Below are 60,948 nucleotides of genomic sequence, written 5' to 3'. Positions count from 1 at the left end.
CTTTCTTTCAGCCCTTTCATGTAGTCCCTACAGGCTTTGTACAGCGATATACATATGTCCATTAGGTTGGAAATGACAAGATTTCTTAATCAAAGAGGAGTGAAACTCTGGAATAATCACCCAGAATAAATGTGGAATATAAGTTAACAAGATAACTTAAGTTGAAAATTGAGCAGTTTATGGAAAGAGATAGACAATGCAGTTGCTTACAGTAATCTAGGGAGCTGATCTCAAGAACCTGAGCGGTCTTTTCCAGTTTCATGTTCTCCTATGTTTATAAAATAAAACTTTAATCTAGATGTTGGGAAAGAAGAACGATTTTACAAGTTATCTTTTTCATGTTATCTCATTCTGCAGAACATACTGTAGTTATTTATAAATGTGTAACCACCAGCTGCCTTTTCTCACAGTTTTTTTTACTCCCTCAAAAATACACTGATAAGGAGCAAGCAAGGAACAACCACAGGACTACATACATTTGTAAATAGTTGTCTTCAAAAGCAGTACAACTGGGATACATAAAAACCATGAAAAGCCAATTGGTAGGATTTCTTATGAACTTTTGGATTGCTTTTTCACTTGCTTTATATTTTCACAGTGGAGAAAGAGAAGAGAAATGCATAATCGAAGATGTTCCCAGTGACACATTGGTAATTGGTAGGTACCTGTCAATGCTATATGCTGATCTAACCTATGCATTAATAAAGGTAGCTTGTAATGTAACAGGAAAATCTGTGATTGATAGATATGGTAAAACCATGGTGATAAGAAAGAGGGTGCACTGAAAATAACTCCCCTCAGCAGTGGCTAGTCATAATGTCCTCACACTTTGTGTGTATCCATCACACAAAGAAATGCAGAGTTTTCCAGAGTTTCCAGAGTGCTTCACTGACTAGACAAAGAAAAATTCTGTCTTCTAATTCTACTGCCATTATATTGCTGCTTCAGTGTGTGCTTCTATACATTCTGACTGATTTACTCGTTCATACCAGAATTTCTGTAACATGTTTTTCCCCATATCAATGGGAGAGTTACTTTTTCGATCAACACTGGCCTGGAAAGAAGCAATTCAAGATGTACTGAAGTTCCACTTCAGCTGGGATATCACAAGCACATTAAATTAGTCTACAAGAATGTAAATGTTAGATTGGTAGGAGAGAGTAAAAAATAATGTATAATCATCTTTTTTATAAATAATGTCATAAATATGAAAGACAATCCTAAAAATGTAATTTGAATACAGTACACTTATGCTTTTAGAGGTCTCAGCATGCCTTCTGTATGCTAAACTTGTCAGAGCATTAAGAGTAATCAAAAAGTATTACTTGTTAATCAACCATTTTGGTAGTATTCTAGAACATTTTCTAGTGTAGTAAAAATTTATTGCATTTCACACTGTTATAAAGTGCCCCCTGAGCAATTTTAATCATAAGCACATGAAATACATAAATTGTTTTATTGTTAATTATTTATCTTAATATTTTTGCTGGAAAAGCAATAAAGATATTTAATATTAAACTATGCTTTATTTAACAGATTTTTTTCTATGCTTCTATTCAGGGAACTACAAAGTACAACGCTGGGATATACATAAACAAGACTTTCTTGAATCTGCTCCTGGTTTGGGAATGTTTGTGACTGTCACCACTCCTTCTGCTGAGGTAAGTATGCTTTAGGAATGTTTATGTAGGAGTTATGAGTTGACTTTTGGCACTGACAGGCAGCACTATCTAAAAATAATAGGCATATAGGGAAGAAGTAAAACTACAGTCTACAAGGTAGTTCAGTATTTTGATGTTGAAAGGTGTAAGCACCTTGTGATTTCTATCAAAGTAAATGAAGATAACAATATTTGACAGTGTTTTCTGTGGCAAATTTTTGCATTACTACTGGATTTGGGAAACTGTGTCATTAGGTATAGTAAGTGACAACTGAGAAAACAGGTTAGATTTAAAAAAAAAAAGAAAATTCACTTATGAAGTAAAATGGAACAGAATGTACTTAAGCAGCAGAAACAAAGGTTGATGATACACTAAACTGCAAAAGTCAAGATTACCACAAGGCTGCATATCACCATCATGCATAGCAACTGCCTGCATTGCCATGAGGTCCTGAGCTTTTTCAGCAATGGACAATTTATTTCTGTGCCTAGGCAAGGTCTTAGTTTTCAGATTTTAAATGCTTTAGAGAGCATTGATTTTCATACACTGCAGAAATCTATAGCATTTCAATGTTCACTGTGAGCTAAAATTGTTTATTTTTCTCGAAATCTGTTCAGAAATTCAGATAAATTTAATTATGTCAGAAGGTTAATTGATTACTTTTTACATCCAATTCACAGTAACATTTATTGATTGTTTTATTGATATTTATACTGTACATACTCAACATATATAATATCTAAATTACAGGTACTATTGTCAAAACTGTATGGGCCACAAGGAACATTTTCTTTTACATCCTATCTATCTGGGGAGCATATTATCTGTTTACAGTCTAACTCCACAAGATTTGTGGCATTTGCAGGAAGTAAACTGGTAGGTGTATTTCCTAAATATTCTTTGTTGTACTACTATCAATTGCTTACAAACTGCAGAGATTACAAACTAGATTAGAAGATGGTCTAACTGCTAGCAGAAAAATTCAACATTTCCTAGTGATTAAAGAAGACAAACCTAGAATTTTGAAGTTAAAGAGATAAAAATACTCTGTTCTGATATTTAAGTGAAAGAGACAAGACTAATAACTATAGAGTGATTTAATGTTTGTACGGTGCTTTGAATGGGAAAGAGTCTGATCAATAAGAACAACTATTTGTTTCAAAAAGATAGATATGTAAGATTGACTGACACAAACACTTGTCATAAAGATATTTCATGTCTTCATTAACTTAGACTGAATTCCTAAAGAAAAGTTAACATTTTAATTTTTGAAAGAAATTAAAATTAAGAATATATTAGCATATTTGATATTGCCAACTACCAACAAAGTTGGTCTTAATGTAGATTTTGAAAAAAAAAAAAAAGCCATCAGAGGTGATATGGCTGTAATCTATTTCAGCAAAGAATTTAATAAACACTCTTGAGAATTTTACCTATATGCCTCTTCTCAAAAGATAGTTGAACAGGTAAGAACTACTCTCTAGAAGTGCTTTTTTCCCAGTTGCCTGCAAAAGATTAGGTAACCAGCTAGATATAAACATCTCATAAATGTGATAAGCGAGGTAGGCCAAATTTTGTCTTAGATGTGTGCTTTGGGAATGTGTAGATAACAGAACTGAGAAGAGTTAACAGTACTGAAGTGGGGCTATTACACTGTAATAAGCAGGTGTTCTTATGGACCGATTTATAGAAATGAGTGGAAATTCAAGCATACACCGCACAAAAGTACATAGGTTCTAAAAATATAAAAAATATGTGGAGCTTATCAGCTAGAGAAGGTAAGGAGGATAAAGCATTGGCTGGTCATAGTTAACTACACACCATGAATGTGATTCTGAGGATGCACCAGGAGATTTTTAGCCGGTATAGAAGGGAGCTGTATTGAAAATATTGCTCTTTATATCTTCAGGAATAAAGATCACAAAAAGAAAAATATTCTTTAGCTAAGTTAAATCTTTAAGTGGTCTTCTGTAAGAAACAGATGCAGTGGTGGTGATCTGAACTGCTTCAAACAGTTAATGGACAAAGGCTGTGAGATGGATTTCTGGATATTCAGTTATCTAACTCTAAGAGAGGTGAAAGCACATGTGCTCCTCATTTGTGGTTGATGTATGAGTCGAGCAAATTTCTACCATGGTAATACCAGCTCTAGCATTTCTGCAGATTATCTGTTTGGCTAAAAGGTTTTTTTGTTTGTTTGTTTTTTGTTTGTTTGTTTGTTTTTTTCTTTTAGGTACAAATTGGCTTCTAGGAAAACTTTCTCTTATTAGTTTTAGTAAAATTTTTCATTCATGCCAAAATAAGTTGCATAATATTGCAAGTTCCATTATTCTCTTTTCTTTCTATGGGTCTATTGCTTGGCAGGTTTGGGGCATTTTTGCTATAGACTGTACAATAGCTTGTAGGATTTTGGGAGGTATTTCATACTGGATAAACCATGGTTTAAAGAAAAAAGGTACCTTATGGACGATTCTGCTTTAATAACTATGATAAACTGCAAATAATGATTCAGCTGGTCTCCTTCCAGTCTTATATTCCTAACTGTGAGGGGAGGAAATCTAGAAGTGCGTCTATAAAAAGCTTCCTGCAGTATTACTGAAGAGTATAATTTCTGCAATATTAGGATGGTGTGAAATACAATGAATGGTCCTAATAGTGCTCATTTTTTAACTAGTTTCGAAAAAAACCCCAGAAAACATTTTTATCGTGGTTGAATCAATGCTAGCATAAAATAGTGCCCTAAGAGTAGTGAAGATTTTAAATTTGTATAATTATCTTTAAAATGAAATTAAGAAATACTTTAAATATCCCACCTGATTCTAATTTTAGAAAGGATTTCTATAAGCAATCAGAACTTAAAGGGAAATTATCCATAGTTTCTATTTTCCTAAAGAATTTTGAAAACACAGAAGACACAGTAATGAGAATATTTTTTCTGTTTGCAGCGTATCCATTTGGACATTAGAGTTGGAGAACATTTTTTGGATGAATCTGTTGTTCAAGCCAAAGACACAGTGAATCAAGTTACTGTCAGACTAGAACATCTAATTGAGCAAATTTATCACATATCCAAAGAACAAAACTATGAAAGAGTAAGTATGTTCCCTAATGGAAATGTAAAAATATTGTACTTAGGCTTTTGATTTATAAAATATTATGAGTTTTATTATTTAATTGCAGTGTTATTTTTAACTAACTCATAAAATCTATTGGTATTTAACCAAAATAGCCTACATTATCTTGCAAAATATTTTAAAGCTGTAACATAAAAATAATTAATCACTGTGAACTTATGCTTATAGCAACAGGTGTTATTTTAAAGCAGGAATTTCCAAATATAGCTTTCTTGGTCAGAGTCAATAACAGCAGCTGAGCAGATGGCAGGTACTGTTGCTGGTGATGTTGCCAGCTGTTGTTACCAGGCTGGTCTGTGTGCATAAACTTTATTGGAGTGGGTAAGGAAATGACTGAGTATATATTTATTTATCTCCATGCAGTTAGAAATAAAGCTCTCCTTCAAACAAGCATACACCCGTTGTCTTCATTTTTCTGTATGTATGCAGGCAGTCAGACTGTGTTTAAAATATATCAACTAGTTACCTAAATAAAGAAATTTGGCTGCAAAAAGTTATTGACTGCAATATGGAAGTGACTGTAAACCAAAAAAGGCTTAAGCCTGTACTAATGGAACATATTTAGCACAGTATATCTTTTGTGAACAAGGGAAAGCTCTGTTTGCCTTTCTGCTGCATGATATTGTGTGTCTGCTTCTCAGTTTTGGTTTGTAAAGATATCCACCTTATGGATAGGAACAAACTTCCATTTTTATAAACAGATAGCAGCATGAAACTTACAGAAGCCAAAAGGTAACAATTACGCTTTTCTTTTTTTCCTCAGGAGCGTGAAGAAAAATTTCGGAAGACAAGTGAAGAAACCAACAGCAATATTTTGTGGTGGGCTATTGTACAAACACTAATCCTCATCTCCATTGGAATCTGGCAAATCAAATCTCTTAGAGATTTCTTTATATCTAAGAAGCTTGTTTAAGCCTTATAAAGTAAATGCACAGTTTTGAAAATTGCATACCATATAACACCTAACATCCAAAGAAACCCTGTGTCTATGAGAAAATTTGTTGTATATAAGTGTCAAGCTTCTCTCATCATCTGCTTTGGTTCTTTAACTCTGGTTTCCCCATCTGTGTCACAGGCCCTGGAATCCCCTTACATTTTACTCCTCAAATCCCATTTTTATACATTTCTTTTCCTCTGCAAATGTAAAGCTAAATCTAGAAGAAGGGTTCAATGACAACAAAGAGAGAGAAAAATAAAAGCCAAGTGATGCAAATGAAACAATTGTTCACCACCAACTGAGTGATGCCCAGCCAGTCCCCAAGCAGTGGCCCCCCTGCCAACCTACACCCTAGTTTTATTGCTGAGCTTGACATCATATCGTATGGAATATTCTTTTGGTCAGTTGGGGTCAGCTGTCCCAGCCATGTCCCCTCGCACCTATTTGTGCACTTCTACCTTACTCACTGGTGGGGCCATGTGAGGAGTAGAACAGGCCTTGATGCTGTGTAAGCCATGCTCAGCAGGAACTAAAACATGTCTGTGTTATCAACACTATTTTCCACGGTTGTTTATGTAAATTAGTCTTTATGAAGTGTGCCAAAGTAAACCAAATTACAGGTTTCTTAGTAAACACTGATTTTGTGCCTATATATTTTAAGTTATTCCTGCACTAAACCCTTCATTCCGTTTTTGGAGAATTATTTTTATTTTAATTATTCAGCAACTGGAACATGACTGTCTAAGGAACTTACCAGTTTTTGACTTAATCATGCATTTCCATTCCACTTATTGCAGCTTGAATATACCTTTATGCATTAATTTAGCTGGTTTATGTACAACTAGCAGAATAACTACAGTATCATGCAATTAAAAGTCAAATGCTGTGGTTAAAAATTCAGATAAATAGCTTGACAAAGCAACAGCAGTGTAAAAAGGAGTTGGAGGTGGCTATAACATGACCTATCTCAGCACTTGTTTAAACACATAAAATCATGGAACATGAAAAAGTTTCTAGAGAGCATGGTCATAGCAAAATATTGTGGTTTGTCTTCATACTTGTCTTTCCAGACCCTCCACTAGTCTAAAAGGTAGTGAAAGCTGAAATATCTGTAGACCAATTCCTGTTTTAAAGGCATGCCTTACTTTCTTTTTTCTGTCTTCTCACCTTTTGTTTTCATTAACAAGGAAATGGCATTGACCTTTACGATCACTTATGTTTATAGAATGGGAATGAAAATACAACTGTGAGTATGTGAGAATCCATAAAATTGATACACAATAGAGACAAAAAGCAATGTTCTATGGACCAAATCAATCAAAATAAAATCTCACACAGCTACTCACTGAGGTGTGTCCTATATTTAAAAATTCTGAGACTTTAGAGTTGTCACTTGAAATGCCCAGTAAATAAGTGTTATCAAATTAACCTTTATAGACCACTCACTTCCAATATGTCTTGTTATAACATCTTTGGTGGCGGAAAAGAAGGAAAGATATGTTACAACCATATCGTATATGAAGTCCAGAAGAAAGCTTAATAAAGGTTGTGGTTCAGACTTTAGCTGATATTTAGTGTAAGGCTCCGAGCTACATCCCAATAACAAACTTAACTCATGTCACTTACAATACACTTCACAGAATCACAGAATCACAGGTTGGAAGGGACCTCAGGGATCATCTAGCCCAACTTAATCTTGTAAATTGAAAGGACATGCACCATGTCAGCATTTATGAAGGAGCTAATTATGTTCCTCTGTATTAATTAGGTCTCTACTCAAACCAGCATTGAGACTTGGAGCCTTGACTATAGCTTGAGAGTGCTTCATTCTTTATCTATAATAATAATTAAATATCTTTGCTTTGATGAAATGTTTTCAGTTTCCTTCAAGATTTTTAGTTTACTCTATGAAGCAGAAACTGAATCATAGCTCCTTTGGGAAGTATTTTGGGGGCAGCAGTCTTTATGAAGTTAAAAGCCAGAGGTTCCTCCTGTGCAGTCAGTGGCTTTGTCATACTCAGAGCTACAGCCTGTGCTGCCAGTAGGTCTGCAAGGGAATTTTTCCCTAAAATTTTCATCATGGGAAATTAGCAAACCCTGGGTTTTCTCCAGTCTAAAAAATGAGATTCAAAACTCCTTGATTTGCACTTTTTTTCCCACCAAAAAAAAAGCAAAAACAAACCTGTGACAGTGAATCAATAACCTTCCCAGATTCCTGCATTTAAAAGAATTAAAAACCACTGCCATTTTCCACACACTTGTGGTCCCGATGGCAGCCCTTGCTGCATGGCTGCCTCTCGAGGAGAACAGGGCTTGTGGTGAAACACCCACTCAGAGCCCTGGTGGCTACTCCACTTCAGCTGCCCACGTGTGGAGAAGGGAGGGGAAGATCTCTCAGAGAGGATCCTCTGCGTGGGTACCCTCTCCACTTTGATAGTGAAAGGACAGAAAAAGCCCTTTTTTGGGGTGTGAGGGTCAAACCCTGCTGCCCTTTGGCCCCACTGTGTGGGGGAGGGGCGGGCACAGCCACCCCTCATCTCAGGGCCCCGTGCTGCCTCTGACCAGAAGAACATGGCGGAGGGAGGCCTGTAGGCCTCACCCAGGGGTGGCAAGGAAGGTCGGTGTCTGCCTCAGCTGCCTGCTCCCTGCCAGGCCCTCCTGCCTCTCTGCCCCATGGCTGTCCTGGTCTTTTGCAATGTCTGCTTCTGTGAGCCCCGCAAGCCCACCCCACGGTTCAGCCTCACCAGCTGTGGCCATGTTATCTGTGAGAGCTGCCTCCAGAAAGGTAATGGCTGCTGCAGGCACAGGCGGCTCAGGCCTCTGCTTCATGGGGTCAGGCAGTGCCAGTGGGCACAAATTTACCTTAACTGCTAGCATTTCTGACCCCCTGTGGAAAAAAGAAAGGGATGACATTTCTTCTTGTCAGTTGAGTGTTCTTGATAAACCTTTTCAGTTCTTGCTATCGATTTTCTTTAAATAATAAAAACCACCTGTGTCTGCCTCCAGATGAATTCAGCTGCAGCAGTGTGGCTTTGAGAGCCTTAGACACAGAAAACTGGAGGCTTTCATAAAAGTTGAGTCTGGATGGTTATGATCCATGATTGCATTGTAGAAAAAATAAGATGGTATTTTGTTCTGCCTAATTTTGGAAAGGGCATGCTTTTTCATTAGTGAAAGAGAAATTTGCAAAACATAGGATTTGTTTAGGGCAGGTTTTGCTAATAGTCTTAAGACATTTTAAATCTCAGTACTGGCACTGAAACAACAGAAAATTATCAGCAGCATTAGGAGGATTAGAGGTGATATTTTGAAGCTCTTGTCTGTTGTATGCAATTCCTGAGTCATACTCTGGGACTCCTGTGGTGTGCTTAGCTGAAGATCTGTGGAAAAGATAGCAGAATAAGGAAGCTGGTTTTCAAAAGAGAAAATAGACAAATATCAATGTTTCTCCCTTTGAGGTAATCCTAAATGACCAGGGTTTTGTAAGGACACACAGAATAAACGATCTGTCTGTATTTCAGAATTAAAAAGTTTTCACTAAAAGTTTTCACATGGTTGCTGTTGAGGAGAGACGATCATAAAATGCAGCCTCTAAATACAACTTGCAGGCTCCTAGAACTTGAACAACTTTCCTTTCTGCTGTTAATATGTTTTGGCAGAAAAAAACCTGAGACGTTGTATATTTTTTTTCCGTGAATTCAATAATAATGATACTATCAGGTTTAAAATCTATTTATTCTTTAAAGACATTTATAAACATTGATCCTTAGAATCCTTAGAAAGAAAGCAGCTAGTAAAATTATCAGTTATAAATACTGTAGTTATATGCATTTATTAGAAATATTTGCTAATAAGTTCGCAAATAATCAGAGACATTTTAAAAATGATAAAGTTTTAAAAAGTGATGTTTTTCACTGCAAAATTCACACGGTAAAATTATTAATTATTTGAAGTTAAGGTTTCATATATTTTATTGGGATGCAGTCTGGCTCCCTCAATCTAAAATGTCATTTATCTGGCTGACTTTAACTCATTAGTGCACATAAACATACATTTAATTAAGCCAGTCAAGTAGTCCTATTTAAATCAAAGGAACTAACAGTCACCTGCACTCAGTGACACTAATGATATTCATAAAATCATTTACATAAATGTTTATTTGCGGAAGTAAGACTTGATGACATTCACATGCATTTTCCCTGTGCAACTGTGTGTAATGGTTATAGAATCAAATCCTTTATTCATGTTTATTTGCATTACTTGTATAACCTTCAGATTCCTTCCACAAGCTCCAAACAAAGGCTTAGGCATCAAATTCTATTAAAAATTTATTCGATATCTATTGAGTTTGATGTATATTTTAAGTGTGTCTTTACCTTACAGGGAAAAACGATGAATGTTTGATCTGTAGAACTCCTTGTCGTACATTATTCCTTTCAAAACAGGTAAATGAAGCTTTAGTATTGTTGTATTACATTAATCTGTAGTTTGCTTAACAGCTAAATTATTTGCATTAGAAAATATTTCCCTTTTGTTTGCCAACTGTGACATGAATATTTACTGATGATAGGTTGGTAGACTTAGACGCTTATACACTACACAGCTTTTAGTTTTATGGATTAGTTCAAATAAAAGCCTACAGAGACTCTTTAGGTTTTCAGATTCTGCTGGTGTAAATAATTTCAACCTTTTCAAGAAATATGGCTGGCTACTGTGTAACATCAGTGACTACTTCCAAAATGTGGAAGAATGTTTATTGGCTTTGGCAGTGGTACATCAGAGAACATGGACTGTAATGAATTATTTCATGTAATGGACTGAACTGAAAACGTGCATGGCGGTGCATCAATGTTTTCAAGTGTATGGGGTTTATTTCTCCTTTTTTTCTCTTAAGCTTAACTATCTTCTTCGTGGTGATGTGATTAAGAGAGGATCTGAAATATTGTTGGGAATTCTTATTATTCACTAAAGAATGAACAACTTTTAATTCCCTTCCTTGAGAAATCATTAGAAAGATTTAATTTTCCCATTTCTCTCAGGAACCATCTACTTCTTAGGTGATTTTATAAATGGGTTGTGGAAACATTTGTATTTTCCTAGACTGATGCCTACCTGAGAGACAAGCCTGCCTTACAATGACAAGAAAAATACTACGAGCATTCAATCAGCTAACACATAAAGTCCTACAAGGGTATAAGGCAATCGTGTATGAAACAGAGGACAATTTGGAACTAACCCTGAAGTGGTGACCTTGGAGGGCATGGTTTCTCTAGATATGTTTAAAACTGAGATGATATGTATCTAAATACAGAAATCTCTACCTATACATACTGTATATGAAAAAGTAAGACTTACAATTTTTTTTTGTATTTGTAAACACAGAATCTTGCAGAAATGAAACAGGGTAAGGAAGACAATGCTACCAAAAATACAAAATTACAGCAAAACAACAGAATGCAAACATAATACAAAGGAACAATGCACACAGTAATAAAATTTAAAAAAAAACCCAAAGCCCCTCATAAAACTTCAAAAGAAGGTATTTTAATAAGCTTTCAATATCAACCTACCCTGGCTGTAAATTTTGTTATTAATTTTAGTCACAGAATAATTCATGTTGTCAAGGACCTCCAGAGGTCATCCTGTCTAACACCTTCTCAAAACAAAGCTGATTTTGAAGTTAGATCAATCTTAAATTGCAGCCTTTTGACAGAACTTGATAATGTGCTTCAAAAATACTGAAGGAATTTAAAAATGCAATGATTGGAATACTAACAAAAATATTAGCTGTTTCATTAAAACCTGCTCTGGAGGACTGGAAGGAAGAAAATTACCATATTATTTTAAAAAGACATTAATGATGATTGTTTAGCCTTGATTAAGAACAGATAAAATGATTGGAATGATAATTAAAGATGCATATAAAAAAGTCATGGCTCTGTAATTCGGGAACCTGAGTGGAAATATACCTGGTAACCTTTATGAGCTTGATGCTATGGGAGAATTCCCAATGAGTAGGAGGTCCTATAAATGTGTTAAAACTCCTCATTAAATTGTATATTGGGGCAATCAACATCTACACATTAAATATTCTCATCTTCACAGTAATGCATGCTTGTCACCTTTATATCTTCCTTCTAAGTCTCATGATCCCTGCTTGCTTTTTCCCAGAGGATGGTTGTTATGATAAATCAGAATCTGGCTGTTCATTATTTCAAAATATCACGTTCCCATCTGCTACTCCTCCATGCAACAGATAAAATATAAACAGTGTTCTACAAACGTTTATTTTAAAGAGTACTTAAATCAGCCACAAACCTGGCTGGTTTTTATTTTTCTCAGATCTGATAGGTTCTTAAACCAAGGTCATTGCTTTGTTAAGACCCTAAATAGGTTTCTAGATCTTGCCTCCTATGAATACATTTTAAAGATGTCAAATGTATTTTTATTAATACATTATTTTTTTCTAGAAGAAATTTTATTGTCTTGTTTATATTTTCTTTACTTAAATACAATAGATAAGTTAGACTGTGCTGTCTATATGCTTTTTTCTTTCTCAGTGTGCCAATTCATCGTGTGGAAATTTTTTAATACTTTGGTGATGTCAACCAAATTCAAAAGAGCAGAGGAAGTTTCAAATGCAATTAATTTCCTCCTGTGAGTTCTATAAAAATTAGTAGCTGGGGAAAGCAAAGAAAAGTAGTTTAGTTCCCCTGGTGAGAGAAGTCCAAGTCCAGCTCATTGATAACCAGAAGTGCATTTGGCAGCATGTGCGCAGTTCTACAGTAACCAAACAGCACAGGAATAATCTCCCCAGGGAAGTGGTTGACTTGGCCATGCTGGACACCTTCAGGAGTCGTTTGGACAGGGTGCCGGGCCATCCTGTCTAGACTGTGCTCTTCCTAGAAAGGTTGGACTAGATGATCCCTGAGGTCCCTTCCAGCCTGGGATTCTGTGATTCTGTGATTCTGTGATCTTTGCTCAGATGAAGTGCTATACCAGACATCGAAGCAGATGATGTCAGAACAGGGGGAGCAAAATATACAAATCTGTTGCTAATCCAAGTTATGAACTTAGCTCCTCATGTAATTATTTTTGATATATATAAGACTCAGTTCCCTCTTAATATTAAAAATATATAATATAAGAACATGTTGAAAATAGGTTTGGCAAATGCAGCTCTTATTAAGTCTTGGATATTTCACTTTATACTAGTATTATACTGGTTTTGGAGTATGTAAAAATATCTTCTCTCTATGTTTGTGCATTTCCAAAGGGACCAAAGCCTAGTTCTTTTTTATTTCAATGCAATATTTTTAAATAATAGCACTTATCTTTCTATTTTCTTAGCAGCCTCGAAAACTGTTTCTTCATTCACAGCTGGCTGGATTCTTATTTCTTTCAAGAATTCACCTTTCTTTACTTTTTCAAATTTCTAACTTTTTGAAATTCTTTAGTACTTCTGGGATTAATTTACATTTTGCCTTCTACGGTTTCAGTTCCTTTTGACTGGATTTTGAAAGGTAGTTCCTTACATGAAGGATGCTTTTTTTCTGAGACAATCTTCTTTTGTCATCTCAATATGTTGGGATTGTTTTTGCCTTTCTGTTCATCTTTTGGCTACTTATAAACATACCTTCTATTATACAATCACAAGAGAACCTTCCAATTCACAGTTTACAGGTAGATGGTTTTTTTTTAGCTAGGTACCTGATTTTAAAAGCTGTCTACTGTTACAGTAGAAGATGACTGCAATGTGATCACTGTTAGTTCTTAGTAATATAGCTATTTTAACTTAGTAATATAACTAGTGTAACTATTTTGGGGTTGTATTTTTTTTTTGTTTTTCTTATGAATAAATTAGGAATACATGCATTCTGGAATAAAGGAACTCTTAACTGAATTATTTACATTGCTTTGTAGATTTGTATAGATGTCCAAATGTCACTTACATTCTGAATTTCACTTTATATTCTGTAGCATTTCTTTCTCCCTATAAATAATAAACATATTCCTGAATTACAGTGATAGCTTAGGTAGAGAGCACTTACTCAGCATTTTCTAAAAACTCAGTTGGCAACATCATGATCTCTGATTAAAAGTCTTGGCCACAAAATACTTGAAAAATTAAACTATCATTTTAGGGCTTTTTCTCTCCTGTGAAGATAGCATTCTGCTACCAACAGGCAGGAGAGGTAAAGGGAACCGTGTGAGCGCTGGAACCATTCTGAAAAAGGACTTAAACAAAACTGATTATAAGATGCATCTGTGTTGCTGGGGATGGTGAGAACCAAAAAGCACAGAAAGGGACTGCCAGAAACCTGGCTGTTGGTCTGAAGGCAATGCCTCTTCCAGGGGACCAAAACACCTTCCTTGAATGTCCTCTGGAACTTGTTATTGTCTTAGTTACAATAAGTATATATGTATGTAAATATTAAAACAAAATCACAAAGCCTTCCAGATGGTTAGTAAGGACATTAAATAAAACTGGGCATGTTTTCAATTTCTGTATCATCCTACTCTTATTCTGTCCATTTTTTATTTATATACATTGATCAATTTAAGGAACATTTCATAAAATGTTGTATTTAATATAGTTTGCAAATAAAAATGCTAACATTGGTATACTTTCTTTTCTTGGTAGACAAATCCTGATATTCAATCACTGTTCATGGGAATAGATACGTTGTGCAAGAAATATTCAAAAGAAATAACACAGGTGAATCTGCCTTATAACTTTTTAACTCTATATAATAATCAGCAACTTCTACTGAATTTTATATAAAATATATGAGTGAAATCTTGAAAATTAATGTATGCCCGTTACTGTCTTTTCTTCCTTAATTCCACAGTTTCAAAGTTCTTAAAGCATAAATTATTCATCATGGTCACTGCTTATGTTTTCAAATTCTCTCTGAGGACCACTAGTCTGGTTATTTTAATGAAGTAAAATCACTTTCAGTGCCATGCAATGAACCTTAAACATGCCCAGATAGTGTGCCCTAATTATAGCAATAAAAAGTTACACAGTGAAAACCTGAGCTGGTTAAAGACCTGAGCTGAATGATGTCTCTCTCTCTCTCTCTCCCCCCGCTCTCTCCCCAAAGCGAGCAAGTTAACAATGATCCCTGATCTCAAAGGCTAGGCTTTATTAAAAATAAGAACAATCTAATTCTTCAGGAGCAAAAAAAAACCCAAAAGAGGTCTGTTTTTTTCAGACAGATGCAATAAAAGATTTCAAGTTAAATTTCCTTCCTGCCTTCTGTAAACTCCAGGCAGGATGCCTTACTTCAGGCTTAGTTTCCAGCCGAGAACTTTAGTAGTTGTCTGGGTTAAATGAATACATACAAACTCCCATTGCTGCCTCATTTTCTGCTCCTCTTCAGCTTGGCTTTGTGACTTGCCCTTGTCCCTCTCGCTGAGCATTTCAGTCTCAGTTTCAACTGCTCTAGGTTGAACTGTAGTAGCACATCCTCCCTCAACCCACCTGCAAACTTCATTGTGTATTCTCATCTCCTTGGGCTGGTACTTGTTTGGCCTTGTGGTGAACTTGCTGGTCCAGCAGAAGAATAACCCAGGGAAGATCACTTGCTTCCTTTAATGGTGATTATGGATTCACAGCTGCTCTACTCTATGCTTCACAAATTTCTCCAAAGCTGAGAGGGGTCCCTTTCCTCAGCACTCCTCCTCCTAAGATACATAGGTGACACAAGGTAAAGAAGAAGTCTTCCTCTGTCCTTCCATACACACTTTTTAACAGCATGCATGATGATCAGCAGTTGTTCTGTAAGCTGAACAAATCCACACAGCTATGCCACCAATCATACATGAATACAAACTTCTGTAATGTGTCAAAGAAAGGAAAAAATGGACATGATCTCAAAAGACTAAGGTGGGTTTTCTGTAGCCTGAGATAACCTATGGGAAACATATTGACGTGTAAAGGTATTAAGGTATGTTCAGAACTCCCACCAGCATCAAAAGACATAAGAGCAGCTTGTGCTGTCTTAGCACAGAGGTTTATCTAATTGTATCTGCTGTCACAACAGCAGATGCTTAGGAAAGCATATGAGAACAAGGCTGCCACGTAATGCTATGTCTTCAGAACAGCCTCCTAGCTTTCACCGGCTTGTGGCACAAGGGTTTCTCAAGGTGGGGTTGGTGCCTTTGTAATCAAAAGCTTTTGGTGGATATTTTTCCCCATGTAATTGTTAAATTGTTTTCTGAATATCTAGCACCTATCCCATGCTATGGAAAGGAGGTCCACAGGTTGTACACTGTGTGATGATGATTTCCTTTTTCAGGTTTTAACCTGTTAAACGCTAGTTTCATTTGATATTCTTGAATCCCATTCTAGAGAAAAAAGTAACCAGTCCCATGTACTCCATCTGTGCTAATCATTAGTTATAGACTGCTAACGCATCCTTTCTTCAACTATCCTTTTTTTGGCCATGAAGACTCATATTCTATGTGGTCATTCTTTTACATACTCTTACATACCGCTGATTAATGTGAACTATTTCCAGACCTACCATATTGTTTCTGAGATGTTAAGCAGGCTTAGGATATAGCAACATACATTTTTTGAAGTGGAGCAAATATATTCCCTGTTCTATTAATTTTTTTTTAACCACTTTTAAATGGTTTGCTTTTAAGTTAAGTGGTCATACCGACCACTGAATTGTCATTTTCATAGCTTTCTGCTTTCTAGACCCAAGACCTCATTTCTGAGTGCTGGGAGGCAGCTCAGAGCCATTGCTTCTGAGTAGCTGTTTTTTCCATCAGTTCTTCTGGAGACACTTCTGATCCTTTGATGAGTATCTAGTGGGAACCTCCCAGGCTCTTCTACAGTGAATAAAAAGTAACCATTTCAATTAGATGCTCTGCTATGGCTTTATCTCCTCTGAGTGCTTCTTCTTGGTTGTCTCTATCCCTACACATTTTCTGGCAGTTTTCTTACATGTGAGAAAAAAGATTTATTAGTAAGTTATTGCCCATAGTAATTTGTTCTTCAAGCTCTTGTCTTGCCTACCTTGTATGTTTTTACTTTTAACCTGTCATGGTTTACGATCCTCATTTGGACACAAGAAGTGCTTACATACCACCAGACAGTGTGTCTAACAATTATTTTTTAATTAACAGGATATTTTTGCAAGGCAACTTATAATTGCCAGTAAGACACATTACTTTTTATGTTGCCATTAATTTTATGTTTGCTTAGCACTAATGAATAAGAAACACCACAGCTAAACTGGCTTTCCAATGTCTTTACCTTGTTATTGAACGGAGTGTTAAAATATAAATTCAGTGAAATAAATCTACTAACTCTAGTGTAGGTCACACTAGATTAAATAAAATTGATAAGACTTTCCTACCATACTTATTCCTCTACCATTCCGTAACTTGGAATGTTTCGTTAGAGAGGATATAAAGAAGATATGTTAAATACTTACTAAAATATAGAAAAATTTGAATACTGTGACGTTGTTCTTCTCCATCACTTTTTTGCTGACGTTGCATGAACGTAATTAGGTGAGGCTTCATATAACTGTGTTTATTTTTAGGTTTCAGAATTTCAAGAAAAACATCGTAAACATTTATTGGCATACCACAGACAAAAGGTAACTAATTATTATTGTCTTTTTTTTTTTTTTTTTAAATGTTTGCCTTGTTACTTTGGCTTATTTTTAGAAAATATATTCACCTTTTATTGTAATACTTAGAGTAATTTATCAGGGTTGCCTCATTTCTGTCATCATAAATACCAGGTTTGAATTATTTAAAATTTCTGAGGACTTTATTAATTATGGTTACTATTATTTAATAAAACAGATTTTAGTCGTGGAATGACTGAGATTAAATGGAGAGTCAAGGGGCAGGGAGAGAAGAAACCATTTCACTGCATCAAGAAGAAAGTGGAAGAGGTGGGGAGGGATTCATACTCAGATGATAAGCCTAGAGAAAAAGAAGACTAGGTCTGACAGAATAAATTAGAAGCTTGAGCAATAGAGAACAAGACTATGGGCTAGTACCCTGAGTCAGGGATAGCTCTATCATTAGAGGTTGCATATATATATACACAAAACCCATATATATATCTTTAAGGTATTTTGGCCTTAAAATGATCCAGTCCTACAGAGTGACAGGGTAAAGTACATTGTTCCTAACATCTGTACTGGTCACTTTCTTAATTAAACCTGGCTCTCATGAGGAAAAACAAAAAAGAAGAATACAAAAAAATCAGGTCTTAAGTAAATTGGATTTTGTCTTTAATCTGTTTTGCAGTCTGACATCTGCAAAAAGAGCATAATATCTCCCACAAACAATATGATTTTATAAAGGTATATCAGGTAATATTATTAAAGGGTTCAAATAATATTGTGAGGAGAAGCATGAAAATTTAACAAGAAAATCCATAATTTCTCTTAAAATCAAAATACGAATAGCATGAAGTAATGAAGGACTAAGGTCACACAATGGCAATTACGGATAAAATACAGATGCAGTACTGAGGCTACTGAGTAAATTTTTATATCCTTCATAAAATATAATGTATGAACATGGAATGAAAGACTGTAAAAAATACACATACTAGGGAGCTGACCTGATGTTCTTGACCTTAATGTACTTCAGTTTTGCAAGCCTGTAACATTCTTTACGGGAGATTTTTTGGTTGTGTCTATAACAATAGGACATATTCTTCATATAAGATTACAAATAGATACTGCAAAGAACTGAATAAATTTGAAATCTGAAATAAGAAATAAAGGAACATGGTATTTGGTATTTTATATAGTTATTGGTAACTTTTCCAGATAATTCTGTATTAAATGAAACATAACTTTTATATCAGATATGGAAAGAAAGAAGAAAAATAAAAGCAAACTATTTTTAAGTACTTTTCTTAGTATTCATTTATCCAATATTATGAGCACACTTAACAAAAGGTAATCAAACTACATCTGTAAGTGCCAAAAAGAAGCATATCTTTTTAGGACTGTCTGTTTAATGGATCCACATAACAGCTCTAGTCTTGCCACAATAAATCAGGCATAGCAATGATGTCTAAGGTTAAAACCAATAGCAAACAGTTCAACACTTCAGAATACTAGTTGTATGAAAATGAAGTTGTATATCACACTAACAGATTTTGTTTAAATCTATGATTGCCTCACAGACAGTAAAGTTGGAAGAATCTCTCAAGAAAGTGACACAACAAATGCATCAGATACAATGGTAAGAGGTTTAATGCAGCAAAAGTAAATGAGAAATAGTCTTTGTAATCAGACAACTGTGAGTTTAATGGAGAAAACAATTTAAAAAGTCATGCTTTATTTGCCTTTCTCATATAGTGTGTCGCATAAATAGAAGGAGCATATTTTTTACAGAAATAAATGAACAGTGATTTCTCTCATCAGGTCCGTTTTCTTCATATTAATCAAGCCTGTTGGGAAGGAATAATTTTATTTATAAATTGAAGCCAACAGTTACTCTAAAAGTGAACGTTTAGTAATCTTTATCATATAGATATTGAGTTCTAAAATTGTTATTTGCATTTACATGAACATGTTTGTGTTTTTTCCAATGGGCTTTTCAGCATCAGCCTGGAAAGTACTATGAGACCTTTCCTAGTATCTAGCACATTTGCAAAATTACTTTTGTAACATGATTCTCATCTTCTCTGTTTCTAGTAAAAATCTACTTCTTGACTCATCTTAAATGAGTGTTTTTTTACAAATGCATCAGAAAGATACCAAAGAGGTAGCTCATCATTATGCCCCTACACCTTAATCTTTTTGTCTTATTTATTTCCAACTTAAAGCCAAAGTTCTTCTTGATCCCTAAGTGCACTCAGTACTACTCTTTTCAATTCATTACATTTTGTTTTAATTATTTGTTTGACAATATCACTTTGTTTTTAAATCATTATGTAGTTCTTCTCAATATTGATATAACTTTCCATCTCCAGAACTTTCTGTCTTCAGATTTCACAAACTGCAGGCTACCTCTGAGTCATCAGGGAGTATATTAAACAGGATCACTTGCAAGACTAAACTCAAGGGGACATCACTAGTAACATTTCTGCACTTTCTTCACTTTTTTGTTGCTGTTGCTTCCCTTTTAACTTTTTTTCGTGGTATACTTACTTGATTTAATTGCTCTTATCTCTGCTTTAAAGTCCATACAGCACTCTAATATTTAAATTTAATTAACGCAGAAAATATATACTATCTTACTACTACCAGAACATAAAACAAAAGAAAAAAGATATCAGATTGATCTATTGTGATCCACCTATGCTGAAATTATTACATTTTCCACAAAACATTTGTTTCCATGTCCTATTTTATCCTTCCCATTTTCTAAGACTTCAAAAACTACTGGGGAAAAAAACTTAACAGGCTTAGCCTGCTTTTGCCTTTTAGTGAATATGGGTATAAAGAGTAGTGTGTAGGTGTAATCTGCTTCTCCCTATAGATCCGTCTTTTTGAGAGAAGCCCTTCATGAATGCCACTTTATGAATACCAGTGATCAAGGATGCTGACGTCTCCTTAATAAGCCAGTTCAGGAAGCCAGCAATTTAATTACAAAGTTTTGTTGATCTTTATTCTTTTTCTGTGTTTTTTCAGTGTAGACTTTCTTTGGAGTCAGACATGCACATAATACTGTATTATGCTCTCTTACGCTGTTTGGTGTAATATAACTGAAAGAAAAACAATATAAAGGAAACTATGTATGTGGTGGATTATCATAGTTTATATATTTTTATCCACTGCCTCCTTTTTCTTGTCTGCATGTCAAATAAATAGCATCACAGAGTTCTTACTGAATTTCAGGTTTTTCAGCATTCTGCCAAGACAGTATGACCTAGGGCTTCTCCTTGCATGCCCAGTAGACATATTCCCCCTATTTATGGTTCTTGATGAAGGTATCAGTTTTACGTAGCCATTGGTGAATAGCATAAATATGTCAACTTTTCTTTTGATAACTATATTTTTTAAAGCTTGGGAAATGTATACATTGAAACGAAGATTTCTGGCTCAATAAGAGTTGTATTTTACCGTCAGTTGTTCCATAAAGTACTTTTGCCATAATGTTATCCTAAATTGGTATTGTTGAGCATGTAATGACTGATACAGACATTATGATACAAAGAAGAAGTTAATAGCTTAGGAAATAGATTGTTATTTTGCTTCATGGTAAACAGTGAAGCAAATAGCTGGCACAAACCAGCTATTGATGGATAAAATGTTTTGATTTTATGCTTTATTGACCAACCGGACAAATGAAATAACGAAACCAGCTTTCAATTTCTATCTGTTGTTTCTTCTGTTTCCCCTTTAGTATGAAACCTCCTGAACAAAATACACAACTACCATTTTGCAGTACAAGTAGAAATCCACTTTCCAGTAAGAAGTGTTGGTTTAAGATACTAATTATAGAATACATATCACTGGATATAGCTATGTTCTAATAATAAATTTATTAATGACTTTAGTTCCTTCAAGAAAACAGAATGGTTACTCTTCATGTTCTCTTCATCCTAGTCATCCTTCTGCTTCTGAAATGTAGGTACAAATCAGATGATTTTCAGTGAAAATCTTAACAGTGACAAAATACTGATATTTTATACACAAAGCCATTTTTTGGAAGTGCATTTAACATAAGTATATTTTCTGGGTTTGGGTTTTGTTTCTGCAAACTGTGTAAGTATGAAAGAGCTGGGGAAGGTCTTATCTATCCAAATGTACGTTATAGCTACTTGTATAGATTGCCTTTGTAATCATACAAAGGAATAAATTCTAAGGCATGATGCACCTTATTCTAAAGACTTCTTGCATAGATAGATTATTTAGTGACAAACTCTTCCCATTGACTATAAGGAAAAATTAAATGGCTTGTACAGACACCTACTGTAGTTGTCTAAAGTTAGATGAGATGAACTCCAGTAAGGCTCATTAAATTTTGAATAAATTGAACATACAGCTTGCTCAAGCTAAAAGATTTCTATACCTGTGACTGTGAGTTTATTTTTTATAAAAAAAGAAAATTCACAATGCCCTTGTTGTGGAGACAAGTGACAAATATATAAATATGCATATTTATTCTATATTAACTCCTAGAATAATGACGCTAATCATAAAATAACTTCTCTGTAAACGTCGAAACCAAAGTTAAGAATCAATCAATAGATTTTGCTTACTGCTAGTGGGTTTTGGAACAAGTCCTAAATACTCATATATGTTATGCATTATGTATTATGCTTTTCCATTATTAATCAAATTTAACATGAGAATATAAGGTAATTTTAGTCACTATAATGAATGTGTTATTTTTGTTACAATGTCATACTTATTTTGACCTTTGTTGTAAGAATGGAGTCAATGGAGATTGATCCTGTACCTTCACCAATGAGGAAAGTAAGTGGGGGTTTTGTACGTATGTTTATATACATGTATATGTTCATATATATGCTTTTGATTTCTTCTACTCTGCAAAAAATAGGATCCCCCCGACTTCATAACAATTCTTATGTAAATGCTGATTTCAGCTATACTTGATGCTTTGATGCTTAGTAGAAGTCAGATGATCCCCAAAAAGGAACCAAAAGGCAATTCAATGATTTCTGGAATTACATTCTTCACATGCCATATACAGGATTTTAAACTTCTGATGCTAAATTAAATGGCAAATTCTTGAAATGTCAGTGTGCTTTTATTATAAAAATGTTGTAACTGTTTCCAAAATAAATGTCACTAATGCACAGATTTGAGAGTTGCAATTAAATTTAAGTTCTAATATATTAAAGAATGGAAATATAGGTAAGATTTCCACCTTTGCCACCCCCCATGTAGATGTCTGCAGTGCAGATCTATGCTAGCGTCTCAGGGTTTCCTTTATAACCTATGGATTGATTATATCCATAGATAGACCTATATACATAGGTATAACCTCATTAGTGTGTGTGGTTCATCTAATTCTAAAGGACACTTATTCCTGTTTCTCCTCCTTGACAATAAGGGAATTTCAGGGGATCAGGCTGGGTGTAAATGCTGTCATGGTGAAGTTACAAGAGGTGAATCACTTGGTGCTCTTAACTTCACAGCTTTCCTGAAATTTCATTTATGATGGATAAAAGGTTTTTTTAAGCCACAAATCAAGCCAATAATTATGTTTCACCTTTTGCAAATAATTTTGTTTGCTGCTTTGGCCTGTGCTCAGGGGCATTAACATCTGTATAGTATCTTCTCATGTTAAGAAAAAGATAGATGTAAAAGTCAATGGTTAGAACCTGATATTTGAATAGGGAATTGCAAGTTTTAAGTGACATCTCTAGGAGGAGAATGAAGGCAGGAGCTTTTCACTGTATTAGTATTTTGATTAGGAGAGCTAACATCCAGCAACAGATGCTAGCTTAAGAGCGGAATCTCAGCACAGAAATGATGTAAGTGTCTGGTATTTTTCTTATCTGAATGTGACAGAAAGGAGTTCTTGGAATAAAACTAAAATACATGTACTTTTCTCCTCCCATAGATGTCTAAAAGATAGTAACTTAATTCTGAGGTTTTGCATTTTTGTGCTATGAACAAAACTGGCAGCGGAGAGTGCCAGCAATCTGCAGTCTTTATAGACCTCAAAGATGTAATGCTGTTGCTTAAAACACCTTAATAATTAACATATTTATTACACTGTTATACCTTGTATACACTGTAATACCTTGCCACTCATTTAGCCTGAGACACCAACTGGTCCAACAAGATTATCATTAATAACTCCACCGCAAGATGGACGTATGGGTGAGTAAAAATAAAGTTTGTAACTGGATAGCACTTGTATTACATTAAGAGGATTAATAAATTAAAATCCATATATTATCAATTTCCTGAGAAAAATTAAATTGTGTTGAGGTATAAGGAACTTATGTAGGCATCAATCCTGCGGAAGGGAAATAGTTAAAAATGAAGAATTGAAAAAGTCTTCCTAGTACTGACCTGCTCTGTTCTGTGAATAATTACTTGTAGCCGAACTGATTTTTGCTGTGCAATCATAGTGAACAGCTGCAAAGAAAATACTGTAATGATATCCATGGTTGAACAGAACAGGCATACTTGCAATATGTGTTGCAGATCCTCTATTAACCTTCATAATTGTATTTGTTTATAGTTACCAGAGATTAACATTTTCCATAATGTCATGTTAAAAATCACATGATGAAAAGGGGGGAAAGTAAATGGAAAAAAGTATTTCATGACAAAAGCAAGGTAATTAAGTTGAGATCAAGAATTTCTTCAGAAAGGTGATTTTTTTTTCACCATATCACTGTGATAGGGTAAAAGACATTTTAATCCCCTGTACTTCCCTTCATTCCTGGGCTGTTGCAGAGCTTGGGCAACACTCTGATATACACAAGACGTGAAATTAGTGCAGACTCCTTGAGTAGTGCTTATTTGTGAGTAGTTTCCCAGAATTCCTAATGCTCTGCAGGTCTACTGTTCATGTGTCCCTCCCATTCTTTGTTTTACATTCAGTGTGTTTCTGTAACAGTCCATTCCCAGGCAGTCTTTCAGCTGGCTTCAGCAGTTAATAGAATCACCTCCAGCCACGTAAGGAGCTTTTAGCACTTGTGTTTTATATGGTGTAAACATCTCAAAACAAAGACAAACACAATTGCAAGGCGATTGTAATGAAGGAACAAAAATTGCTCTTTCTATGTTTTGTCTGATTTATATGTTTAGATCCTTCCCAAATGCATGCTTGCCTATAAATTTATGGATGATAAATTAGCGAGAGTTGAGGCTAACAGTTTTTTTTTTATTGTGCCTAAATATAGATACTTAATTAGATGATAAAATTATATGTAGAACAGTTATGTGTTCAGCACTTTTTAGAATCAACCCATAAAGTTTTGCAATGGACAAAGATGAATGAATCAAAAAATACTTGCAAAAGTAAGGGCAAGTAGAAACAATGATTTAATGGTGTACTAAAGAAAGTTTCCTTCCCAGATATGGATGGAGCAAAAAGAATAGCTGAAGAACTGGAGCACCTCAGCAGAGCTGTTATTCTAATGTGCAGAGCTGATAGTCTAATAATAGTCATAAATGAGAGTAGGTGAAAGAAACCAACATATGTGCTTAACTTGAAAAATATTTGCAGGAATGGCAGTGTGATGTTTTCATGACAGCTAAGCTCTATGTAGGATTCATCTATTGAGACTAAGGACAATTGTTCACCCTTATGCTCTGCTGGAGTACTGCTGAGGATTTTTGATAGCTTTCACTTTTGCTGGATCTTCTTCCAGCAAGAGGTACTGGAAGACAACTCATGCCTCAGCAAATGTCTCATCTGTACTAAATTGTAAAAACACATTATTAATTTTTATGGCTGTTTTCATCCTTTCTCAAGTGACATGGTGACTTTATTTTGTCAACCAATTCCTTATCTTTCATTGCCTATTGTAATTGTGCACCATTTTTTAATTCTTGAATAAACCAATCATGAATTTTCCCAGAATAATGCAATTAAAGTACTAATCTTTGTTTCCAAAGTTATCTCTTAAGTAAAATGGGTGATTCATGTTGGTCCTGTTTTCAAAAATTCGATTATTACAGGTAGTGTATCCTACAGAAGTTCTCAGTCATCTGGAATAATATCAAGTCAAAATAGTAGAGCAGGATCTACAAGGTAATTAAATACCTTTTCAAGACGTTACCATCTCCTATTAGAGACTGAAATTTCTCTTGTCTGGCCTGTCTTAATCTGTACATTTAAAGGTTATAGCCTATATCTGAAGAAATGTTATTGTGCAGGGTAGCTATCACCATTATGAACGTGTTTGTTATTGTTGTAAAGCTTTATTTTGAAATCACTTTCTTCAAAAACGTGCAGAGATAATCTGAGCTCATGTGACTGTGGACACCTACAGTCATGGTACTTTTATACAAAGGGTAGTAATTCTGTAGTAAGAAAGTGCTTTATAGTTCTAAAAATCAGAGGTGACGACACCATCTACACAAGAGCTATTCTCTGAATAACCTGAACATCTCCATGCAGTGTGTAGCAGGTGTTTCAGGCTTTTCATCTAAACATTGAAAATATCTTAAAACTGTGAGAATTACTAACATCAAGAAAAAACTTAAAATGGTTCTGGAAAAAGTGAGTTCTTGTTCTCTATAATCATTAAGCAAAATATATCTTCCAAGCACAAATTTAAAATACATACAACAAAATATTTCTTTTTTTTTCCATCTCTGATTCATATCATTTATTTTGTCCCTCTGCTTTTTAAAATATGTAAAAGTCCTGAAGAAGCAAAAATATGATATAGAATGTGTAGAACACAATAATTTATAGCATTTTCTGCTAAAAAAGTAACACTATGTATTTAAGGGATTTTGAAATCTCTTGTACTATGAATGTAGCCTCAAATCATATCCATGTATTAATTTCATTAACAGATCCACACCTATAAGACTACCACATAGTGGATGTTCACTTGCATCATCATCTGGATCACAAAGTAGTAGAAGGGGGTCTGATTTCAGAACCCCTCAGTTGTATCCATTCACATCACCTTCCCCACAGTCATCTGCAACAAGACACCCAATCACCATCTCTGGACTTCTTCAAAGGCAACATTTAGGCAAGTACCTTTTATAAAATCACAACATTTAACACTTCCTGAAAAATTTTCAGCATAACATACACTTATTACTTATTTACTGGAGAATAGTAAATAAGAAGTAAATTAAGCAACAGAAAAGTAATAATTCAAAATTGGAAGTGGCTATCAGCAAAATATGAAAAATGTTGATGTTTATGATTATTATTTTGCCTTAGCCTTCTGTGTAATAAGATATCTGCTGTGAAAATGTGTTCTTGCTTCACCCCATAAAAATTATAATAATAATAATATTTTAACAGACATTTAAATCTAATAATTTCCATAATAGTTTTCTAGAAAAATACCAGTTCTAAATAATGCAAAGCATATAATAATTGCACAAAAAATAATCTTGCAACAAATCTCAAGTAAGGAGTAGAGAAAAGAGAAATGGAACAGTGGAGAAAGTGCAGTGAACTCAGTGGGAGTCATAGCAAGACTGAGATAGTCAACAGGAGTCCTTTAATAAAGCAGAACAGCTGAGTTGACACATGGGAAAGAAGGAAAAAAAAAGGTCTATAGTGAAAAGAATGAACGGGAGACAGTTCCTCTATGACTGAATAGCGTGTTGTAGAAAGTGGGTGGCAGCTGACGTCTCTCTACATCCAGCAGAGAAAAAAGAAACATAAAAGGAAACTGCAGTATTCTGAGAGTAAGAAGTGAAGTGTTAGTCACCTGGTTATTTGGAACTAGGGAACACTAATGAAAATTAACAAATGAGTGAACTCTTTCTAAAAATGAACAACAGATAGGGAATGAGCAGATGATGAGACAGAGAAGAGGAAGGAAGTTGTGTTAAGAAATAGAAGAAAGGTGAGGATATTAAAAAGCTTGGGAGAAGAAAATGAGCCCAGAACAGTGCATGGGACAGAACAAAGGCTATAGAGGAAGCAGATTAAAGAATGTGTGAAGAATGGAGATGAGAATGCAAAATATTAATGTAAAAGAGGAAGTAGGTTTGACCAAAGGAAAAAGATGAGAGGATAGTAACGGCTATTTTTCCTGCAAAGCAAGAAAAGCAGAAGCGAGACGCTGTGGATAGTTACAACAAACAGACCAAACAAAAAAGCAAAGAGTAAGGAAATGATAGGAAGAAAATTAAAGAAGGCAAAAGCATTTTCTAGCCTTTTATTTTTGTGTTTTATAACTACTTATTTCATTGTACTTCTCTGTCACATGCTCTTTATCTTAACAGTTCGGGAGGAAAGGCTTAGATGATAGTTATGACCATTTGTTGCTGGCCATTTTTCCAATATTCTGTATGATATTAACTTTATTTCCTTTATTATTACCTATTATCCTGTCACAGACTTCAGTAGTAATCTTCCCAATCCCATGATTTTTTCAGTCCTAGTAATGTTCTCTCATTTGCCAAATTTTCTGTCTCAACTTCACATTTCTTACAGATCTAGCTGTCAAGACACACACAAATGTCCACAAGTGACCATAAAAAGGGAGGGTATTGTCTGTTGAGTGCAGCATAAAAATAGCTAAAGTAGCGGCACAGAGACCATCCCAAGAGGGGTGTAGGTAGGAATTGCACTGGGACAGATTAATTAATAAAATGATAGAATCATAGAACAGCCCAGGTTGGAACGGACCTTGAAAGATCATCTGGTCCAACCTTTTGTGGGAGAAAAGATGAGATTATCTAGCACCAATCACATCTTGGAAACCTAAATCTCATATTGCAAAGTACACATCACAAGTGAAATCTTTGTTATTTATATTAGAAGGATAATTCAGCTATAAAATATTTTCCAGTCCATATTACTAAATGTGACCTTTCTGTTGAAGACTAACACATCCCAAGCAGTTCTGAGTTCATGAAACTTCATGAAACAAACATAAAGATATTTTGAGAAATGCACTCATACTCAAGTTGTGAATGCTTATAGCTTATAGAAGCTGCCTTTGTAATTGTTCTTGTGGAACTTGTGGACAGAGATATAACAAGTGAAATAATGGATGAACCTGACAGAATCTGTAAATACTGTACTAGAAATAAAAGTCCAAAAAAACCAGCTACATTGACCTTGAGTATTAGTCACCTTTGAGCTGTATGTTTACAAGTTAATTGCAGTTCATATGTAGAACAAAGCTTTGGACATTCTCTGTGTAGCTGAAACTGGAATATGGCAAAAATACTTTTACCGAAAAAAAAGCCTAATTCTTTTATATAAATAAAAAGGAGCATATTTAGATTCATAAAAAGAGCTATACAAAAGTCCTCACCAAAATGTATGGGTTTTATTTTTAATATTGATGATTTTCACTTTGTCTCATCCTTGAAAAAGTTCCCAAAATAATTTACATTAATAAAGTTTTCTGTTAGTCTTACTAATTTTTTTTCCCATTTGTACTTGTATTCTTATTCTAGGATTGACTAATTTTGGAGGACATTCAGCAGAAAGATAAGCAAACATCTGTGAATTGCTTTGGTCAATAGGCATCTGGAGAAGCCCTACACAGTCTTTGGATATCTAAGGATTTATGATTTCTATAAAATGTCAAACTGGCATAAAACAGCTACCCATTCAGCCTAAATAATGCATTTAAAACATCATTGATCTTGCTGATTAACATCTACAGTAGTTTTAAACAGGAGTACAAAACCCTTTTGCTGGTTTTAGAAATTTTTATGTAAAATATATTGTAAAAATAAACAGCCTTTATTAATTAAGTGTTAAGACAGAACATGATTGTATATTCAATGAGCATTTCTTGCTGTGAATCTATTGAGCTGCAGTAGAGCTCTATTTTTAAATTGTTGCACCTGTACAGTGTTAGAGATGAACCCCAGTCCTAAAAAAAAATATTAATTTATGGGTTTTTGATTCCAGAATTCCAAATTTCTGTTCGTACTCAATAGACCACTTTTTGTTTGCACTGTTGAAAGGGGTAAGGTTTGAGGGATATTACATTCTGCCAGGCTCTGCCAAGCTCGTAATACAGTATTGATTCCACACTCCAGAAAGTTTACCTTTCAATTTAAGTAGCAATGCAATGATTCCTCCCCAAAAAGGAATGAAATGGGGGAACTGGGATGAAGAGACAAAACACAGATTGCCTTCACTCTCATACAGGAAAAACAGCTGGAGACTCTGAATGGAGGGTGTTGGAACGCAAGCTTTTTTCTTTCGAGAATAACTCTTATGTTGAAATCCCCACCATTACTGCGTGTCTCTGGCAAAATTTTGATATGGCTCAGTCATTATGCACCTTTGTCTTGTTTTGGCCCTAACTTTACCTGGAAAATTTTAAAAATAATAAAACTAAAAGCTGTTTTTTTGAGATAAAATCCCCTAAGTACATGATAAATTACTTCTGGGTTGAAATGTTTTGCCTGACCTAAAAGAAAAGTTAGAACAGAAAGAGCAGTATGAAAGAGGGTTTTTATGATGCTGAGACAAAGAGTTAATTCACCCAGAAACAAATTTTAGGCTTCCATAACAAATTTTAAGCTTTTTATTTCACTTCTTTTAGCGTAAAACTGCTTTTACTTTTTTTTACCTTGGGAAAGCTTGCGTGTTTTCTCCTCCCTAATGTTCTTATACTTCCAATTTTAGATGAAATTTCTAAGTAAATTTCCTTTCAACCAAGTTTCCATTAAAAGATTTAGTTTTACAATACCATAGACATATATAAGTAAAGGAGTGTGATGTAACTTTTAGAAATTCCTACTCTCCTTTAGTTCCAGATGAGCTAGAATAGCTTGAAAAATGAGGCTAATAAATATGATTGCTGGTTTCCACATTAATTATGCCCCAATGGTTTTCTGTTTGCTTGGATCACAGGAAGGAATTCTTTCTAAGTTCTATTTTATCACACTGCAGAATCATCATCCGACTGCAAAGTCACACTATAGCTTTTATAACTGCTGGAAGCTGCATTCTACAATCAGGTGAAATATCTGGAGTTTATTAGTTTTGTTTCTCGCTCCCCCCAACCCACCCCCGCCAACTGCACAGCTGTAAGCGAGGACAGAATTTGAAGTTGATAAAGCTGCAGAATCTATAAATGGGACTTGTCTGAAGGTTCCCTGGAAGGAATCCTATAAGGAGAAGTCACATATGCTAGTTCTACAGAGCTAACAATAATAAAAAAATGCACCCTATCATTCAGAGATATGCCTAATGCAAGTGCTGGATGATTTCTGTAGTGCTGCTCACCACAGGGGTTTCCACACAAATTCACTAACAATCTTCATGATTCTGGTAATCTTTAAGAGTTCTCCTTTTCTGTGGTAAAAGCTTGGCACAGGCAGAGCATGCTTTGTGGCTTTAGGTTGAGAGATGAACACGGACCATCACGTCAATAAAGAAAAAAAGTATAGTATGAAAATGGGTATTTATATAATTTTATTTCTGCTTTGAACTACTTAGTAGTGTCTAATAATATCTTAGTAGTATCTTAGTATCTTAGGGACTACCTAATCTATTTGACCCCACAGTCCAAACCTGAAGGAAATAGAAGGCTCTTCTTCAAAGATGTTACAGCTTTGAAATGTATTTTGAAGAGAAAACAGAATGTAATTTGAGTAAAAAAAAAAAGGCATAGGAGCTACACACGTTGAGTAGAAATACCTTTGAATGCCACCCTCTTGCTTCCCAGTTCAGACAAAACAAAAATTTTGAAAACACAATTTAATGAACTGATTATAATGTGAAATTTTTCAAAACTTGCATCTAAGTGGCTCTCAAATAATGCAAAATAATTGCTAGAAAAAAAGATTAAAAATCAAAAAAGCCATTTGAGGAATGTAATTTGCCAAGTTCAATGCTTTTATTATTTGTTCAAAAAGAGTTGAAAAAACAATTCAGTATTTTCTTCTTTAAGAAGAGGAGAAGGAAAAAAAGCAAAGTTTCCTCTATCTGCAAATAAGCACAAAAATTTCGATATTCATCTCTTAGGCATCCATCTTCACCGAATTTTTCTTGCTTTCTTGAGGAATCAACATCCTTTAATCTTTAAGAAAATTTGCATTACACTAACGATACACCAGAGGGTGCTAACTTACCTCTAAACACATTTAGCACCACTCCTGTGGGGAAGTGGAGTAAAGTCTGTACTAGTCCGGCCGTTTCAGTTTGGAATGTATAGAGAAAAGCTACAGATAATAAAAAGAAGGGCAACAAAGTGAAGATAAAACATCAGAAACGCACCCAAAGATGAACAACAAACGTGAATGAGCTAAACTGGCAGTTAAAAGAGCAGTTCGGGTACAGTCGCCCACAAGTAGGTGAAAGGTGAAAATGGAAGCAGGCATTAGTCACGCTGCTGGTGTAAGCACTAGTGGTCTCAAGGAAGAAATTATTTAGGCTTGATATTGGGAAACTTTCTTAACAGAATACTTTGGCAATGCGCTAGTCTCTCGCGATAGGGTCGGTGCGCCATCACAGTGGGTGTTCAAGACTTCAGAGTTCAGGCGCCAGTGCTAAGGCTGTGGTGTATAGCTTTGAGATACACAGCGGCTGAACTGACCTCGAGTTCTTTTCAGTGTTTCTGTCTGCAGCGTTCTGACTTTAAGTCATAAGAGGGAACTAATTTGTCTTCTGCAGTTTTCTGGGAGACACCACAAGAGTACGTATTTCACTACAAGGGTGTTCATTGCACATACAAACGATAGCATAAGATTTTATTACAGGCCAGAATCATGCTATTCATGCAATGGGGTCACCACTAATGCTGAAGGTATCCTCTTGTTTGCATTATCGCTGCCAACTTCAGCTTCATTTCACAGTCATCACTTATCTTTTTCACAAGGTGACTCTTATGCCATATAAGGTAGCATCATGGCTATTTATTGCTTCATAATACAAAGGAAGCCTGTTGCAGACAAATGCTTAGTCTGTTAGACATAATACCTGATACTTGCCAAGTAGCATTTTCTACAATCGTGCCAATTAAAATGTGAAATTGCTACCACTTATTTTTGAACTCTCATGTTCTGGCAGTCAGGAAAGAATGCCATAACTCATCAAGATGCAGCACTGTCAGCTTATCTATGATAGTCCTATTTTTCCTCTAGAATTTAACCTGCTCATGACCTGAGGAAATGCAATTTGATAATTTTCTCCTTCTGTGGTCTCTGTGTCAAAAGCACCAATGTACTGTAGCCTGTAGGTCAGCTTTGTGTGCCTCTGGAGCACATGCTGCTTCTGATGGTCAGACATGTGCAGCTGTGCCAGACTCCTCCCACAACCCTCTTCTGTGCAGATAGAAATATCTGTGTGGATAGGAGGACACTGCTCATGTCCATGCCGTGAGCTTTTGGCGTTCTTTCATATTGCACCTTTAGGACTGCTAGGTGGCCCATCAGCTCTGGCAAGCTTTAGCGCTATGCAGTCACTGAATCACCTGCATCGCTGGAACTCCTGACTGCTACAACACTTTGCAGGGAAAACTGCCTGATTTGCACCGATATGCACCAGTGCCCTTCATAACAAAAGGATCGGCTTGCTGAATGTCTTCATGGAGGTGAGTGATGTCCTGCCCCAAGGACCCTTTGGCTGGTGTGCCCCATGAGCTCTCGTCAGCTTTTCTCTCAATTATGTCCAAAGCCCTGATACTTCATCCCTTGGAAAGATACTAAACATTTGTCCTGGACTCATGACAGTACTGTAGTACTAAGGGCCAGGGTGCCAGCTGTCTGGAGGGGATAGGGGAAGAAGATAGAGAAAGGCCCATTTCTTGGGACAAAGTGATATTTATGTAGCGACGGGGTGGGGAAGGACATGACTCTGTGTGTTAAAGGCTTTTCACTGTTAGGAGTCAGTGAACAAGCCGTGTTGTCAAGTTACAATTTACCACCAGCAAAAGAGGAGAACTCTTTCTATTCTGCAGATGAAGAGTTGCTTTCCATTTCTATGCAGGACATGGGCAAGGTCCCTCACGGCCCTACCCATAGCAAAGAGCAGTCCCCTGACCTTGCTGCTGTAGAGCTATTCAGAAGCCATAAAAGCTTGAAAAGAAGCTGTTCTACATCCTGGTCCACCTTGCAATGCTCTGAAACCAGGTACTTACCCCAGCTGTGCTGCCAAGGCCCCCATGCAAAGAACCTCTGCAGATGATCAACAACGCTGACGGAATCCACTTTAATTCTGGCACTCTAGAGAATCTCACCATGCAGTCGGTATTTCATCCTAACCAACACAGGCCTCTCAAATAAAGGCACACAACACATTTCCTATCAAGGCAGCCTCAATAACAAGACCAAGGGCTTCTATTCTGTGTTAAGGCGTCTGGATGAGACAACACAAAAGAGAAGAGGAAATCAGTCCCACTAGACATTCCTAAAGGCTTTTTCTGGCCCCTGCCTTAACCGAGCACACATTTGAGCCGTGTTTGACATCCTTGCCCAGCTCAGTGTTGAGCCAAACAGAAGCTGACTTTGGAGATGGTCTAAGTACATCTGCGTCTTTATGCATTTGGCTGTGCAGAATATGGTGAAAAAACACTTCAGCCATCTCCAGCTTCTCTGAACTCAACTGATTTGAAACAGGCAGGAGAGAGCTTGAGAGTCACAGTGGGTGACGACAGGCAAGGCTTCGTGCAATGGGAGTAAGGAACAGATGGGCCATTTGGGATTACCCAGTCCAGTCTCAACTATGGTTTTGACCTATATCTGCAAACAGGACCCAGCCGGGGAGGAAGACAGCTCTCTGGGTTAGCTGTTATGCTAGCAGTTGCCTGTAACATGGGAGATTATAAACTGGGGATGATGCAGGGGAGGGGCAGGAAAGCCTAGCTGGGAGATAGAGGGAAAAAGGGAGGAAGAACAAAAGCAGCCAGGAGCATCAAGGAATGTAAACAACCTCGTTCCAGTCTTGCTAAGCTTTCCTCCTCATGTATACTCAGATGTTCGTGCATGTTCTTTCTGCTGTTGCCCATGCAACATTAGCAGTGGATTGATTCTGAAAGGTGTTAAAGCAAGGAGAGACACTGGAATACCTAAAGAAGAGCTGGCTGAATGCCCCTGGTCAGCCTTCTGTTGTTTTATTCTTTGATACCTTTCTTCCTGGAATAGTTGTGCAGACCTGGATTGCCTTGTGTATTTCTTTCATTGTAAGCTCTGAAATGGGCATTTCCAGCTTTCTATGTATTTATTTCCCCTTCTATTAGAATCTCTGCAGTTCCTAGTAATGGCTAGCAGGTCTCATGCAAATTATCACAGAATCCCAGAGTGGCAGGGGTTGGACGGGACCTCTGGAGATCATCCCGTCCCACCCCCTGCTGGAGCAGGCACCCCCAGAGCAGGGGCACAGGGCCGCGTCCAGGCGGGGTGTGAATGTCTCCAGGGAAGGGACCCCACAGCCTCTCTGGGCAGCCTGTGCCCCTGCTCTGGCACCCGCACAGGGAAGGGGTTTTTCCTCATATTCAGGTGGAACTTGCTGTGTTCCACCTTGTGCCCGTTGTCCCTTGTCATGTTGTTGTGCACCACTTGACACCTCTTGACACCCTCCCTTCAGATATTTCTAAGCATTGATAAGATCCCCCCTCAGTCTTCTCTTCTCGAGGCTGAACAAACCCAGGTCCCTCAGCCTTTCCTCCTAAGGGAGATGCTCCAGTCCCCTGATCATCTTGGTATCTCTCCGCTGGACTTGCTCGAGCAGTTCCCTGTCCTTCTTACACTGGGGGGTCCAAAACAGGACACAGTGCTCCAGATGTACTGGACACAGTACTGGATGTACTGGACACAGTATTCCACATGGACTCCAAATTATGCAGCTTTCCTAGCTGAGGAATAAATAGATAAAGGGATAAGAAGCAAGGCCAATGACCTTTGTAATGTAGAGGACTTGCATTTTTTCACAAGCATAGTGCAGCTACTGTTACTTCTGACAGAATTTCACAGCTTACCAATAGAGTCTATAGGGTGTGTGGGTGGAAGTAACACAGCCTAGTAATGTTACAGCACTATACATTAAATCTTTGCTGAAACAGAAAAAGAGAGCTCTAGTTTGTGTGTGTGAAATTACCAAGTTTGCAGATTATTAGCGTGAATGTAAAAAGCTTCGACCACAGCATACGGTAAATACATTAGTGCTATATTCCAGGAAGCATCATTTTCCCAAGCTATAGTTCTTACTGACATATGTGGTGGAAAGGCGAGTTCTGCCAATTGTCTGCTTCCTTCATGTCCTCCGATTTGGTGCAAGTTTAAAGCAATAGGCTTAATAGCCTTAGTCTAGTATTTTGAAAAATTGCAATACTATCTATCTCTGTGGAAAGTCACATATCAATGACATTTGGTTGGCACAGTGGGTTTTGAGAAAAATGGCAAGGGAAACAGTTGGCACTGAGCTTTGAGAAAAAATGTATCAGAAAGTGTGAGTCTGCATGCAGTAAACTCACACTTTATTTGCTCATATATCACTTTGTCAGGGTTTTCAATAGTTCTTGTGGAAAATGTGTAAATTAAATATAAAGCACTTTTTACATATAGTAACAATTTTTCCTTTAACCTAACTGGTGTTCTCACAACCTGTGCCATATACAATATTCTGGGTAGTACAACATTGTCCTCCTGAAAGAACTGCATGAGCCTCCAAAGTAATTTCTTTGTTAAAAAGCCCATCCATTCACATTTGGCAGGACAGGTATGAGGGAGGGGTGGGTGTGCATATGCACAGGCTGAATGAGTGGTACCCTGCTGTGGATGCTCATGGACATAGTGGATCCGTATCTTCACTTGCTCGTGTAAATATTGATGCCATGGCTGCAGATTTAGAGGAAAGCTGCTGTATATTTCCAGTTGAACTCCAACTGGAGACTAGCAAGCCGCACCCCAGCCGCAGTCCCTCTCCTTCACACCATAAATCACAGACAGCTAATAATAATAACAACGCTAAGGCGTCAGACTGCTGAAGCCTTTTTGCACACTGAACGAGTCAGCAGCCTTTTGGGGTTCAGGAATAAGGAGTTCAGAATTTCACTGGTGGGCTGAAATTGGCTGCTTTTGGCAGTCTTGTTAGGAATGTGTGGTTGGGACAGAAAGTCATCTCCACGCCAGTGTATGGAAACCTCTTTGGAGTCCTTGCACGGTGGTGGTGCCCCGTGCTTCTCCTCCCATAACACTCAGAGTGACTTTCCTACACCCTATGATTAATTGTCGTAACAGTTCGGCAGTGAAATCTGCTCCATGCATCCTGACTCTGTAACTCAGATCGAGGGGTGACTTCATAAGTATTTTTCATATGTGCAAACATTTTAATGGATTGCAAGTCGAGCCCTCTTTCTTTGGGCAATCTTTGTTTCAAAGTACTATTCCCTTAAAACTCTCATCTCATTGTTGATGATGGGGCTACAAATATAACCACTAAAGACACAAGCTTTAAAAGAAAAGTCGCAAATATATAAAATACACGGACGTTGAAAGGCTTCCTGTTGTTTGCAGCATTGAATGTTAGTTCATACCCTGTTCCTTGAGAATCAGTTGAGAAAGATATAAATCAGAAAACCAGCTCCCTACAATATGGTGTTGAGGTAATCGCAAATTTTCTACATTGATTGTTAACGCGGCAACAGACTGTTTGAGGGGACAAATAAAGGGTTGGAGAGGAGGGAATAGCTCTTGTAAGACTCAGCTGTGCCTGTCAGAACTGTTAAAAGAGTAATAGTTTTTGTTAGGCAATAAACTGGAATCCCTGCCGTGCTTCATTTAGTTTCCAAAATTCATAAATGCAGCCTGTTTCCAAAAAAACTCATGAGTAAAAAAAAAAAGCAGGGAAGTTCATGTAGAATGCTTTAGAGCTTTCTTGTGATATGCTAATTGATGCTTTATTTTACCTGAATTATCACTCAGCAGTACTGAACTATTTGAATGCGCCATATGTAACGTCATGTTACTGCAGGGATCACATTTAATGAGATACTGCTGTACTAGCTATGTATTTCCCCAACTTTACGTAGTCTTTAATCCACATACACCCCTTTATACCCCAAGACAGTGAAAACTGTGAATATTCAGGGAATACAACCTCTTACATTTTTGTTTTAAGCAGTACCAAGCAGACCCTGAAAGAGTATATTAACGCAGCACAGCTAAAGCCAAGCCAGTGGGCACCGGCCAGATTTTGCCATTGACGAGCCCAGCACCCAGCAGTGAATGAACTCCAGCAAAGACTGTCAGCAGACAGCTCGTGAGCCGGCGGTGCTCACTCACGCGCCGAAAATACAGCCAAGCAGGGCAGAAGTGACACGTGAGGCCGACCAGCTGAGCAAGAGGGAATGTCATTCTTTGTGTAGCCTTTTGGGCAGAGGTGTCCGGAATATAACTATTTGCTGCCAACACTACTTTTAACGTAGAGCAACAAGACTCTTCTATACTGAAGGGAGAGAAACAATTTCTATGAAAGTCAAGCAGGGGTGAAACACCACTGGCCACGCTTACGGTTCCTACCCACATCCCAGGTTTTGGTAGTTTAAAGAGAGATACATGCATGTGTTTTGCCACATAATTTCATAAATAACCAAACTTCTGGCAATCAGATTGGTATAACTCAGAAGGTAACAAATACAAATATTTGCTTGACAATTAGCAGGGGTTATGTTTGAATTCTTTTCCATAAACCTGATATTACTGTGGCAATACCAAATTTATCTTTAATGTCTGATTATTTAGCCTAAAAATAATATATATATTAAAAAAAAAAAAAAACAAAAAATGCAACTCACTTTACCTTTACAATTTGTTTAGAAAAGTCAGACAAAACGTTACGCTAAATGGCAGGAGTTAAGTATATCCTTTCTTGGGGTCCCAGTTACGCCTTGTTATGCTCTTCTGTCGTAAATATTTATGTGACATACAACTGATCTTTTTAACTGAGTTCTCAGTGATTTTCCAGTAAACATTATGTGCAAACTGGGAGGGGGGAGGCAGCACTTATTAGTTTGCGACTGAGGGAAAGCCACCAGCAGGATGCAACAGTGTCCAGGCACTGGAGAAGCCCCATGGGGTGGTGACAGTAAAAATCCATGCCTGTGCGGCTCAGTCATATCAGACACACAAGAATCCACTCCACCATCAAGGCCGCTTTGCCATGAGGAGCCTGGGATGTCTAATTAGATGTGAACTCTGTCTGAACTTTTCTTTAAGCTTAGTGCTACATTGTGTAGCCTTCCTAGTGTCTAATAAGGGTGAAATCACACTGCAGCACTAATCTAATTCAGGTAAAACCAAACAAAGCATGAGATAGCCGTCTGCTGGAGGCCAGCCTTTTATTAGTTCCTGTGCTCAAAGAGGTGCTTGTTCACTTAACCAAAAATAGCCCTTTTTGCCTAGTATTTAGTTTAAAAACAAGTACCAAATAATTTGTAGTATTGATCTAGACTGTGCTCTTCCTAGAAAGGTTGGACTAGATGATCCCTGAGGTCCCTTCCCACCCAGGATCCTGGGATTCTGTGATCCTGTGATGCTGTGATCTGCAAACCAGCCTGGGGAAGTTAGGTGTGCAGGTCCCATGTCTGTAGCTAGCACTGGTCTTTATGGGGGTTTCAGCAGCAGAACTGGTTTTCAGTGAAAAGAAGTGAGTTTTCCAAGATAGGTGATTTTTTAAAAATTCATGTTTATTGAAAAATATGTGGGCTTTTCACATTTTTTTCCACTTGTCAAACAAAAAAGGAAGCTCATAAACTACCTGAATTAGTATATTCTTATTCAGAGGATAGTAAAACAGGTATTCCTGCTGCTTCCTCTCCCACCTTTTTCTTCCTGAGCGAGCAAGTGGAACTAAGAAAGCCAGGATGTCACACAGCAAAGCTTGGCCAAACAACTCCTCACCCAGCACGTTCCATCTAGGCAGGAAGGACTGCTGCACACCCAGTTTCCAGGGGTCTGAGGTGGCATCTTCTCATTTGGCAGCACTGGATTTTCCTTCCAAGGATGTCCATATAACATAAACAGGGAAATGAATTCAACCATCTGTTGTCAGAAACAAAGAAAATCTTTCTCTTGTTGCTTCCACATGCATGGTGGGATCAAATTAAAGCAACATGCATGAAAAATAAAAATATATTTTGTTATTAAAATAAATAGCATTTTAGAGCTAATTTTCATATCTAATCAGATGTTAAACTTATCTATGCAGCACAAAGTGAGATCTTAGGATCTGAAGTGGAATAACCAAGGAATTCACCTCGTTTTCATTGCTGTTAATTTAATCCCAGGAAATTTCCAATATTCAGCAGCAGAACAGAACTAGTGTGAAACCAGCTGAAACCTCCCCAAAACCCTTTACACAACACAAAATATGAATCTGCAGTCTGATGCAGATCTGAATACGGCCTGCAAACCCTGCGCTAAATGGGAACAGCATTTCCTTGTGGCCAAGGTAGAGATAACAGGGTTGAGTGGATGTAAAAGCAAAAGGCACTCTAAATAATGAACTGCTGAGTAAGAGTGGAGTCCGGATTACAGGACATACCTTATGGCTATCAGCAAGCAATACAGTGAATGGAAATGGTCTCTGAAAAATGCATTCAATCAGGGAAATTGCCCCACCTGTAGCTCATTAACAGGATTAAGTCTTGATACAAAGTGACAGTCAGTATTATTTGTTTAGGCAAAAAGCTGCCTCTCTTTGTAGTTTTTGGCATACCCAGCTGGCTTTAACAATATGGATCTGAGACAGCTAGTGTAGCTCTAATGTTAAATTAGCCAGGGTTAGAAGCTTGCCAAGGCCAGGCAGAAACAAAGTGCTCTTTTTTGCAAAGTTGGCACGTGGGGCCGGTTTCATTTCAGTAGCACCCATGTGGTAGGTACTCCATTTCCCGCATCCACGGCAGCATTGTTCCAGGTACTGGATGTCGTTCTGTCACCAGACCTCCACGCTGTTGCGGCGCGAGGGAGAACGTGCTCTACGGGGCCGAGCAAACTGTGTCAACACCCCTTCGCTTGTGAGGAAATGGTCCTCTGCGCTCGCCGGAGCTCGGGGTGGCTGAGCAAAAGGGGGAAACTCAGAGGTCGGCCCTTTGTTTAGAGGAGACTCACGCTGCAGAAATCTGAGGTCTGGTCTGAAGTCTAAAGAAGAGATAAAGGCTCAAGTCCTCAGCTGGTAAAAATTAGTGCCGCTACTGTGAACTTCTGGAGCTGCTGCAGTTTAGTTTATTGTAAGACAGCTGGAGTGTGGTCTGCAGCGTGTAACTGATTCATTGCTGCGTCATTCCAGCTCCGCGCGGAGGAACCGGAGCTGGAGAGGAGGCTCATGCTCCAGTGCTTGCTAAATATGGCTGGTGGTCTGGATTTAGCTTTGGAAAATAAATATCAGAGGCTATTATAACAGTTGTTAAACTGCTATTTTAAAATCAAGCAGACTGTAGTATATCCCCCTTTTTGCACTTGGAGGCTAAGTTCTGTATTTATGGATGCTAGACAGCAGAGGTTGTGTCAATGAATGTCAGGGAATTATTTGCATTTGTATTTGTATTTGTGTTCCTATACAGCAGCATCCAAAGCGCAGAGATATGTTTGTTATCAGTAATCACTACTTCCCTTTCTAAATGCAACTACTGCATCTTATTCCCTTGCCCCTGCTGCTGCCACCCCACTACTGCGCTGCCCAAGACCAGGATAAACATCTTCTTGCACTGAGAAAATGATATGGAACTAAAACATAAAAAACCTCCAACATTTCTCATTCTCCATAATTATCTGCTATACATCATTGTCAGAGCTTAACCTAATGCCTAAGCCTGGTGGGTTAGGAAGCAGTTGTCTTTGGAGGTTACCTTCAACTGGCTCATTTGCACTTTTTTTTCTGCAATGGCTGGTGTAAGAGCCACAGGTCCGAGCCGGACGAGACGCAGCGGCCGCCGTGCTTCTCTCCAGGAGCGCTGCGGTGCGTATTTCTGTGGGGTCATCCAGCCCAGAGATGCTTAAGGTAATCTGGGTTGGAGAACCGCAATTTGTTGTGTTTAAGAGAACTCAGCATTAAACCTTATAACATTCTGCAATGTCAGAACATGATAGATTATATATTAAATGAAATGTGAAGTAAACATGGTAATTTAAAATCTATAAGCCACTGTGAACTTTGGTGCGAAGAGGGCAGAAAATGCTGGAAAAGTTTGCTCATGTCACAGTGAAATCCTAATGATAAAGAATCAGGCACACAAGGTAAAAGGAGTAGTGTTGAAAAAAGAGAAGACTGATATATTCAGAAAGCTTGATCAAAAAGCAGAATATAGTACTTGCCAGAGAGGAAGCTGAGGTAGATACGTGAATCAAGCTGTACCGAATCTTTACAAAACAAACTTGTTTATGCCTATTGTTCTGGCACTGAAAGTAAACGGGCAACATAGCTATGAAAGGCACCAGAATCTGTCATCCCTTATAGCCAGAATAAGGCCATGGATAACGGACTATAATGCAATCTAAGTAGCACTGCCATGAAACCAGGGTAATTTCATTTAGATCAGAGGATTTGGTTTGTATGGTGTAGACTTATGAATATAATAATTCTTAGTCATGACAGAGTAGCCTGCCAGCGTACAGCACCCTGGGCTTTTACAGAAATGGCATCCTCAGTTACACGTTTTGTTTTAGTCTGTGCCCTGTGATACGTATTAGATTTGTGATATATGTGAGCCACTAAAGACCGAACTGAAATCCCTAAATCCAGTACAGTCTCAGAGTTCATAACATAAGCTGCCCAAAACAACAAAAAGAATTGTACCATTAGCTCAGAGGATATAGGTGATCATAAGTAGTTTTTTGAACAAGTGAGAAATAAAACAATGAAATGCCCAAGGAACTGAGAATTATCCCTGTTGCAGGAGAATGTCTATAGTCAGCCAAGGAAACTAACATCTTTCTTGTAGTAAATTATGTTTAAAAGTGCTGGAGAATAGTGATTCCACACACATTTATTCTTATGTGTGGGAAGCAAGTAGGAAACCGAGAAAATAGTTTTCTCCACCCACTAGAAATGTCCTATTCCAGATCCTACAGGTGTTAAAAAAGCTTAAAGTTTCTCTTCCTTTGTTTTGATTTTATCTATTTTGTGTTAGCACTTGTTAAACAACATGTAGACATTGCCTGTCCATCTCCTTTTGTGTGTGTACAGACTCATACCATTAAAAAGGAAATAAATAATTCCTCTTTCTAGGAATATATACGTTATTATTTATATATTCCAGCAGGAAGGATGGCTGTTGCCGGCCAAGGAAGATAATGCTCTCTGTTCCTCACAAGCTCACCTCATGCCTATCTGAAAACCTTCACCTTTGTCTTGCAAGTTCTTCAAGAATTTTTGAAGCTTTTTAAGCTCCCTTAGACTGCAGAACAAGTGTGCTTTAAGGCACCTCCACAATCCTGGTGCTGACCAGAGCAAGGATCTTGGTGGATCTTGCTTTGGCTTCCTGTCAATCTGTGTGCCAGGGTCCCGGAGGCTAGAAAATGATGGCAAACCTGGGGAGGGTGGAATGAGGAAGTGGGGAGTAGAGATTTATACCTATGTACTCCCTATATGGAAGCTGAGACATAACTAGAGCTCATACTCAGAATTAGAGCCCAAGGATTGCTCCAGGTTCCTGCACTTCACACTCAACCCCGGTCAGTCCATTCTCAATGTGTAGACAGAGACATCATGAAATGTAAGCTGACATTTCTCAGCAGTGTCTTTCTTTGGAGTGTCAAATCAATTCACAGTTTTAAATTTTGCACTGAAGTATAAGGAAACCACTAACACCCATATTCACGTTTTATCATTGCAAAATTGTCCAAAGGTTTTATAACTGTGGAAAATATATGGGGGGAAAAAAAAAAAGTTTGAGGGACGTAGGGCTTGCATAGAAAAGAAGCCAGTTGGATTTATTTAGCTACTGCATGTTGGATCATTGAATAGAAACTTGATAGTAGTGCAGGAGCATAGTAACATCTTTTTAACTTGTTTTTATTCCACGTACTTTAACTCCACAGAGATTCAGGATCCAGTCACTGTGACCCACAAGGGTAGTTAGTTCTCAGCTTGTAATGCATATGTCTGCATTTGCCTGCTTAGCCAAGGTTCACTTGCATTCATGGCACATGGAGCCGAACTTTTCCTGTTTTCTTTTCTGGCCAAAAAAGCATTGGGTCAAACTTATATCTGGTGTAACAGTGCTGATTTCACTTACTTCAGCAAAGAATAAGACCCATAGCTTATTTTTAGGCCAAATAATGATACCAGTAAAACAATACTGATGACTGCAAGTTTGGCTCTCATTAATAGATTAAATGTGGGTAGATGCAAACAGATGGCATCGGTTGCTTTGTCACTTCCTGGCAGAGCTGGCTTCATTAAACCAGCACTTCTGCTGAAGCTTTTGTGCTTGTGATTAAAGTTGCCAAAACTTTTAAATAGGCAGAGTTTCAAAGTGATAGTTGGGATGGTTTCCAAATGTATCTGGCGTAGTACAGCACTCCACATTAGACTTGTAAAGCTGCATGTTTTTGAGAATAAAGGAGATCTTTCATTTACCCAATAGGCACTTTTATAATTTCATATGTCATCTGTTGTATTTGTAAGGACGTTTGTTTCCTTCCAAAGAAAACAGTCAGTGGGATGTAAGGAAGAATTATTTAGTAAACAGTATGCTAGATGGCTGTTATATCACTGACACGTCTTCTCTCAGCTTTGTCAGAAACAGAACAGGGTAAAGAAGTTCTCAAAACCGAGAATTCACAAACAAATGTGGGAGAGAGGGGGAGACGAATATTTGGAAGACTGAGCGCAACTTTTGCTGCTGTGCAGTAATGCAGAGTGATGACAATTACCAGCTTTTATTCAAACTGCAATTTGTTTCTTTTGCAGTGAGAAGGGGTGCTGCTGGCGGGAAGAGCAACACTGTTCTAAGGCTGAATTCACGGGTATTTGCAAAAGCATTGGTATTCATTGCCCAAAGGAAGGGTGGCTTTCAGTACTGTGCTGGCACTCCTGCAAGATGCCTTAACACCAGAGCTCCAGAGCACCCACGAGCAAATCATTTAACCTGTTTTTTTCACTGTCAAGGTGGTGTTACTTTTTTAAGGGGGAGGCAGAGTTATTCTGGAGCCAGAGGATATAAAATTGTCTGGAGATTAATTGCTGCCGGATGCTAGGAAAATAAAATTACCTGCTAGTGGCTGTAAAATGGGTAGATATAAGGGTAGAGGAGAATAAAAGTGGTCTGATGTTTGTGAATTTAGGCTGAAGCTGGAAGATGTTATAATAGCAGAAAATATTTCATCTACATGTAATTTTAAGCAAGTTAAAAATGGAGGGGTTGCTTTTTGCTGGTAATTAGCAGGTTAAGGCTTGGATCTGATGGCAGGAGGTACTGAATGAAAACTCGGACGAATCTGTTGAGTGGAAAACTTATTTGACATTTGGAGAAATGAGCCTAATCTTTTATAGGTCTCAAATATATAGCAAAGAGTTTAATTCCCTCGGTTCCAAAAATATTGCAAACAGGCCACAAAGAAAACCCTGAAGTTTGATATACAGTATCTGGCTTTAGGAAGGAGATTATGCTTGCACATGTGCTGGGTCTGTCATAGTTAATGACATATGAGAAACACAGTTTTAATGGGTTCACAGATTATTTATTACGGGAGCAGAACGTCATAAATTTGATAACCAGATCCTACTAATTTGCCAAAATATGTAAGAAACACATTGATGTAATTGTGTTTGTACTGTATTCACTTGTGGGGAATAGTTTAATTTATATTTATGGGAAATTTCCATTCAAAGGCAAACCATGCAACAGTATGTTCTTCTGTGCATATATGTGCAAGATCTTACACAAACATTCAAAATTCTACTACAAAATACTGGTATCTCCAAGGGTAAAAAAGGACCATTTTACAATTACACATTACAAACTACTTACAACCTAGCAAGTCTCTGAAAGAAGAGTTTTGAACATGGCTGTGTTTCTGTAAAACTATAAAATAAATATTGCCCCTGTAATAAAAGCAGAAACTAACAAAACATCCAATGAGAATCTATTCCACTGATTTATAGCACCTGTCCTGTAGACATGAAGATCAGTCTGTCAGATGTAATTGTGTCCCATCATACTTTCTGACCCATTTTCTAAGCAAGAAGTCAAGAGCAGCTCAGCATGAGGGAGCTTCTAAGTACTCAGTGAAAGTTTCCTATCTTTCGAAATAAAATCAGAGAGTGATTCTAACTATAATATGAAAAGGACCAATAGTGTCCCTGAAAGGTAGTTTGTCACTGAAATGATACACTCCCACAGCACTGTGGTTTTATAATAAATACGAAATAATTCATGAATGGCAAAACCATCTCCAGTTTTAAACTAAAAGCAAGAATCCCCTTCAAATTAGTGTAGTGGACTGTCAGTAATAGATGGTCTCATGAGATTATTATTTTAGCTCTTTTCAGGAGGATCTGGCAGAAGAAGGGGGTAGAGGAAGAAACTCACCCAGACTGTGCAAAACCTCTTATTTCCATGCAGTGAGTGATTCTTACATCTGATTTCTTCCTGCTTTTGCAACAGAAGTTGCAAATTATTTGATTTGGACACACAGTTTAAGGAATAACTATAGTGTCTTCAGGAAAAGCCTCATGCTCTCCTCAGGAGGGATATTATTTCCTTTCACTCCCTCATTGCAATTCAGCTGGCTTACTGGTATGTGTTGCACAAAACGATGGCCTGCAGGGTGTTTTCCCCAAGAGAGAAACACATTTTCATGTGACAATATATAACTATTCTTGTTACTCCTGAATTCCCAGCTCTTTTTCCATGACTGCTTTTCATGAGCAGCCACGGTGGATTCCCATTTCCATCACAAGGAATTTGCAGTATTTTCTCTGTAAAATGGTGGGAACTCAACCAGATTCAGATGGTTCAGTGATCTCAGGTCTAAGTGTGATCAGCTGGGTCTTCAGCCTACATTTCAAAGCCATTTGGCAGCTGACGCTCATGGTGTCCAACAGCCCACTAAATGACCACGGCAAGAATTATGCCAATGTGTTGTCAGCAGCACAGGGTGCTTCCAGATGTCAAGGAGGAGATTAAAGTGTTTGTTTTGTTCATCAAAAGCCAAAAGCCTAACTCTAGCAGAGATACAGCTCTGAATGATTCAACTCCAATTAACTTGCACCACATGGGGCTGTGCATAGCCCTGATCTTGGATCCCAGGCTTGGTCTTGCATTGAGAAGGTGACAGGTTACAGAGTGCAGATGACCTGCTCGTCTTTTTGTTGAATTTTCTTGAAAGTTATGCGCTGGATAAAATCCACAAAGAACTGTCCAAGGGTCATAAGAGGTCATAGATGATTATGATTCCCTCACTATTTGGCTCAAAAAAATATGAAAGTACTAGCAATTGGGGAGTTGACCTGTCATCTCTGAGGGCTGCAGGGAAAAAAGGGCCAGGAACATGGTAGCCTTTCTCAAAGGTCACTGGAAACCATAAGCCCTGTCTCAAACTTTGAAGACCTGAAGGACTTCTTTGAATATTAAGGCTGAAATCCCGAGAGTGAAACTGCAGAGTAGCTGGCTACCTGCCATGTACTTATATGAATACACAAAGATATGAATATATGTTTTCAGATTTCTGAATGCCAGTTTATGTCATGGGTCTTGAACAAGTTAAGCCTATTCCATGTGAAAATATGAATTGGGAGTTAGGAGAAAGAAGAATTTAGTACTGCAAATAGCTACAAATAACTACAAATGAAAAAATAGACCAGAAAGGAGAGAAAGAGAAGCAGTAAAACCATTTTCAGTCCTCCTTCAGGCCTCTGAAGGCCCCTCAGTTTAGGAACCCTTGCTTCCTTTGGTCATTGACAGCAAATGTTCCTTGATCTCTGTGGTGTTTTGTTAAGCTGCTATTTTAGACATATAGTATTCCAGGAAAAAGAATGGTCCAATAACCAAACTTTCTTACATCTTTTTTCCTAGAAAATATGATGGTTCATTTGACACATGGTTGTGGTTACCAGCGGCTATTATACACTGGTTTTATTGACTGCATTTTGAAAGGATTGACTGAGTTCAGAGGAAGCCCCTGTGTTGTTCCTCCTTACAAACAGAGAAATTATAAGTCTGTGCAAGTAAATTGAATATTTAAACTCTTTTGTATCTGATCTTGTCCCTCAAAAAACTTATATCGGCTTATCTCAGAAACGGTCTGCCAGAAGTACAGCGTGGGAGCAGAAGGCACAGCTGCTCATCAGCAGCATTTCAGAGCTGTTAAAAGACAGTCACATAAGGGATGGGTTGTGCCTCCATCTTCCTTTGACCAGGCGTAACCATGGCTTGCCAAACACACACAAACAAAGCATTGTAGTCTGTCCTAAATAAAAACATTTGCTAATGGGGAAATAGAGCCCTTGGTGGAAAAATGAGACTCAGAAACAGCAGTCAACTATATAAAAGCTTTAATCCATCACTCTTCTGGAGTGACAGGGTGCCAGGTCAATAAGACAGGTGGGATCTTTGTTGTTTGGAAATGCCATCCACTCAGTGTCTTGCTGTTTTCTGCTAAACAAGAAACAACCTCACTCCATCCAAATAAACCCCTGTTTTGTAACCGTATCAGTCAGAGACCTGCAGAATTTTTTTTGACGCTACTAGACCTTTGAAGAAAAGTGGGTGTTAAACAAAACCCTGTTCTTGGAGGGGTATAATGGTGTAATTTCTCCTCACCCTAGCTTAAAAAGATGCAAGAGGTGAGCAGTGACCAATGTAAGGAAGTCACAGCTGGTTTAAATTAGCTTCCACAACCAGTATAGTAAGTGCCAGATACACTGGTCTAGCCCAGCTGCTCTGCACTGCTGTTCCAGTGATCCTAAACCTTGTATTTTTAAGCTAGTGTAGGTGCTTTGCGTCACCGTAGCATTATAAAGCCACTAGTGTACACCAATGAATAGGAAATCCACCTCCTGAGCACCTAGACACTTACTTTATTCAGAGAAATCCCTGCCTCGAGCAGTATTCCTCTTTATGAGGATTCCTTTCTAGGTGGATTGACTTTCATAGGAAGTGAAACATTTTTTCCAGGTTCACTTCCATTTATTTCTACGTAGGTGAGAGGGCATCCAAAACAACTTTGCAATAATGTGCATATTAAGTCCTTGTTCATACAAAGGTCCTTATACAGGCTGGAGGAAGGCTAGAGAGCTAAAAATGGATGTGAACCCTCTCTAAATTGCCAGAACACTGCAAAGGGCCTCAATGTAAATAAAAATCAGGGGATAGCTGGCAAAGTTTTGTTTCAAGATGTTCCATCCCAGAAGAAACCCTTGCCCTGCTGAAAGCACCAGAAGAGGGGAGCTTGGAAGAAAACCAAGAGGGCAAAGGAGGGAGAAGAAAAGAAACATTTTGTAAATCAATATCCCTGTCAAAGGCAAATATTTTCTCCTGTTTTGTCTGGCACAGACAGTTTTGGAGTGGATATTTTTAGAATATCTTACATGAATTTTTGATTACCTTAAGAGATTTATTTTCTGCCAAAACAAAGGCATCATATTTCTCTAACCAGAATGTGGCACTTATTGTAAGGAGGGCCAAATCTTGCACATAATCATTGAGGTCACATGCAAATAAAAGGCACCATACTCTGTGTAAATTCCCATTTTAGCTATACTTACAACATTTCTCATTTATAATATTGTAACTATTTTATGAAAGGCTCTCTGGGACTAGTCCATTAAACCACAACCAGCCTATTTGCCTTCAGCTCCTGCTGAGGAACTGCCTTCAAGGAATATTTTGAGATTTAAAAACAAAAAAATAAAATAAAGTGGTTTTTAGCAGTTTCGTTTGAGCCCAATCTTTAAATGCAGCAGTATCAGTAATATCTTGTTCATCTGCCACTGTCATGGTCCATTGCAGCAGTGATGGTGTCTGCAGGATGGGAGATGCAGGAGGAGGTCCCTGTGCTGGTTCCTCTTGTCCTTCAAGTGATGAAATGCTACCGTGTGCTGCAAAAGAGGGGTGCTTCAGCCCTGCTAATCCCTCTGTCCAGCCAGTGCTTTTCTCTACTCACCATTTTATCAATCCCCATTCCCTCTTCTTCCTCCCATCTCCTCTGCCCTAGCCTTCATCAAATTTCCTTTTTTGCCTTTTCTCTGGGAAAAACATATGCCTGGCATGTTGAAAGACTCATGGGAAGTGTATTGTCTCATGTATTTGTGCATGAGGAGGCCAAGGCAGGAGCTGCTGCATTATAACAGTATTTCTTGTATGTAAGTATAGTAAGAACAACATGCTGTAATTATGGTATGGCAAGTAACGCTTACTAATGCTGCTAGGCTGAAAGGCATTAGTATTAGGTCTGTCAATAAAGACATTCAGATTGCTGTCCCTGTTACCTCCTTTCTGCAATCACACGTTACAAAGCTTCCTACTGTTCTTCTGAGCTGTCTTGTTCTGGCCACTTACTGACAACAAGCAAAAGAAAGCACTTCAGCAGGGACATAAAGCCAGCTTTTTTCTGTGTAAATTCAAGCAAATGATTGCCTGTTTTAAAACTACCCAAATACAGCCTTTGTTTTTTTCTTCTCTGTGCAATAACAGGGCTAGAGGAGAGTGGTAGGACTTGGTCTTGTAGTATGGATTTTCTGTCTCTTCCTTCCTTTCTGCACAAATTGCAGACCCTCGTTCAAGCCGCACTCTTCCCCCAGAACTGGACCTAGTCCTTTGTCCCTGTCTGAATGACAGGGCTCAGCAATTAGTTTTCATGTCAGCCTGCACAGGCTGCCAGCTCTTCCGGCCACCCCGGGCCTCCTGTTTCAACAGAACTGACAATAAAGTCATTCTGGCTATTCCACTGTATTGATAAAAATCTTTATTTCATGGGCAACAGTAACAAAACCACCAGGAAAAGTCAAACACTTCCATGAGAGTGGAAAGAAACCTTGCCAGAACGACTTGAATGAGAGATCCACTTTCTTTGTGAGACAGATAAAACATACTGTGCTGGTGCTATCTGGAAGATGCTCAAAAGCACCGGCCCTGGTGCAATACCGCCTGCTGCCTTCCTCCCTTTCTCCCATCCCTTCTCTGGGTACACTTGCACACACAGTGGTCATGGAGCATGGCAGAAGCGATTTTATATAGGTAGTTGCTACAGTTGTGCTCTGTGAGCACTTTGTGGCTGGTTTTCCTGACATGATCTGAGGGCAAAGACAACTGGCCCTTCTTGGAATACGCCCTCTATCCCTTATCACAGAGCAGAATAGAATAGAATAGAATAGAATAGAATAGAATAGAATAGAATAGAATAGAATAGAATAGAATAGAATAGAATAGAATAGAATAGAATAGAATAGAATAATTTCAGTTGGAATGGACTTACAATGATCATCTAGTCCAACTGCCTGATCACTTCAAGGCTGACCAAAAGTTAAAGCATGTTATTAAGGGCATTGTCCAAATGCCTCTTAAATACTGACAGGCACAGGGCATGCACTGTCACTTTCTGACTTGCACCCTCTTTCTGTTGTCCTTGCTTTCCAGCCAGAGAAAACGTGGCAAAGAATTTAGGGCATCTGAGAATATCCTTATTACCTTCCCCTAAGTGCATCTGTTCTGCCCAAGGGACAAGGAATTAAAGGACAAAGGTTTTCCTTGTGTGCAGCAGCAGTCAGCCATATCCTACCAATGTGAGATTACAGACCTTTTCCACAATGGTAATAAATCCTTAAGGTCAACTAGACGACAAAAGCACCTGAACACGATAGTAGCACATGGTGTTGGCAGAGAGGCCTGAGAGCCCTGTGACATGCAGGACATGTCCAGTGTGTTTCCAGTCATCAGATCCCATATTTATGTCACTTTGTAAATGCTAATGAGGAAAAATGACCCTTTCACTATGTGAGGTTCCCTTTCACTACCTCCCTACATTTGCATGCAGACACTGTCTGACTTCACCTTGTAATAGATACCAAATTGTCTAAATGAATCTTCACTACAAAGCCACCCTCTTACTTCTGTTTCTCAAGCATCTCTTTCCTTTACTGACCACTATCAGAACTGCTCTTTGACCAAAATGAAAGAAATAATCAGTAATTCTACAGAAGTGAGATGCAAGCACTGGCATTGCAGCAGAACATTATTTACTAACCCAAGCAGTGCAAACTAGTTATGTTTGAACCAGCAGTTAAATCCTTCAGGGGAGTTTAGTACAGAATTACATCCTCAGTGCAGAATTTTTAGGCTTACTGTAGAAAAGCTTTCACTCTCTATGACATTGTGCTGTTTTGCAGACTCATTTCCAAGGAATATTTTCTCTTTTTTAGCCCTATTAAGTTCCAAAAGGGTTTGCCATAAACATTAGGACTCCTAAGCAATTCCAAGACTGCTGCTGATCCTCTCTGAGGATGCGTCAATGTGAGTCTCTGAAGATGCAGGTTGTCACTGCTCTACCTCAAAGAAGACTGGAGGATCATAGTTTGGATCCACCTGTGGATGCTCCTGGGGTGTTTCTGAGCATCTGCACATAGCTTTTGTTTTCTGGAGGCCTGCACAATGTTACCACAAAAGAAAGATAGCTCTAAACATTAGACACATCCTTCAAGAAAGAAGACCATGTTTTTCCATTACCTTACTCTGATGCCTCAGTGATGTTTCTTCCTTAAACAGGATGGCTCAAGGGGCTTGTTGAAAGATATAATTTTCTTTTCCAAACTCAGCTAAAGTCCAGTCCAGCCTGATAATAAATGCAAATAGTATTTGGGCTGGTGGCCCATTCGAAATGAGATGATTAGCCTCCATTCTGTCCTCCGTTACCAGGTGTTCACATTACATAGTTGTACTGCAGTGGTCTCAGCAGAGTTATTAAAAACAGACAATCCCCTCTTTCCTTAGCAATGATCTACAGGTCAATGCAGTGGCATGGGATCGGAGGGACATGGGGACTGATGAAGTTTTCCATCCACTTGACTAGTTATATGTCCTCTTCTTTACATCTCCAGCTGCTGTATACAGAGGTGGATTCCTTGGCTTCAGACTAAGGTTTTGGCTGAGCAACTTCCAGTTTTCAGAATTGCAAGCCACTCCAATATTTCTCTGGAGCATCAAACTCACACAAGCTGAAATAATTAAGCCTCCACATTTTACCAGTCCTTCCTGAGGAGCACTGGGAGAAAGAGACTCAGAGGAAGGTACTAACTCCTCTGTTCCCTTCACAGGATCTGAGACCATCTCTGGTTTCCTTTCTCCAAGATGACTTCTCCAGTCTCATACAGCTCACACAGGCATTTTCAATAACTGTGACTAGAAACTGAATGAATATCTGAATTTTCTTCCTCGTGGAAGGATTTTTTCTAGGACTAGATCCATTCTCCGAGTTGTGCCTAATCCAGTTTCAGGTTGGCTCTAAAAGGTCTCTCTGACTGGGCACTGCAGGACTCATACTCTGTGTAGTAATGCTTCTAGGTGCTCGGGATTTTGGGGTGGTTGACTGGCTGTGTATATATATTTTTAATTATTATTTCTGCACATAAAATGGCACCTGAACTCCAAAGATTTATTTATTTTTTTTATAAATCAGTCCTTTAGTCAGGAAAGTGTCTCTCTTTTTCTAAGGATGAAGAGGCTATTTGTTCCAGTCACAATCTCATTTTATTTCTGTTTTGGAACAGTTTTCTGTTTTAGAATTAGTGTGTCTGACATGTGTGCTATTTGCAATTCATTTATTATCCTATGAAAGCTATTCCTCCAGTTTATTATTATTGTTTCCCTCCCAGTGGCTCACAGACACCCCTTTGCAGAGTGCATGTAATAGGTTTTGGCAAAACTGACTTTTTTCAAAGTTCATTCTGTTATTTAGCTTTTTCAAAGACACTCCAATATTCTGCTGCCATTTCAGCTGTATGGGGTGATGCTGATTAGCCATGATAGGTGTAATGTTCATGCTAGTTAGTTATTCAGCTTTTCCATTTCTGCATATTTGGTGAGTGACATGACCTTTCCATCTAGTCGCCTTGCAAAAGGTCTGTTCTCAAAACTTCTTCCTTTGGGTAGGAAAACAGAATATTCCTTCCCATAAGCTCTTCAGCAGATGCCATTTCATGGAAGGTCTCATTTAAGGCAGGAAAAGTGTCATTGTCACATCTCTTTTTTTTTGGTGTTACACCCATGTTTAGGTACTGATGTAGTTCTCAAGATGTTAAGGAGCTCATGCTTTCAGCTTACATAAAGCCAACATGGGACCTCTGAGGTGGGTCCAGTGTGCTGACTTGCTGGTACCTGCATGTCTACATGCATTGTGCACAGTTATTGTTCTTCAGGAGCATGATCTGTGATAAAACTACCTTGTGAAACAGAAGTTCAAGAATTCAGTTACAAACAAACTTTTGAAAAGACAGCAAAATCACGTTTCAAATATTTAGAATTTCCCAAAAGATTTGGCTGATTTTTTTAAAATGGAATAGTTTGTTTATTAAAAATTGCAAGCCCAATATAACTTAGATATTTCAACTAAATTCACCAAAGAATTGCAATCAGACAATATTTGGGGGACCATTTTCACCCAGCAAGCTTTCTGACAGAGCAATTCATTTCATCCCAAAAGTGAAGCCTACATTTGCTTAGGTGAATCTCAACCTAAAACTTCCTATTTTTCCCCTCTGACTGTCTAGGAAACTTCAGCAAATAGCTCAGATGTAGATATTCGCAGTATAAATGTCTGTGGTTACAGGGAGTAAGTCCCAGCCAACAGGAAAATAGGGCCCTTTTGTTCAAGAGGCTTTAATAGCACACAACAAGATCCCAAGAGCCTGCATGCTTTGTTGAAAAAAGTCACAGGATGAGACAGATTGGGACAGACGGGGTTAAAAATGTTATTCAAGGTCATTTAGCAGCTTAATGGCAGGGCCAAAAGCAGAGAGCAAGGTCAGTGCCTCATTCTCCAAACCAAATTGCTTCCCTTAATTATTTATGAAGTTTCTTGGCATTGGGCAGGACTGAGAGAGGGAAAGGCAACCCAGTCTGCAAAGGACTGGGCACCGGGGAGACAGGATGCTGCATCAAAGAGGTGAATGCCTTCGTGGTGATCTTTTGGCCCATTATTAGTTTCTCTTTGTGAACATTTTGAAAGGAATAACTTGTTAAAAGGGACTTGAACGAGGTAGAGATGTAAACAGAGACACTGGCAGGATGCTTTAGATACAGAGCAACAGAGGAGAGACACAAGAAGATGGAGAGAGCAGCAAACTGGACCAGGAAGAAAGTGGGGGAAGGAGAAGGTGGTGGTAAATTTGGAAGGGAAAGGTACCAGCTGGAGTGTCCAAATACATATAAAAAAGGGAGACAAAACAAAAAAAGACCAACTGGGTTGTTTCCATGTTAACAATAGTTAAGATCCTGAAGATTAGAGAAAACTGCAACTCTAAGTTGTAATTTGGATTGTCCTCCAAGGGTACAACCCCAGCAATTCCTGCAGGTTCAGAGCTGACCTTGCCACCTATGCCGGGACATGAAGGCAATACCTTTCTTTGAAAGCCCTTCAGCTTCAGACTGGCTAGTACCTCTGCATGGTCTGTGTCAGGGCTTCCTAAATGTTTTGATTGAGGACTTCATATATTTTACATATAATGCAGCAGCGCAAGAATATTTTCTGCAGGACAGTTTGCAAAGGAGGGTTCTGTGCATTCCCACTGTGGGGAACACTGTCAGGGAAGAATAGTACAGAAAGGGAGCCTGTGATGTGGTTTTCAAACAGAAATGTATGAATCCAAAATAATGTCCAGTAGAATTTACTGGAGAATTCTGGATTTCACCAAGAAACCACAATTACACACATACAAAATTATTAATTCCTCCTCCCTCTCCATGAGGCTGGCACGAGGCTTTGTCCTCTGATTTCTGAGCACCTTCACACCCAGCAACACATGGCTGGCCCAGGTTTAGCACTAGTGAAGTTCTCTACAGAGAAGCAAGTGACTTAAATATGAGCTCAGAAGAAAATCCAGTTAAAAATATATTCAAAGGTGTTAAACAGGAAGAGAAAGAAAAGCCCTTTGCATTAATGAAATGTTCTTTTCAGATTATTTCATAGGCATCAAAATATTTTTCTAACCTCTTCCTGGCTGCACTTTAGCAGTGGAAACTTATTTCTCTGTGCCTGGCATTCTCTTTTGTTTGTTGTACTCACAATTACAAGGAGAAAAACATGTCTTTGTATTCCCCAATAATACATACTATCTGCCTGTGTGTAAACAGTGATCCAGTTTTAAATAGACTAGAATATTTTGGTTAGAAGGAGTCTACGATGATCATCTAGTCCAACTGCCAATTCAGCATTGACCAAAATTTAAAGCATATTTTTAAGGTCGTTGTCCAAATGCTTCTTAAACACTGACAGGCTTGAGACATTGACCACCACTCTGGGAAGCCTGTTGCAGTGTTTGACCACCCTCTTGGTAAACAAATGCTTCCTAATGCCCAGTCTAAACCTCTCCTGCTGCAGCTTTGATCCATTCCTACATGTCCTGTCACTGGATCACAGGAGAAGAGCTCAGCACCTCCCTGTCCACTTCCCCTCCCTGGGAAGAGGTAGAGTGCAATGAGGTTGCCTCTCAGCCTCCTTTTCTCCAAACTAGACAAACCCAAACTCCTTAGCTGCTCCTCATAGGACATGCCTTCCAACCCTTTCACCAGCTTTCTTGCCCCCCTCAGGATGCATTTAAGGACCATAGCATCCTTCTTAAATGGTGGGGCTCAGACCTGCACACAGTACTCAAGGTGAGGCTGCACCAGTACTGAATACAGAGGGATAATCACCTCTTCTGATCAGCTGGTAAGAATAGAGATCATTTCCTTACCTGTAAGGAGATGCAAGATGGGTGAGAGATAGCTTGTCCTTTCTGCTCTAGGCTTGGTTACGTAGGTGAGCAGAAGGGAAGAGGAGCAGGTCTAACAGTACAGGACGGCACATGAGCAGCCTGTCTCCCCTTCCCCTTGAGCTTTGCCATTGCTCTGCAGAGCAATGGCTATGACTGGGCCTCTGTCCCCGTTCAAGATATGAGATGGATGGAAATTCTAGAGAAGCACACTGAAGTCTTCAAAATCTATGCAGACAAAATTTCTGGGCAAAAAAAGCAGAAGCGGGCAGAGAAATACAGATGCTTGGTGGCCCTGTGGCTTCTTGCAACATAGGGCATCAGTCCTCACCAGTGCACAAACCTACATCTGTTGAACAACTTCTGTCCATGACATCATTTCTGAGTCTAGCATCCAACACAGGGTAGCGGTTGTACACACACATTGGGGTGCTCAGTTCTTGCCCCTGAGGAGGTACAACTCAAACAGGAAAGAGAGGGGGGCAGGATTCAGATTAAACATAGTGGGGGTTTGATAGTAGCAGGTAAAAAAACTCTGTAAGAACGTGATATTAAGAGTAAGGGACTGGCTGCCTGTGAGGACTATGATGGCTGAGGGTGCTCCCAGTGCTGGTACCTTGCCTGGATTTCAGTTTTCACTCTACTCTGTGTGAGCTGAAAAGTTAGATGAAAAATGAGAAAACAGTGCAGGCCAAAATCTTGGCTAACGGATGAACAACTCCGAACTTTGAATCAACTTTGAGCCATGAGTGCTGTCTTAATCCAAGGCTTTTTGAGAAAATAAAAGGCGGCCTTGGGAGATAATGTTGGAAAAGATTTCAAAGAAGCCCATTCCTCTAAGGCAGGATCAGTTATTCTCATGGACACTTAAATCATTCCTGCCTCAGCTGTTTATGAGACCATCCAGTGGTGGAGGTTTCACAGATTCTTGGGCAAGATTCTCTAGCACAGAAGAAAGTCTCACATCAGAAGAAAATCTCCCCTGATAACCAACCTGAAGTTCTCTTAATGCTGTTGAAAACCAATTACTCCTTGACCTATGATCAGTGGACATCAAGAACTGTTCGTCTTTTTCTCCTCTGCAGCTACTTTGCAAGTCTATACTGCTTCATTTCAGTCTTCTGGCATGAAGACTAAACCCTGTTTCTGCACTCTTTCCTTGGCCGTCTTGTTTTCTACAGCTATGACTGTGCTTTTTGTTCTTCTCTGGACACCCACAATTAGTCCAGTTGTTAATGTTGATTTAGGGAAGAGGAGAAAGCAGATGATACCTTGATATACACTTAGGACCATAATAGATAAAATATTAAGAAAATAAAGTATATGAAAAAAGTCAATACCACCTCTTCTCCTGTCCACCTCTTCTCCTGCCCAGACACACTGTGTACATGCATCCAGCTCTGTTGATCCTTCTCCTTTTACTCCAGCAGCTGTGAGGTTTGTCAGCCCTTTTGTGGCAATTACTTTAATTCCCTGAAATCAAAGCACCTGCCAGAGAAGTGGTTTGTTTTACAAAATCAAGGCCTATTGAAACATTTTAAAGAAAGTAGTTGTTTCATTCTGTAAAGATACAGATCTTCTCTTGAATCAAGGAGAGAAGATAAAGGGGGAAAGTTTGACATTTGACTTCTGTCTGGAATGCAGGTAAAGGCTTGAAACATAAACTCAAAGATGAACAGATTTGATTAAGGTATCATTTTAAACTACTGTCCTTCTTTTCCTTATTTATTTGTAACTGTGAAAGAAAGACAAATAGCCTTATCTTTTCCATTGGACAAAAAAAAAAAAGCAAGCTGACAACTTTTGCTGAGAAAGTCTGAGTGACTTTGATGGCTACCATGAAAGCGTATTGGTCTGTTTGATCTTTTGTTGACTAACTGCAGGTTTGGGGATGTTACAATATGTGTTTACATAATGTAGGCTAGCTGCAAAGCCTCACCTCGGGTGAAAAGACACAGCTGGTTTTAAAAGCAAGCTAGGTCAGGATAAAAAGAAAAAGAAGTTACATAACAAGTTATGAAGTTTCAAAGGTAACACATGGGTTATACATCCAGCATACAAAAAGACAAGAAGACTGTACACCATCAGAAAAGTGTGCAAACAGACTGGGATTTGATGGGAGCCCTTGTAGTTTGAAGCTGACTGAGTGTTCAGTATACAGCCCCCAAACATTCACTTTGAGGGTTATTTGTTAAAGAGAAAAGCTAATTCAAATATCATCACCTAAGTCCTAGGCTAATCCTTCTCTTCAGGAAAATTTGCTTTTACAGTTCCTTTCTCATTGCACTGTCCCAGACCCAGCCTGCTCACACTGGCTGGATTTTCTAATGCTGATGCTGGGGCTGAAATCATTAGCGTCCTGGGAAGTAACCAGCTAATCACCAGTATCTGTCACTTGGATGCATGCAATTGAACTGTATGGCCACCCTGTGCCCACTGCTGTGTTCACCTATGGACAACAGTGAAGTTGACCATTAGGTGCTTTTGCTGCTTCAGGGAGGTCAGAAACCTGGCCTAACTGATGGACAAGGACCTGTAGGCACATAAGAACTGGATTCATAGGAGCCAGAAATACAATCAAAGTACAACCTCTAACAGAAGATAGTGCTAAAGACAGAGACAGACCTTAAGCCTTGCTCACAATAGTCTCTATAACTGTCCTTCTGTAAAGGGACAAAACCCTCAGTTGAGCATCTATCTACAAGGCAGTTTCTATAAGAGCACGCAACTTGGCAGAAAAGCATTGGTTGGGTATCTCCAAGGGGTTGCTGCTGAGGTCCTTACATCCACACTTGATGTGTTTCAGGGGGGTTATGTCCATTTATATGTAGTCTGGTCTTCTGCACAGAAAGGACTCGCCAGGCATGTGGATTGAAGCAATGCCCAGAGGATGTAGTCTGGGACCCTCACGCCTCCGTAGGAGAACATCTGGGGTGTGCTACAGCAGCGGGTTTTGGTTTGTAACCCACAAAAGGAATCTGATGCACTAAGACCGCTCCATTAAACTGAGTAAACTCTGTGAACTCTGTGGTAAAGGGAATGATGGGGGGTTCTTCAGAATGGCACAACTGCTCCAAGCCAAAATACTAATGAAACAGAGCCAAAGTTTACAGAGAGTGGCCAGTCCACTTCTCTTTAAAGCACAGAATGTCCCTTGAAACCACAGTGGTGAAGGCTCTTGCCCAGGACTATGAGTTCAAGTTGCCCCCCTGCCTGAGGTGAGCCATCTTGATATCACACTGCTTGACAGTAAGCATTGTTATCTCCATGCTTTGGTCCATGGCTGGAAGCCATCAAAGTCAGCTGAAGCCATTACACTTCATATCAACTATAATGCCTTGTTGTTACTTCTTGGACAGCAGGTGCCAGGGAAGAGCACTTAATGGGCCACTGGGTCTGCTCGATGGCTTCCAATTAATCATATTCTTCTGAAGATGCAACCTTTTCCATTGACTCCAGTAGATCTTTGGATTTGGGCCCTATTTGCTGAAATAACCAAGAGAAAATACTCTGATTTTTGCAGTGTTGGTTTTAAACCACAACTGCTGATTATATAGATTTTATCATAATTGGTAAAATCTTGTTTTTCAGTTTCTTTATGCTATATTGATTATTTTGTGGATATAAACTCTCTGTTGGCCAGTTCATAAAAACAACACATTTTACTGTGTTCTTTGAAGGAAAAGTGAGATTTAAGAGATGCTGTATATTTTCTCCATAATTCATCCTGAAAACTTGTTACACAAGTAGTGACAAGCTATGCTGGTAAACAGAGAGACAAGGAATAATTTTCCAGTTGTGAAGAAGGTTATTTTCAAATTTACTGTATGAAGATGAATGCAGTGCTCTTAGCTCAATGGAGATGGCTCCCTTCCAGCTGAAACATTCATTAAACCCCATATAGACAATGTCTTGTTTGTTTTTTGGGAAAACCATCTAGGAGCTCATCAGAATGAGAACTGCATAGATCATTCTAAAATTTCAGCTCGATCTGGGGCTAATCAGGTTATCCATTTTCAGGATGTTCTGGCTAAATTCAAGTATTATATTCTTTTTGTTCAACCTCCAAGGAGGCAGCCCAATAGCAAAAGCTCCCTACGAAGTTTGTTATAGAAGTGCCTGTAATTCAGCTTTGGAGGCAGCTGTTGTAGACAAATATGCTGTTATTGGGGATGTGCACACAGTTCTGTATTTCTGACATTCCCAGGACAGCAAAGGGTGTATAGGGAGGGGATGAGGGGACAAGTGAGAGGGTGGAATCTGTGAAGGCTTTTTAATGAGCATTGTTTTTTGTTTCCCTGGTGGGTTGAGTTTAAATGTTGCTCAGACAATTTTTTGATAAGATAGTTGTTATCTTGCTGAATAAATGCTTGAAGGAGTTGTTAAATCAATGGGAATACATTTGAAATCACTGTGAGAGGTCTGTGGTCCCAGCAGACCTGCTGAAGAGCAAGCACGAAATGAATGCTCAGCAAGAACCCTGAGAGGTGTTTAGTTAAGGTAATTACACGATACAGATATTTTACAACTGAAGAATGAGCAGTAATGCCCAGAAATCATTAAATAAAGAGGGGACAAGCAAAAGAGCTTTCTTAAGTATAGAAAGTTCCTTAACTTTACCAGAATTTGTTTAATATAAACTCTTCAACAGAGTCATAACTGTCTGCAAGTCAATTCAGAGTGCCTTGGCTCTGCTTTCCCATTGCTACGCCTGGCTGACAGTGGAAAATACACCTTACTGTGAGCAAGGATTTCTCTGAAT

General features: G+C 38.2%; 2 protein-coding genes across 2 annotated transcripts; both read left to right on the top strand.

Moving 5' to 3' along the window:
• Positions 1 to 494: 494 nt before the first annotated feature.
• LOC104046253 (transmembrane emp24 domain-containing protein 11) lies at positions 495 to 6,288 on the top strand. The gene is made up of 5 exons (XM_009506369.2): positions 495 to 657; positions 1,561 to 1,661; positions 2,412 to 2,537; positions 4,607 to 4,753; positions 5,559 to 6,288. Exons 1-5 carry the CDS (start codon positions 528 to 530, stop codon positions 5,706 to 5,708), a joined length of 654 nt encoding a protein of 217 aa, XP_009504664.1. The 5' UTR covers positions 495 to 527; the 3' UTR covers positions 5,709 to 6,288.
• Positions 6,289 to 8,405: 2,117 nt separating this feature from the next.
• RNF212 (ring finger protein 212) lies at positions 8,406 to 28,815 on the top strand. Its single transcript, XM_009506370.2, has 12 exons — positions 8,406 to 8,517; positions 10,116 to 10,177; positions 14,377 to 14,451; positions 17,297 to 17,353; positions 18,910 to 18,968; positions 21,078 to 21,142; positions 21,232 to 21,301; positions 22,108 to 22,153; positions 23,467 to 23,530; positions 25,346 to 25,418; positions 26,192 to 26,376; positions 28,778 to 28,815. Exons 1-12 carry the CDS (start codon positions 8,406 to 8,408, stop codon positions 28,813 to 28,815), a joined length of 906 nt encoding a protein of 301 aa, XP_009504665.1.
• The last annotated feature ends 32,133 nt before the right edge of the window (positions 28,816 to 60,948 follow it).

Source organism: Phalacrocorax carbo, chromosome 4, assembly GCF_963921805.1.
Source record: "Phalacrocorax carbo chromosome 4, bPhaCar2.1, whole genome shotgun sequence".
NCBI classification, from domain to species: Eukaryota; Metazoa; Chordata; class Aves; order Suliformes; family Phalacrocoracidae; genus Phalacrocorax; species Phalacrocorax carbo.
Note: the sequence above shows the minus strand (reverse complement) of the source record. Positions and strands in the feature narration are given on the sequence as shown.

Coding starts and splice junctions, on each gene's coding strand:
- LOC104046253 (XM_009506369.2), top strand. CDS start 528: ATGAAAAGCCAATTGGTAGGATTTCTTATGAACTTTTGGATTGCTTTT. Junction 658..1,560: donor CAGTGACACATTGGTAATTG/GTAGGTACCTGT, acceptor GCTTCTATTCAG/GGAACTACAAAGTACAACGC. Junction 4,754..5,558: donor AAGAACAAAACTATGAAAGA/GTAAGTATGTTC, acceptor TTTTTTCCTCAG/GAGCGTGAAGAAAAATTTCG.
- RNF212 (XM_009506370.2), top strand. CDS start 8,406: ATGGCTGTCCTGGTCTTTTGCAATGTCTGCTTCTGTGAGCCCCGCAAG. Junction 10,178..14,376: donor CATTATTCCTTTCAAAACAG/GTAAATGAAGCT, acceptor TTTTCTTGGTAG/ACAAATCCTGATATTCAATC. Junction 22,154..23,466: donor TACCTTCACCAATGAGGAAA/GTAAGTGGGGGT, acceptor CCACTCATTTAG/CCTGAGACACCAACTGGTCC.